This window comes from Crotalus tigris, unplaced genomic scaffold (genome assembly GCF_016545835.1).
Source record: "Crotalus tigris isolate CLP2741 ecotype Arizona unplaced genomic scaffold, ASM1654583v1 scf7180000019154.1569036, whole genome shotgun sequence".
NCBI lineage: Eukaryota > Metazoa > Chordata > Lepidosauria > Squamata > Viperidae > Crotalus > Crotalus tigris.
Window position 1 is genome coordinate 608,051 of NW_024097404.1, and position 72,089 is coordinate 680,139.

The window sequence follows — 72,089 nt, forward strand, 5'->3', positions numbered from 1 at the left end:
GCTGGACTGCACCATGGAAGGTATCCTAGAAGGCTGCTGTCATCTCTGATATTTAAAAACGTAGCTGTATGCTAGAAAGAATTAACTTTCAAACACTTTAAAAAAAAGTCTAGGCAGTTATACGCATCTTTTTCATTACACAGATAGGCACATAAAGTAATAAAACAGCTGTAGATGGATGTTTTATTAAAATTGATATATGTACTTTTTTGTTAACCATACTAACCAATTTGCTCCAGGTATTAAAGCAAATACTTTGTATCTCCCTCGACACCCAAAGTAGTAAAAGAGGAAGAAAAAAACAAGATTAAAGCAAAGGCATAAATCAACCAAGAATTTACTTACTATAGATTGTATTTCCCTTTAAAACTTACCAAATACCATTGTGTGTTGCACAAACATTGATTTTGCAAATTTTGTGTAGAAATACTCTTTCATGAAACTAGAGATAAGCATATGGGATGGAACTTTTCTGAAGTGCTTGATTTTGGCCTAACTTGCTATTCAAATTATTAAAAAAATATGCAGTTTTAAATGAATACTCACTTTCATATTCATATCAGGTTCTAAAAGATTAATCGCTCACTGCTGCTTTCAGATCTTATTCATAGGACACTGGGCTCAATGGTGCCAAGTAATTTTGGGAAGGACAAAGGGCCTCATGTAGCTTATAAGTTGTACACCATGTTGACTTGCTTCATATTTTCTTTTTTGTTCATGAAATTTTGTTTTAATGTTATTCTGCAATAATTGTAGTGCAATATTGTAGGAAGTATTTAAATCTTCTATCCATTTTTGAAGTCCCAATGGTAAACTACAGGAAACAACCAAGTAAGTTTTCATGCTGAACTTTCTTTCCAATATCATCAGTGTTGGACTTTTATCTTATCATACATATGCATACATACACAAACAGACACATCTCCATTCTGTCTGAGGCCAATGGAAGTTCCAATATATCTAGAGCACATATTGGTAAATGTCGATATTTCATATGAATTTGAACACTAAATCCGTTGTATCAAAGATAGAATTCCTAACGTATCTTATCTGTAACTGCACAAACTAGAACTAAGAAAAGATTTCTCCTGGATCAAAAGATAATGTGTCAAAATTAAGAATTTTATTTTCACTTGTTCCACCATGTTGCTGCTGTATTCTTCAGACATACTCAACTGTAGTTTTGTGACAGATCTCATATGACGCTAATAAGAAATGCAGAAAAAGTTGACAAAAATAAAACAGTGGAATGGCAGGAGGACAGCAAACCACACTGGACAGAAACATGTTTCCTCAATGTGTATGAGAAAATCTTTGAACATACTGTATGTTTTAAAAAGTTTGATTTAAACTATATTCAGTTACTACTGGGATTTTTCTATAATCTGTCAATTACATCTGAATTATCTGAGAACAGGAATTCAAACAAAATGGCAGAACTATTACCTAAGTATAAAAATAATTTCAGCATTTTTAAGCCAATTTTTACCATCCTCTTAGAATACCGATGAAATTTGAGCAATAATCTTATTGGTAGTGGACTTCAGTATGTGCGAAATAATAAAATGGCTTCATTTTCCCAAATTTTGAATTAAATGTTGATTAATGTATTTAATGCTATACTACAGTATCAGATTTAGAATTTCACATTAAATCATAACAACAATTTCTTCTACTCATCAACCGTGTCCTTAAAATATATATTTTATTCCTTTTCAGGTCATAAAAAATCCTACACATATAAACCAGTACCATTTTAACAAGAAAAATTGCATTCTATAAACCAGGGTGAAAGACTTCTAATAAAAAGACAGCTTCAACATTTTTAACATTCGTAATAATATGATACCAGATTTTTACCATTTAGCATGAGTCTTAATTTTACTTTCAATGTATGTCCCAAAAGTACTTTTTCAAAAAGGCAACTGTACTTTGTTTTGAAGATGTTTTGCTTCTTCCGTTCTTTAATGAGAAGCAATACATCCTCAAGGAAAAAGTAAGTACAGTTGACTTTTGAAAAAGCACCTTTGGGACAACCATAACCTGGATGACTAAGAATCTTCATAGCCACTTTCAGTGAATAATACATAATCTTTAAATAATTTCTTGCTGTCTTAGAAGGGGCACAATGAAAATACTTGAAAGTATTTTTCCCAATAAAAACTGCTACTGAAAAATGGGATTAAAAATAAGAAAAGGCCACTTGTGGTTTCAACAATACTGTGCTATCATCTTAAAATAAAAGCAATTGATACAAATAATTCCAACTACAAACCCAAACACCAAAAACAAGTCAAGTAATTTTAAATATTTTGATGTTGCAACACACATAAGACTTTTGGGGATAAGGAAAAGAGGAAAAAAAAGGATGGGTGAATTTTCCCCCTTGAATCTTTTTTTTTTAACAGACATCTCCCATTTCTCAGTTATTTCCTTGAAGTTCGCATCTAGTTTAACAGTGCCAAAATTAACCTTACATTTTTGTCAATTTGTTTACATGAATTCTTTTTTAAAATCGGAAAAGTTTTATTTTTCAAATAATTGTCATTTTGAATAATCCCCAAATCTTCCCTAGAATGGATTATCTCTTTTAAGGCACAATGATTTTGGAAAAAGATCCTCTACTTAAGCTACTGCTTAGTATGTTGATTCCCTGATATTAATATTACGCGAAGACTCCACAAAAATTAATAGAATTTTCTTCCAGGTATTTCAAGACAGAGGTTACAGTTGCATAAATAGATGGCAATGTTTTCTCTTGTTGAATATTGATTGTCAGACATAAGCTCCCAATGCTGCATGAAATTCAGTGAGACACTGCACCAGCTGCTGGAATTTAGGTCTCTCCTCAGGATCTAGTGCCCAGCAACAAGCCATCACAGCAAATCTAAAAAAAATAAAAGCAAGCAGAAGTCATTCAAACTTGTAATACTTACTGTAGCACAATTTGTACATTTGTACAATATACTTAATTTAAAAGTTACTTTTGTATACATTTTAATATAAAGCACTTTGAGATTTTATTTTTTTCCATTAAATTATGGTCTTAGTTATTATGGCCTTGACTATGAAAAATTGTAAAAATAAGCTCTCAAGTTCCTTTGTTTGCCCACTCCTATAAAAAAGAAATGCTGACTCTATAGTTCTTTTAAACAGTTTTAAGTTAGTTCTCACTGATTAAGTGTAAGTCACCATCAACTGCAACTATCTCTACTTACAATTCATCGGGACAGTTGATTGGTTGAGCTATTCTGTATCCATCCTTTAGATAGGCAGCCATCTCAAAGGGATCAATATCTACATATGGAGTTTGTCCTAATGTCATTAATTCCCATAAGGTCACCCCAAAAGACCACTAGAAAACATTAGAACAGCTGATTAGAATTTAAAAATATTGTTTCACATTTAGGAATTCAGAGCAAATGTTTCTAAATATTTAATATAACATTTAAATATAGGTGAGTTGCAGTGTAACCTAACAGAAATAGTAACAAAATTGTTTAGTTACTCTTTTAAGTGTTTCACTTTGTATTCAAGCATAATAGAAACACACATGCAGGATAACACAGCCTGAATACACAAACATATATTAAAAAAGTTATTTTATATTTAGGATCATATGATCATTTTTATCATCATTATGCTGTAAAAGAATTTACAGTTTCAAAATAATCTAAACATTTCCTGTAATCGTAATATAAAAATATGAGAAACAGTTACAGTATTGAGATACGTTTGCTAATTAGAGCGGTTCTAAAACTCTTCCAAAGACCAGGAAAAACAATTGTCACTGCAGAGTACCAGTAATGAAAATCTTTCTATAATAGAAATCTTTGAATATGGTAGTAATCAAAGCCTTCTCATTCCAGTGACATGATAATAGATTGGACCGATAAATTATGCTTATCTCTAAGTGTCTTATTTTTCCAATTGTATCAATGGAAGACAAAATATGTAGGAGAAAAAATTGAAAGACAGTGATAAACTCACTTTGAAGGCCTTGAGCTGGTCCAGATTTAAGAAGCAGGGATTTTATTTCTTTGGAACGGGTCTGACAAATGTAGTTAACACATACTTCTTGCAAATAAAACAAACTTATCTCAAAACTAACAAAATTCAGTGAACTGTTTTAACAAAAAGTGAAAAATACACTCCAGATATTAAAAATCCTATTCAACATAAATACAATGGCTTGGTTTTCTATGGAAATTATTCAACAATCCAGCTATTAAGAATATGCAAGCTAGCAAATAAACTAAAGGACTCTGTGACAGCACTTATAAGTAAGTATGAACTTGCAAATGTATTTTTCTGGATTGGGAAGAGAGAACAGAAGTATAATACTGTAAATACTTTCATAGAACACATGTCACAAAATTCAATACTAGGCTCCCAAGTAAGTGGCATGCAGCTTTATGTTCATTTCTATTAGCCTTTATGATATCAATAAATAATGCAGCTAAAATGCCTTAAGCTCAAGATTGCTAGGGCAGAATCTTCTAGTTAGAAAAAAGGAAATAAGATTTAAATCTGACAAAAGTTAGATAACATTTTAAAGCTATAGTCTTTATTCCGTTATTATTCTGGGGTATTTTAATGCTATTAAGGTGTCTGGAAGTTCTTTTTGCTATAAAGTAACACTCATGAGGGCATAGCAATTCACCAAAATGTTTTGCTACAAAGATTTCTAAATACAAAACCTAGTCTCCAACCTTGGCAAATTTAAGACTTTGGGATTTCAACTTCCAGAATTCTCCAGCCAGAATGGCTGACTAAGGAATACTGGAAGTTGAATTCCACAAGTCTTAAAGTTGCCATGTTTGGAGATTCCTGACCTAAAATAAAAAATCACATATAAACAGATCATATATCATAATCAAGTAACATGCATGTAGACCTAGAAGAAAGATTAAGGAAGATTTCAGCCATTAAATTATTTCAGCCATGGAAGATACAAAATCAAGTATCTCATATAATAATTAAAAATGATTAAAACAATCCAAATACTGCACTTAGGTTCATTTGGAATGTATTTCCTGGTTTACTGACTTTTACATGTAATTTTAAAGGCTGGCTAGAAAGACTGGTAAAGGAGTGAGAAACATTAAAAGTAACAAAAATGTTACTTTAACAAAAATGATGAGTCCAAACAAAAGTGAATTGTTCTGGATCTTATTAGATAAAATGCAATATAAGGCTAATTTATAATATATCATCTCACTTTAAAGTTTAAGAAAGGATATTGTCATATGCTTTGAACATTGTAGATAATAAAATTTAAGCTGACACATTCTTAGATAATAAAATTTAAGCTGACACATTCTGTCTTCACTGTTATATTGTAATGAGTTTATACAGCTTTTACACACATTCTAATATAATAAATAAGGGAACTCCTTCAAACCCCTTCCAGTTATAAATGATATATACAATGGTATTTCTCAAACTATTTTTGATTTCTTAAGATCATTGGCAGAAACAACCATATTGATCATCTTAAGAAAGCTATCTGCAAATAGAAATTGTGATTTTAAAAATATTTACATGGTTTAAAAGATTCTAATGTGATATTGAATGATTTATGTTAACTTACCACATCACTAGCACCAGAAAATTCATTGTTAACCAAGCTTTCAAGAGCCATCCAACGCACTGGTCTGTTTTCATTATCTCCAAGGCAATGATAATCCATTGGAAATAAGTCTCTGGATAGAGCATTATCTGTAATCTTTACCTGAAGTGCATCATCAATGCTGCATATTGAAATATATATGGACAATCATTTAGGCAAGGCAATAAACTTTTATAGGCAAGTCTTAATCATCTTAAGTCATCCTTCCCATACTAAGCTCAGAAAATGACACTGTATAATACAGTCTAATATTAGTAGTACAAACATAATTTGTTTTATTATTGTTTAGCGTTTGACACTTCTTAAAACATAAGTGTGCTCCATCCCATTTTGCTGCTACCATGGTTCATCCAAATATGTAAAAATTATATATGTTGAAAACTTTTCATTAATTTTAAAAAATGGTGCTGAAAATAACACATGGAATATGGGCAAGGAATAACCTGCATTTTTCATGAGCCAGGAAATACAACCTTTGGGGATTTCAGAACCCTCATATTCCTGTACTACCTCTGATGAGAAAGAGTGACCTGAATACTGGCTGAACAGTAGAGCATTTGAAATAATGTTCTTCAAACATCACCTCTTTATGTATTTATCTCTTTACACCTCAAGACTTACACACAGTTTCTAGCAGCCAAGTCTTTGTGAATAACTTCTCTTCGGGCCAAATAGCTCATTCCACAGGCAATCTGAATTGCCATATGTACAAGGTCTTGTTGAGAAATTGCCTGAAATAAAAAGTGAAATTTAATTAATTTGTTCAAACAAAATTTAGTTATTATTTATTTATGGTTCATGACCAAAATGTAGTTCACCCTAAAAAGTAAATGGTCACTGAGAAAGGTCATCAAAATAAAAATCTGAGCTACACGGTTTTGATCTTTAGCTTAGATTTTTTTGTAAGTCTAGAGCAAAAACCTGCTATTTCAGTGCCAGCAAAGCTTTCTCCAGCGCAACTAAACTCAGATATTAGACAGAGATGCCACATGATTTTAGATTCAAATTTAGATTCTAATGATGTAAAATTATCCTGAAGGGTTATGCAAGACCAAAGGGCTTTCAAGCTAGATCTATGAAGTTAGATTTATATGCTGGTCATTAGCAAGTGAAAAAATCACAAGAATTGATGGAATATCTAAAAAATATGGTAAACATCAGAAGACTAGTGAAGTCACTAACCAAACTATACCCTCAAACCTGGAGAATTATACAGTGGCCAACAGTTTGGAAGAGATCAGTCAACATACTAATGACAAAGAAAGGAAATTTAACATATATTGTGTGTTGGATAATTGAAACAGCCAAAGAATACCAAAAAGAAGTCTGCATTTGCTTCATTGATTATAGAACGGCTTTCAGTTGTGTTGTTCATGTCAAACTGTGGAATATGCTTAGAAAAATGAGAATCCCAGAACATTTCAGTGTCTTCATATAAAACCTACACACAGGTCAACAAGCTAGTCTGAATAGAACATGGTGAAACAGACTTGCTCCATATTGGCAAGGAGCTATCTGTTCAATTTGTATGCTGAATATATGTTGAGAGAAGTTGGACTGGAAGAAGATGAGCATGTTTTTAAAACTGAAGAAACGTCAATAATCTGCACTATGTTGGGGATATTGCACTGATAATTGAAAATGCAAATAACCTGCAAGTTCTAGTCATGAAAGGCAAGGAGCATAGTGAAAAAAATGGTACTAAGTATAAACATAAAGAAGACCAAACTGATGATAACAGGTATAGTAAGCAGCCTTAGCAACGATTATACAGATACTAAAATGGTGGGTAGCTTCTGTCTTTTAGCATCAACTATCAATAGTAAAGAAATCAGCAATCAAGAAATATACTGTAGACTAGCACTTGGTAGACTTACAATGAAGATCTTGGAAAAAATATTCAGATGCTGTGATGCAACAACATATACAAAGATTAGAATGCACACAAATGTTTACTCTGTGACATTCTATGAAAGTGGAAGTTGGACTGAAGCAGTTTGTCACATAATGTGAAGACCTGGCTCTCTGAAGAAGTCTATAATGTTTGAAAATTGTGAAGGGAAGAGAAGAAGAGAATGACAAGCAGTAAGGCAGACTCAAGACCGGGCTGGGGACAGATAATCCTGCAGAACTCTATGTAGTCACTAAGAGTCAACACTCACTTGATAGCATGTAATCAATCAGCAGCATTTTTAATTGAATAGCTTCAATAAAAGGAGTCATAATTCAATATTTACAAACAAGTTATGTTTTTCTCCCTAGCAACCTATAGAATAAATGCAACATGATATGCATATGCACAATTTTCAATTTATTGGTGGGTGGAAGAGGAGACTCTTAGCTTCTACAAACTTATTCCGTGCTTAAATGAAAGGTTATTCAGTTTACTGCTTTAAAAAAGAGTTAAAAACATACTGCCTGTTATTCAAGATTTGTCACAAAACTTGACAATATCATCAGAGGGTATTCTGTATTGTGTGGCCTATGTCCCCAACTTTGATACAACATTTTGATAAAAACAAGACATTGTGAACCTTTTTCAGATCATGCCAGGAAATCATATGGTATGGTCTGAGTATTTATAATATCCAGAGTGGAGACAATTTTGAACCCTAGGATTAAGCACATCTTACCTGAGGGTTATTAGCTTCTACAAGTTTGCATTGTCGCAAGAAAAGCTTGAGATTCCCCCAATTCATGTAAGGCAATAACACCATTGGTTTTTCTCCTTCCTCAATACAAACATGAGTGATTGGGAGTAGATTTCTGAAGGAAATATAGTGTTTGTTATAATGTTATGCCATTTCTTTGTCAATTACTATTCTACGACCAATCAGTACTGTTACATAAATTGTAGAATTATTATCTGATAATTATCCTTTTTGTTTCTGTTATATTTTCCCCCAATAATCTTTTATATAAACAGTATACAAAAATATATATAGGAGAGTTAAATTATTCTTGGTGAAACATGCTTTCATCACTCTCAAATGCTTCTATTATCTTTTACTTTATGTTTGCTCTTTAGCTAATAATGAACAAGATATTCCTGAAGACAGAATCTTCCATAAATTTTTTAAAGCTATTTCTTGATACAAATCTTAAATAAACCATTCAATTCCACAAAACAATTTTATTGTGATTTTAAAACAAGAACACTAACCTGTGATGAAGACCTCTGAGTTTACTGCTTTCTGTCAGCATCATTGTTATTTGAATTTCTGAAGCTTGATCTAAAAAGCCAAATTTTTGTTAAAGCCTATTTGCATAGACGGAAAAAAGCTTTCTTGAACTGAGAAAGCAGACTTAAATATAAAAAATTCTAAAGAAACTGGATGAAGAATTGTATCTCCTAACTTTTTAAGTTTGATGCAGAATAATTTAGTAGCATTTTTTAAAAATTCTGATTGGTCTGGTCACTTCAATTCCTTTTTTGGGGGGGGAGGGTAATAAATGAAATATGTATTCCAAGTAATAAATGAAATATGCATGCTCAAAAGTGGGTATTTATACATGAAACAATTTAACAACATTTATCTGAAACAATCCCATACTTGAATTCATTGTTATATATCTAATCATACCTACAACTTTTCCATAAAAATGACTAATAAAACAAGATTCAGATTATATATAACGCTCTACATTCAAAGCAGAAAATCTATGTATATATACCACATTGCACCTTTTTCCTCACATTCACTTCCATCAAGTATTAACTGTGAAGATAAGGAATATACTGAACTGTTCCACTTTACATGAAAACAGCTATGAAGAAAATAAAGTGACATGGGTATGCTTCTGTATTAAAGCTCTAATACAATTTTTTGATACTAGATAACTGTGAGCCATTGGGCCATTTTCTCAAGATATTTCTTTACCTAAGCAGAGAAACAGAATAGTCACAGGCAGGCAAAAAAGCAGTGGGAACATAAATGACTTCTAACTTCTAACAGAAATGCTTCCTAATTAACACTGTTTGTGGGAAGTGGCAGGGAGTGTTGGAAATCACTCCTCCTACTCCTCAGTTGATCCACAGAACTGTTTACCATTTTGTTGAAAGATTGGGGAACAAAGGGAGTCATAGACCGTGAGAAAAACTGCACCTTCATTTCCCATCCCAAGAGCCCCTTTCAGGGAGAAAGAGGGATCACCCCTTGACCACCATGTCCTCCAGCAAGCCCTACTTCACCAGTAAGCATCCAGGTCACTCTCTTTTCCTATCCTCACTGCCCATTCAGAGATTTCAAAATTGCAGCCTTGGTCAGGCCTTGCTGTCAGCTGTAGGTCAAGAAAAAGTGAGAAAGATACACCCCTCTTATCTTCTTTTGTGCTACTGAATGTACAAATTTCTGGGAAGTATAACCAGAAGTCGTAGTGGCACTGAAGCAGCCATAATTTTAGTTAATTTCAGTCCCACAGAACTGTTGGGTACCAGATTTTGGATGCATTCTGTAAGTTAGCTCATTTCAGGTACCTTGGTTCAAAAACTGTCACCCTATAATGCATTGTTTCATCCAATTGAAGGTCACAAATAAACAGATATGAAAGTTTTGGTAGCATATAGATTGCATGGAGAGACACCTAATTGTAATGACATTATAAATATAATAAAAATAACAGTAGTAAAAGAGATAAAGTAATAGAATAAATACAGATTATAAATGTGTGTGTGTGCATAGATAACTTTAAAAAATAAAATGTGCATAAATAATGTGCTTATGAAATAGTAAGCATTTATATATTGCATATAACTCCACAATTGGAAGAAGTACTACCAAAGCATATTCATTAGATTAAATTATCAAACTTTTCACTCAGAGAACATAGAAATTAATGAATTAAAGGATTTAAAACTGTGCTTGTAATTTTATCTTAAACTATAAAGTTTAAGTTAATAACTATGTAAGTTTTTAAAACTTAGTAACTTTTATAGTTAAGTAACTATAACAACTCTCTCTGGCAGATATGGATCAAGTATGAAATGTTCTCAAGGTATTTAAATTGCTGGGCATCACACAATACTATCCATTTCTCTTGTACATACATTATTGGACAAACTATTCTGATTGGAAAATAAAAACAGACAAACAAAAGCAAAAGATGGATACTATAAGCACATCAACAATATTTTGGAAGCTTTTTCTATACAAAGTGTCAATAAAATGTTAACACACGTTATTTGCATGTAAATTACTTATTGCCTTAATTTCTTTAAAGAATCTGTTTTATTAATTAGATAAACTATGAATAGCCGAGTCAAAAGGCTGACTTACATTCAAAGTAAACTAGAATATTAAAATACTGTTCTACTCAAACTGTTTTATCTTTTTAAACAGTTCCAGAAATTTGGATTTGATCCCAGGTACTTGAACCATGCCTGATAGGATCATTTCCAAAGGAGAACTCTTCTATTCATGCAATATAAACTCTAGATCAAACCTATTGTGTTTTCTTATCAAGATAATTTCCTTGCTGTTTCTTATAAATCACCCATTTTTCCAAGAAAACAAATCTAACCCATAGTCATTAATTTAAAATGGATACCCACTCTACCTAAGATGCAACCAAAGGGGATACTGAAGTGATTATGCTCTGGAAGAATTTCCCTCCCACAGAAAGGTCTCCCATCAAACTGCATCCTCTCTTACTTTCCAGGAAGCTTTTTAAAAATGGCTTTAAAATGTAAATATGGGGATTAAGGGGAGGATAAGAGAAAGCTGAAATAAATTTGACTGTTTAGTGCTGTTTTCATATATTATTATCATTTTGAATCTATGTTGATTCTTGATAATACTTACAGCAATCAGTTATTTATCATGATAGATGTTGATAGTACCTATGTATGTTGTTGCTGTGTCTTATAATTTTGATTTATATATTATATATTTAACGTTATGCCATAAGCCTCTTAGGAACTATATAACTGAAATGGCATAGAAACATCTGCAATATACCGTATTTTAAAAAATTATGATAAAAGCAAAATAGGTGGTCAAGATTCCTTCAAGTTTTCTTAATTCTAGACATCTTCGCAAGACTATGTACTTGGTTCTTTTAACTAGAGAAGTACAAGCTATCATCCCTTTCAATTTATTATTCAAAGCTAGTATGTTTTATGTGTTTTCGTTTTTCTTCCTGTTATCACTTATATTGCAAACTGACTTCCCAATAGAATTTGGAATAATTTCCACCTAAAAACACATATTTTGAAGGTCCACTGGCAGGCATCAACTTCCAGAGTCACTAATCCAATCTCTTTACTGTTTTGTTAGCTTGTATGCTTGAAATGTACTCGTGTATCGTAAAATGGGACAATCTACTCTTCTCTGAACTGAAAATGATGTGTGCTAAAGGACATTTCTTTTGATACACCTAGAAATGAATGTTGATGAAGAAGCATGGGTCTCTAAGAATGAAATTCAATGTTAAAAACCTACCTTTTACTGTTTTGACAAACACTTGTTTTTCTTTACTAGGATCTTTATCTTCTATTAGAATACCATGGAAAATTCGACCAAATGTGCCTGATAATAAGAAAAATTAAAGAAAAAAAACTAATATAAAGATATTTGTACATACTTCAAACAACTCAACTATGAAGAGTAATTAAGCCTAGCCATTGATCCTCCTCCTCAGAACATTCACAACTGAAGCTTCTTTGCTTTTAATCACATAGCATTTGATACCTGAACTTTGATTTTTTATTGTATAATTTGGAGAAATAAAGAAATGACTGTCAATATAAATTTTAATATAAACTTTAGAAGCTAACTCAGTTATAGTGAAACTCTCATTTTCAGAACATGCAGAACTCATCAAACCCATCCACTCAACCACAATTCAAAACACTGCCCAATGTCACTGAGAGTCATGGCATACACATTTAATAAAATATTATTATTGAAATACAATTTAATATAGATTGTGCTGAAACCTTTTAAAGTCCTTTTAAGACCCATCAGATAAACTGAAAATCATAATATTTCCTTAGTTAAATTTGATGAACTTGCTCTTCCAATTATGCACCTTGGTTGCCTCAAGCATTAGAACGTTCTGTCTGAATTAATTTGATTAGAAAAGCTGGGAAATAAGCAAGTTAACCGGAAGTTAAAAGCTTAAGAAGCACCATCGATGTCAAGAGCTTTGACATGACATCTGAGCAGAAACTATAGTAACGGCTGTATATTATGTAACATTGAAAACTGATGTTTGAGAACAAAAATTATCTTATAAAATGGTAAAATATAGATATTATTTTATTATTATATAATTTATACTGTACAGATCCTGATTCAAAGAAATTCTCTTCCCTAAGCATTAAGGAATAAGAAATCAGATTCAGGGGGGTACAGCATCTTGCTAACCTTTGACTTATTCTGGAACCTAAGCAGCATCAATTCTGGTTAGTAAACTGCATATGGAAACCATATGTAATTCCAGGGTTGCCAGCTAGATTGGGAAGTTTAGAAAGATTTCTAAAGAAGATGCTACAATGAAATGCATTTTATGCTCCTCTAGGGCAGTTTAATCTCAATTTGATTATTTTTCTCTATAAAAAAGACCATTTTTTTTCATCTTGTTCCAGGCACCTAAGTCTAACTAAGTTGTAACAAAAAACTCTGATAAAAAACAGTTTCTTAAATTGACCATTTTCTTGATTATTTTATTTAACTCTTTGCTTAAAACTACCAACATCTATCTGAATAATTTACAGAAACTGTGAAAAGAAACAAAAATATGTAAAACCAATGAGCAACTCTTAAATAATACCTTCCTGAAGAACATCTTTTAGTGTTATCCTCTCTCTGGAGATTGCTATATCCTTCACTTTAGCTTTTGCCTCTATCAAAGTTACACTTTTAAGGTCATTCTTCTCTATCCGTAAAGTAGGATAACCTGAGGAACCAGCAAACCCAAACAATACCAATATAAATATCAAATGTAAATATTTGAAGTGCAAGTTTAATTAACAATTTATTTCAGACAAAAATATGCTGCAATTTAAAGAAAAATGTCATTTTAATACTGCAAGAAAAATACATGCTCCTTTATAATACAGTATGTCTTTATTTTACTTAACCTATTGTTCTACACAGAGTAAAATAAAAACCCAACATATAAAACTCTGGAAGACCAAAATACTAAAACCAAATCAAACCAGACCCAAAACCCAATTCAATGTTTTTTACATGATGATAAACAATTTCCTCCTGTCTAATTACTAAATACTACAAAAGCTTATAATATTTTATTAGTCAAGAAAGCAGGTACACTGCCATCTTCTGGGCTTTAAATGGTACTGTTATATGAAAGCTGTTTATTTCTTTATATACTTTGAAAAATCAAAGTCTCTTAGAATTTATAGCAATTGTTTTCATAAAGATATTGCTTATTTAGGGAGAGTGGTAAAGTATATAGTAAAATATGTTCAAAAATATTTTTAGCAGTAAATTAGTTGAACATTTTCTTTGGTAGACAGAATATTACTTTTGTTGTGAGTTACACAATGACAATAAAGATATTCTATTCTATATGTTGATGAAAGCCCTCAATTCCTCTCAGTAAGTAACCATTCTCTATGTGATCATTCAAGGAAAAATGAACAGTATTCTGCATTATAGCCTAACAGGATTAATTGATTCAGATCATAGACACAATAATTACAGTAATTTTAAAGAGTTAGCATATTTCAAAAATAACTTAGTTTACAACACTGAGACAGCTATGTTAAAAAAAACCTAAAACAACCAATGTATCACAGAGATTTAGTACTGGAATTCAGATATTAGCACAAGACACAGTATAATTGCTGACTTCTATCATTATAGTATTTAGCTTTTGTACCATAGGAATTATAAAACTAGTATGTGATGTATTCTTTTTCTGAAAATCCTTTTATATTAGTCTTTAACTTAGGGGCAAAACAATCTGACCTCAATAATCAGAAATTATAATAAAAAAAATCAGGACTTAACTTTCATTGGGTTTTTTGTCCTTGATGGATATATAAAACAATATGCCTAACAATATGCAAATCTTGATTTATATACCACTTAAGCAAACTTTAAAATATTTATTGGAATGCTGGTCCACTTAAAATAGTTTTCTTGATAATAGTCGTGCTTATTTTCCTGTGAATATAAGCAAATGTTGACTAATTATGATTAATTATGCCAATAAAAAAACTGCCTGAACTCAGTGGCACAGGGACAATGAATAATTTAGCTCTTTTGATATTGTCTATAATGGTGTGATAAATCTTTGTGGTAGACCTTCACTGCATTGCTTTGCCTGCTTTCACTCCAGGTTAAAAAGATGAGATGAGATGAAATGAAATGAAATGGGAAGGTAAGGTAAGGTAGATAAGATTTATTGTCATTTTTTACTGTGGGCACACTGGCACACATTAAAAATGAAATTCTGCTGCCTGCTTTCAAAAATGTATGCATACATAACACACATATAGACATGCTATATACATGTATGTATCTACACCCTTACATATAAATACATACAAATATTAATCACTGTTAAACAGGATTAATATTACTATGCAATAAAACAAATATACTTTCTGAAGTTTTATTGTTGAAAGTTCAATAAAATTGATTTCTCAAAATGATAAATTGAACCCTTAATTAAAGTTAGAAGGTTTTTTTTATTATATGTGCCTCTTTGTTTTCTTGTAGTTCTGAAAATTTAAGGGCAAAATTAACTGTTTTTTTTATCTCACCTCTTACTTTACCTCTTAGTCAATATCAATTTGATTTTTTTAAACCATCAGTAACTACAGTTTTCCTCAACTTTGGCTGATTTCAGTTATGTGAATTTCAATTCCTAAATTCTCAACAATGGACATGATAATTGGGGAACTCTGGGAGTAAAATACTACATAACTGGTAGATGCCCAGACTGCAAAAGATCAATGCACAATGCAAAACCTGTAATTAGTTAAACACTTACTGGTAATTGGTGTAGCATTATTAGGTGTGTCAGCTCTCAGGTACTGGGTTGTTTGAGTTGAAGGCTGAGATAAACCTTGAGAACTACTGCTGTTACTAATGCTGTTTTGGAAAACAAACACAAAATACATCATTGTTTCTAAAACTTGCACAAGTTTTAAAAATTATCTCCTTCAGTTTTCTGAGGATATAGCACAATTTCAATTTTTCTAAATTAGTTTTGCACTTCTAGTCTAAACACTACAAAATGTAGTTTGCATTCCATCAAAGATATTAAAAGACTTAAGCAACCTCAATCAAGCTAGGAAATAGGAAAAAAGCCATTAAACAGCATTTCTGAGAAATGTAATTTAAAACAAATAAAACTTTAAGCCCTGTATAACCTTCTCTAAAAGAACAGATACAATTTGTAAAGTAATGGCCATAATAGTGTTCATATTTGAATATTTATATTCAATATTAGCTATGCTTTCCTTTTCAAACTAGAAAAGCTAAAGAAAGAAAAACAAAATTTAGGAGCTTTGCCTATGATGTCCATAACAAAAGACTACAAAGGAATTGCTAATGCCCCAAATACAGAAACAAAGTTTGGCTATGCTTATGAAACATATAAGGTTTTTCAAATATTCAGCATGAGAACTACTTTTTAAGTTTTCTATAAAACTACAAAGGCTATGAAATGTGAAGATAATAGCACATTTCGTATCTATTTTACTATTGTGCACATATCCATATTGGTCTGCTTTCTTCTATGCAGTCACTACTGAAACGAAAAAAGCTGAAAGGAGACCACTAAGATATGCTCTGTGAGGAGCTACCTTCTAAAACTGCTTGGTTGGAACAAAATATATGGTCCATTTGCTAACTTGCAGATGTCATTGACATATTATATTTGTTTGCCGCTGGGGTACCTTCCAAAGTACTTTGTTCAATTATTATTGTGGTAATAATTTCATCTGTTATGCACTAATTATGTTGTTGTTGTTGTTAATTGCGAAGTCGTGTCCGACCCATCGCGACCCCATGGACAACATTCCTCCAGGTCTTCCTGTCCTCTACCATCTTCTGGAGTCCATTTAAATTCACACCTACTGCTTCAGTGACTCCATCCAGCCATCTCATTCTCTGTCGTCCCCTTCTTCTATTGCCCTCAATCTTTCCCAGCATTAGGCTCTTCTCCAGTGAATCCTTCCTTCTCATTTGGCCAAAGTACTTGAGTTTCAACTTCAGGATCTGGCCTTCTAAAGAGCAGTCGGGGTTGATCTCTTCTAGGACCGACCGGTTTGAACGCCTTGCAGTCCAAGGGACTCGCAGGAGTCTTCTCCAGCACCACAGTTCAAAGGCCTCAATTCTTTTGCGCTCAGCCTTTCTTATGGTCCAACTTTCACAGCCATACATTGCAACTGGGAAAACCATGGCCTGGACTATGCGTACTTTTGTTGGCAGGGTGATGTCTCTGCTTTTTAGAATGCTGTCCAGATTTGCCATAGCTTTCCTCCCCAGGAGCAAGCGTCTTTTAATTTCTTGGCTGCAGTCCCCATCTGAGGTGATCTTGGAGCCCAGGAAAATAAAATCTGTCACTACCTCCATTTCTTCCCCATCTATTTGCCAGGAATTGAGAGGGCCGGATGCCATGATTTTGGTTTTCTTAATGTTGAGTTTCAAGCCAACTTTTGCACTCTCCTTCTTCACCCGCATCAAGAGGCTCTTTAGTTCCTCTTCACTTTCTGCCATTAGAGTGGTATCATCTGCATATCTTAGGTTGTTGATATTTCTCCCGGCAATCTTAATTCCAACTTTTGATTCATCTAGCCCTGCCTTTCTCATGATGTGCTCTGCATATAAGTTAAATAGGCAGGGCGACAGTATACAGCCTTGCCGGACTCCTTTTCCAATTTTGAACCAATCAGTGGTTCCGTGTTTGGTTCTCACTGTTGCTTCTTGACCCACATATAGGTTTCTCAAGAGACAAATGAGATGGTCTGGTACTCCCATCTCTTTAAGAACTTGCCACAATTTGTTGTGATCCACACAATCAAAGGCTTTCGCATAGTCAATGAAGCAGAAGTAGATGTTTTTCTGGAACTCCCTAGCTTTCTCCATGATCCAGCGTATGTTGGCAATTTGATCTCTAGTTCCTCTGCCTCTTCGAAATCCTGCCTGTACTTCTGGTAGTTCTCGATCCACATACTGCTGCTGTCTAGCTTGTAGGATTTTAAGCATAACTTTACTAGCATGTGAAATGAGTGCAATGGTGCTATAGTTTGAACATTCTTTGGCATTGCCTTTCTTTGGAATTGGAATGTAAACTGACCTTTTCCAATCCTGTGGCCACTGTTGAGTTTTCCAAATTTGCTGGCAAATTGAGTGTAGCACTTTTACTGCATCTTCTTTTAAGATTTTGAATAGTTCAGCTGGAATACTGTCACCTCCACTAGCTTTGTTGTTGCTCAGATTTTCTAAGGCCTATTTCACTTCACATTCTAGGATGTCTGGTTCGAGGTCAATGACCATCTCATTGTGGTTATCTGGGATGTTAAGCTAATTATAGCAAGGGCAAAATAATGGACATCATCACAGAGTATGAGCCCGGATAATTAGAAAAAAACATATCCGGGCTTTTTTTGTCATAGAACGCCCAGAACGGAGTTCTGGCACCTTTTTTGGATGGAACCTTGTAGGGTAGGCAAGGCGGATTGTATGACAAGTGTGAGTTCCGGCACCTTTTTTTTTTTTTAACAAAAAAAGCACTGAACATATCCATTATGAACACTATATGAAAATTAACCTGTATATATTTTATTACTGTTTTCATGTCTTACATTTATTATAGATACCTTATCCACTTTATGAACTAACAGCAAGCATATGATTGTGGCAGTAAATAAGTTAAGCTTACCCTATTACTTTATTTAATTTTTATATTTATCTCATGCATGTGACTCTTGGCAACACACATAATTAAAATACAATGCTAAACAGTCAACATAACTCAAACACACCCATTAAAATACAATTAAAAACATTTAAAACTATAATAACAACAACTTTAGCATCTCTCTCATCTTCAGCATATTTCTCATCCTTTTTTATTTTTATTTTTAATTTATTTTTTATTGAAAAGTTTTATAAAAATTACAGTATACACCCCAAAACCCACCCATCCTAAACCCCCCCTCCCTCCCCCACTTCCCAGAGCTGAGTACAGGGTTACAAATATAATAATCAAACTCTAACTAACATTAACCAACTATATAAATAACCAAGTCCATAATGCGCTTTAACTCCCCTTTAACATAGGTATAAACAAATTAAAAATAAATATAATAATATAAGCGTCAATATTATTAAACAATACAATATCCAAATTGTTAACAATACTAATACTAAAAATAATAAAACTAATAAAAATTCTACTATAATAAACTATTAATAATAATAATACTCTAAAATTTATTCATAAACTAGATGGAACTTTTTAGTCCCATATTTATTCTGAATATAATCTATCCATTTTCTTCAGACCAAAATGTATCTTTCTTGTGAATGATCCTTCAAGTAAGCAGAAATTTTCGCCATTTCTGCTAAATTTGACACTTTAAGCGTCCATTCTTCTATAGTAGGCAAACAGTCCTTCTTCCAATATTGCCTTACCATCCCTTTCTCATCCCTTTGAGGGAAAATCAGAGGCACAAAGCTGGATAATTAGAGAATAGCTGCCACAGGTAACTTAAGAATCATATTTGCTTTTTAAAATTAGATCAGCCTTGCACAGACAAAACATGCTCTAGGCTTCTCTTCTTACTTTGTGCAAAGTCTAATTTGAAAATCCCGCTGTGATAAAATATTATTGAATTATAAAACATTTGTGATATATTTCTTTCTTTTCCAACATCATCTCCAGTTAATCTTTAGTTACATTCATACATCAGGTGGCCTGATAAATCGATAAATCATTTTTAAGAATCTTGGGTTTTTTTATTCAAATTCAGCATCTGCAACCTTTTAAAATTGGGAAAGAAAAATAATCTCTATTTCAATATCAGGAATTTCAAATGGAAATGAATGTATGATGTAGTTTAGTAAAACCAATTTAGTAATCAGTTATAACTGCTAAAAATAATCTTGTATTATCTCTATGATACATTTGTTTGCAGAAGATGTCCCCAAATCATATCCAAATATATTTTATAAATGATCCAAATATAGCAAAAAAGGGGAAATGAGCTGCAAAAGGCATAAAATGTTATAACTAATACATAGTTTATATTTTAGCATGAAATTAATAGTACATTAAAATAATTAATTATATAACATGCCTTATCAGTTAACTATATGAAAGCGATGGTTTCAGAAGCACAATATATTTTAAGTCATGGTTCAGGTCTATTTGGTTGAATCATAAAATGTTTTTCTTAATGTGCAATCATTACTTAATGTAATTAAAGTTTCCATGCTTCATGTAAGAATATTAGGAAAATTAAACAATTCAATATTGTCATGTTAGCTCCATCCAAACATATTATTTATTTTTCATTACAATAATTTTCTCATATGAAAACTGAAAGAACATGTAAGACCTTTTTACCTGTCTTCTAATTCTATTCTTTTCATACTGTGAAGATGCAAAACAGCTAGTATTATTGCTACCAGGAATATGACCGCACAGCAAACTCCTACACTGATATAAAACACACGCGTAGAAGTGGTGGGAGCTGCATTTACAGGATCAACTGAAATAGAACATAGAATTCAACAAAAAATTAGTGAAAATTAAATGAATATAATATTTGATAGCTCAAGAAAAAAATAATTATGTTATGCATATATAAAGCTCAAAATTTTATTTATAATAATAATAATAATAATAATAGTAAAGTTGGAAGGGACCTTGGAGGTCATCTAGTCCAACCCCCTGCTCGGGCAGGAAACCCTACACCATTTCGGACAAATGGCTGTCCAGTCTCTTCTTAAAAACTTCCAGTGTTGGAGCATTTACTGCTTCTGGAGGCAAGCTGTTCCACTGATTAATTGTTCTCACTGTCAGGAAGTTTCTCCTTAGTTCTAGGTTGCTTCTCTCCTTGATTAGTTTCCACCCGTTGCTTCTTGTCCTGCCTTCAGGTGCTTTGGAGAATAGCTTAATTCCCTCTTCTTTATGGCAGCCCCGAGATATTGGAACACTGCTATCTTGTCCCCCCTTGTCCTTCTCTTCGTTAAACTAGACATATCCAATTTGCAGAACTTTAAATTGTAAAAGTGCATTTATGCCAGATTCAAATTTGGTTTATATCTAATATTTAAGAAATATAAAATTATTTATTATAAAAGTAACTGATAGCAAAATTTAATATACAGACTATTGAATTGGTTACTATAAAAGCAACATGGCAGGAACTTAATAATATGACATTGGAACAGCTTATTTGTTTATTCCTGTATGGATCTATACCACCCATTCATGAAGACTCAGTGGCTAACAATCAAGAACAGCATGAAATAAAAAGACCCCCTTTCCAAATATCTATAAAATAATAAAGCATTCATAACATAAAGATAATTGAGAAGATATATTTATTTATTTAATTTATATGGCTGCCCACCTGTGAAAATACAGTTGCAGTGGCATAGAAAACTCTATGTCTGCCAGATTCTGATCTTCATTCAAAACATTCCGTTACTGAATTAGGTGGAACCACCAATAGTCACACTTCTATTATATTGATAATGCTCAAGCATAAACTGCTAATTTGGTTAATATTCTTAGTGAAAGAGATGACCAGGCTGAGGGGATCAAATACATAATCAATTTGGAGTCCCTAGGCCCCTATAAGGGATGTAAGTCCAGCCTCCACTTAAAATCTGTTGACTCTTATCTGGTACCAATTTGCCTTGACAGTTAGTAGTTCAAATTCTTCTGTATAAATGTCATGAAATAAACACATAGTGTTTTTTGAATTCTATCCTGGTACCTAATTTCTTGCACCTGACAGTTAGTGCCCAATACAGTGTCCAAATACAAAATAACTTAGGATCTTTAAATGAGTAAGAGGAATGAAAAAAAGCAGTGTGGGAAAAATTTAGTTTCTGAATCCTATATGAGCAGGCAATTCAAAAAGAATGTATATGATCTTCTTCATGCAAATCATAACATGAATTAAAATAAGGGAAAAAACCCCCTACCATTGTATATAAACATTTACTTACAAATGGCTTTAGTGTTATTTTTGTCTGATATTGGCAACTTTACTTCTAAATCAAGTTCTAAAGATAAGAGGAGAAAAGGGGCATTTTAGATTTAGATTTTTATTAGAAGAGAATAAAAAAAGAATTTATCCAAGCATCAACAGAAACACAAAGCTTTGAAAGTTTGGTTATTTAAAAAATTCTACACAATCAAAGGTCTACAGAGAAAATACCATAGCATGCAGTACCATTACCTCCAAGTCTCCAGTAACAAGGTGATTACAACTTATGCAGTTGATTTGACATATATTAAAAACAAAATAGCCTCAGATAAACTTAAATATTTCACAGGAAATAGGGAGAAACATAAACTAAAATTAAACTGAAAATGTATTATGATCCTAGAAAAAAAAAGAGATTAAGCCAGAATTATTTTTGTTAGGAATAATAGGAACAAATTATGAGAAAGACTGTATATATTTAATTCTACACGTACTAACTGCAGGAAGAATTGTATTTACCCAACATTGGAAGAATGAAAATTTACCAACTGAAGAATTAATTAAGAAAAATTTAGAGTGTGCAGAAATGGATAGATTGACTTTAAATATAAAAGAGAAAGAAGATTCAATGTATTTTATTACATGGGATAATTTTTATCAATGGCTAGAAAAATGAGTTAGAGAGAAAGGAATGTGATAGGTAATTTTGAATATATATTAGCAAGAAGACCATCGAGCGATTAACATATTATTTTATGATAATCAACTATTCCTCATTATTTTTTTAAACACATGAACCCAGACATTATGCTGTTTGCTAAATATTGAGAATGTCATTTGAAAAAACCCTAACCCAAATCCCAACCCTAACCCTAACCCAAATCCCAACCCCACCTTATTCCTAATTCTATAAAAATAAAACATATTCTTCACATAATATTGAAACATTATGTTAAAATAGTTTAGTAGATATTATCTAGCAGGAAATTGCAAACAATGATAAAAAGACAATTTACGATTCCACTGTAATTATAAATTACTATGGTATTTCACCTTTATTTCCTTTAGTTTACAAATGTTGACATAAATATTGTTACTGAAAATCTAAAGTATTTCTTTCTCACATGCACATAATTCTGTTGTCCTCAATACTTTATTTCTACCATAGTAGCTATCTTTAGTGATAAAATCAACAAACTAACTTTTTCTCCACTTTAAAGTGATGAATTTAAAAGAGCAGTGATAAAGAGCTCTCCAGCAGAAAAGATTTTATGAAGTTTGCAATTGACTTCTTTAAATAAAAAACAAAAAAGCCATTACTTACTTTTATGACACATTTTCCTCCGTTTGAAATTTAATACTGTGATATTTTTAGAAGTATTAACTGTCATGTTGAGTTGCATTAGTACTGTAACATCATAGTCTAACTTGCCAGTACAAGACAGTTCCATCCGAAATACTGTAAATAGAAAGATAAAACAAAATGGTTTATCTTATTGTTTTATATACTTTCAACACTTTATTATTATTTAAAAATTTAATATAACTATAATTTAGACTTTTTCTCTAACCTATCATGTCTAGAGCTACAAAAAAAGATGGCACTTTCTTGGTCAATGTCAATCAGAAGCACTCAGAGATTTTGGTTTTACTCAAACAGATAAGCTATTTGATCCCTTTGCTACTGGAGAAACAAACTGAGGAATTCCTGGTCGCATCCTATTATGATACTAATAGGAAGTACATTTACTTCCTGTGGAAGAATATCTACTAGGATCAAAAAAAAGGTTTTATTTGTGGTGGCTCTTTCCCTAGGCAGAGGTGGCGAACCTATGGCATGGGTGCCAGAGGCGGCACTCAGAGCCCTCTCTCTGGGCATGCATGCCATCGCCCCAGTCCTAGGCCTTTAGCTGGGTTCTATAAAACCTTTTCACTTTAGGCCCCCGCCGCCATGTGCAAAAACAAAAAAAAAATAATCCAATCAGTCAATTTCAACTTCTCGCAGGAAAAAAAAAGATCTTGCAAAGTTGGAAATGATTGATTGAACTTTTTAGTCTCACACAGTCTGCTGTTACCACTGCAGCCACGCCCACCCAATGGGCCACACCCACCCAATGGACCACACCCACCCAATGGGCCATACCCACCCGGCACCTGACAATGCATAAGTGGGTTCTTGGTTGCAGTTTGGACACTCGGTCTCTAAAAGGTTCGCCATCACTGCCCTAGGGAATATAATTACTATGGAGATAGGATCTGTCCCCATACTTTTTCTGGAACATCATGAAAACATGACTCTGTCAGTAGGCCTGGGCACTCAGGTTGATATGGAGCTGATCAAATGGCTAGTTTGATTGTCTTTTTTGCCCCTGCAGGGGTGGTGGATGGGTGTGTGTTTAGGAGCTTAAAATAGATGTTTAATTTTTAAGCCATTCTGAGTCACCCTGTGTAAGCTGGATGGCAATATAATTTTTTTCATCAATCAATCAATAAAATCAAAGTACAATGGAAAAAGGAGGTAACAGATTTCCTTGATTATTATTCATCCAAGATGCAGGGGTAATAATGTTTGGTTTTGTAACTAAAAATAAACTTTGAATAAGAGTCCTGAAAAAATTACCAATTTTTATTTATTATTATTACATTTACTTGCCTCTTCTCTTGCAGTTCAAGGAAGTAAATACTAGTTTCCTACCATTTAGAATGCAATAAAAATGAATTAATGTAAGAAGCTACCTCTGGAAAAAAAATGCCTTCCCCACAAATACTTCACATTTCTTTCAAGGAAGACAAAAATTGATTAGATTCCATTCATTATAAATTAGAATAAATCAAATTGCAACATTTTAATTATTATTCAGAAAGAATAAAAATCAAATAGTTGAGGATACAACAAATTAAATGCAAGATGTAATAAAAAAATAGAAATAATAACTCAAGAACAAAATGTGGATAAATTGGCATGAAATATCAGTTCATTTATAAACAGAACATGTTTTAAATTATGTTTTGCATATGAAGATGGATAACTGATGCAAAACTGGAAGCAAAATCAATTTCCTAAAAGAAGATAAGAGGCAACAGATGCTCTAATACAATGGTTCTCAACCTGTGGGTCGGGACCCCATTTGGGGTCGAACGACCATTTCATGGGGGTCGCCAAACAAGGCTGTCCGCCATTTTTCCCCCTTTTTCTTTGGCCACGCCCCTGGCACCCGGTGATGTATAAGTGGTTGGGGGTCACCACAACATGGGGAACTGTATTATGGGGTCACGGCATTAGAAAGGTTGAGAACCACTGCTCTAATACAATGACTGTGTCTGGGATAAGTTTCATTAATTTCCAACTCTACGCAAAGTTCTATAGAATTCACCTGATGGCAAATTGTATAATGGCCAGAATATAAAGGTAGTCCTTAACTTATAACCACAATTGAGCCCCAAATTTCTATGGTTAAATGAAATACTTGTTAAATGAATTTTGCCCCATTTTACAAACTTTCTTGCCTCAGTTGTTGTGAATCACTGCAGTTGATAAGTTAGTAACCCGGTTGTTAAGTGAATCTGGCTTCCCCATTGACTTTACTTGTCAGAAGGTCGCAAAAGGGGACTACATGATCCCAGGACACAGCAACTGTCATAAATATGAAGCAGTTGCCAAGCATCTGAATTTTGCCCATGAGGATGATGCAAAGCTCGTAACTGTGAAAAACGGTCATAAATCACTTTTTTCACTGCTGTTGTAACTTTGAATGGTCACTAAATGAACTGTTGTAAGTCGAGGACTACCTGTATAAAGTTTAATTACAATTTGTTGTGTAAGTCACACACTCTATCTCTTTCCTTTGCTATTATGTTTATAAACCAGAGTAGATCATGCTCTTGTTTCTGCTTTTCAAGGAGTTAGTAGTCCACCCATCAAAGTAAACTGTTAAAAGTATTTGAATATAGGGAGTCCCCAAGGTACGAGCCTAATAGAGCCTGCCCATTAGGCTCGTAATTGTCAAATGAATCAGACTCAATATTACAACAATTTAAATTCAAACCCATTAACTGAATCAAATGGGTCATTAAATGAACAAAGATTTGACTTATTTCCTCCGATGCTGCCTGAACTGACTTTTCCTGCTGCAGACTGTTTCCGGCTGCAAATCAGCTGTTTCAGGTTTCAGGAACTACAGTATTATAAATTGCCTCCCAAGCAGGCAGCAGGCTTTAAAAAAAAAAAAAAAAATGTTGCTAGGCAGCTCAAGCTTCTTCAGGGTTGGGGTGGAAAACTCTCCAAATTGTAGTTGTCACTAAAATAGCTTTTGCTTTAAGCGTCTCCAGGCAGGCATGCAGAGGGAGATGAGGGTAGAGTTTACAGAACTGTCAGCTTGCAACAGTAACTGAGATGGAAGGGACCTTGAGGCCATCTAGTCTAACCCACTGCTCTCACAAGAGAGTATAGTACTGTACTGTACTTCTGATAAATGCCTATCCAGTATCTCTATTTTTTTAATAAATATTTTATTAATTTTCTAGTTTTCCCAGTCCAAATAGACAATGTGTTGTCTGGATCTATTAGTAATTCAGTGATATATATTAACTTCTTCAATCTAGATACAATATTATACCTTCAAATGTTTCCTCTCTTCTTCCGGTAGTACCTGTTTTCCCACACTAGGCAAATACAATTCTTATTGTTATTAATAAATATACAATTGAATATTAAGATCTTTGTTACATTTTTCTCATAATATCAATAATGTTTTAGATAACTTTTCTAATCAAAACATATCTTAATTACATTTGCACTTAATATCTATATGTTCAATCCATAGCCTATTTTTGTTTTTTTTTTTTTAAATTTTAATTTCTCCTCAGTGTTCAAAATGTCTCTATTGTTTATAATTTCAAAGTAAGTTATAATTGGGTAACCAAAAGCTTCCCTTATTCAAACTTCTTAGTATTTTCCTGTTTCCCTTCTCATACCAAAATCTAATATTCTAATTACAAATCTTATCTTTCTAGTTATAATAATACTTCTATTTCTAGCAATTATCTATTCTCCACCATATTCTTAAAAGCCTCCAGTGAAGGAACACCCACAACTTCTGGAGGCAATTTAATTTAAAAACCTTTAAAAAAAAAAAAAACTGCACCTGATCAGCACAAGCCTCTCTAGGCAAAATCCAAAATGGGGTGCGGGGAAAATTTCCTTCAGTAAGGAGTCAGCAGAATCTCTGGGGGGTTTGTGCTAGGGAGAGGAGGCAGCAGCAGCCACATGCTGTAAGTTTGTTTGCAAATGCAGACAAACAATCTTACAAAGTAATGTACTTACAAATACAATAAAAAACAGAGCAGCTCCCAAAGTGATTACAAACAATACAGTACAGCACTAAAGAGCAGGCATGTCAAACTGCCGGCCCACGGGCCGGATGCGTCACGCCGAAACCACGCCCACTCCATTGCCAGCAATGGGGGAAAAGTCACAATACATCACGCGATGTCATGTGACATTGTGAGTTTGCCATGCCTGCTATAAAGTAACAAAAAAGAATATTTTAAAATACTTACAGAAGTAATTCTAGCTCTCTACAGTACAGTACTGTAGTCCTCAAGCCTAACAAGCAGCATATCTTCCATGCAGCTCCAGGAAATCAAAAACAAACGGTCGGTGCTGGCTGCAAAAATCACCAGATCTTGTTTGGCCACGTGACCAGGAACAACCCTCCCCCCAAAAAAACCTTCACTTCCAGCTTCTCGTAGACCGAACAGGCCCAAGCAAGTTACAGAGTTAAAATGGCCACTGCAGCAACTGAGACTGAATCCAAGTCACATGGCTACAGAGGCCTGTTTTTGATCACAATTCTGAATTTCTAATGTAAGTACATTTTCTGAGTAACCTCAATTTTGTGAAATCTCGCTAAATAAACGCTCGTATCTGGGGGACTACCTGTATTCTGTTGTGTGCCAGCTCTAATGGAAATGCACTCACCTGACAAAGTTCGAGGAACTTCTCCTTGTTCAGATATATTTACCTGTGGCATATCCATAGCCAACTGATTATCTACTTGAAATCCCAGTTTATATTCAATCTGTAATAATATGCAGAAAAATATCAAACTAAAAATATGTTCAATAAAGATTATCTGTTTCAAGTTACACTGTTAACAAAAAACCTGTTTGCTAGGTGCCAACATCATATCTGACGGAAAGATTTAGATAAAAAATAAGATAATGCTAAGTCACTTTTATACCAAGAAGGAGGAATAATCAAAGAGAATGAATGGAAAATAATTTTATATCGAAAAAAATACTTATCCATTTCTTCATAAATGTGCTCAATGTTTAAATATTTAATGCTTTTTGCTTTATTAAACTAGGCACCAAAACATAAATGTTGGAATAGTAATAAAATATTTAATCTTTAAACTACACTGAAATAATTAAAGCAAAAATCAAGAAATATGACATATCTCACTCATTATTTCACTTATAATGGATGTTATTTGAGTTGTTATCTATATAATTTATCAAAATTGAATTAAATACATTTATACGTACTAGATATGAACCTACACGGATTTCCATCTGGAATAATGTAAAGCTCATACATTCACAAAAGAACTCTACTATCCCTATATGGGATTGTGATTAGACATGATTCATGCCAAAACCCTCAGTTCAAAGGACTGACACAATAACCTAAGAGGAATACACATGCCCTCTGACACTAAGCAAATCAGGATAGCAGGTTCTGTAAATTTACAGTGATTTTTTTTTACAAACTTCAGTTATACCATATTTCCCTGAAAGTTAGACCTACTGCAAAAATAAGCCCTAGGCTGATTTTTGTGGGTGGGCCCAATATAAGCCCTACCCCAAAAATAAGCCCTAGTTTTGGGGTGAGGAACACACCTAAAAATCAAGCTAGGGCAGGGGTGGCAGGATGGAGTTGCCTTACATGATCCGCATCCACTTACCAGACCTCCAATGAATCGACACCTGCCTTTCCTCGCTGGCCCATTTCTTCTGCAGCGTGAATGAAGCTGCTCCTTCAGCCTCAGAAGAAGTGGGCCAGCTGGGCGGGACTGTCAGTACTACCGCTGCAGAGTACAAAAGACACTCTCTGAAAATAAGACCTAGTGCCTCTTTTGGAGGCAAAAAAAAAAAAAAAAGTCTGCGTCTTATTTTCGGAAAACATGGTAGCTACACAATCAATTATTTTGCAAACTTAAAATAGCTATTATTTACCTTAGACCTCGCATGCCAAGTGAAATGAAGGCTGTTTGTCTCTACTGGTACTTGTAGATTAAATGACAAAGCGAAGTGATTGATAAGGTCATTTCTCACATAATAAAGTTCTGCATCGATCCCTAAATATTTTTTAAAATGATAAAAAAAGACCGAAAGCAAAGTTATAATAAGTGGCAAAATCATTTCAAGAAAAAACTAGCTGGTTACAATGTAATGCCACAGATAATGTAACAGCAAATAATGAGACCTTGTGTCTATGGGAATTGGGAGACCAGATTCCAAAATCTACAATAGTTGTTTTCACAATGCACAACAGGATTACATTTTAATTTTTTTGCAGCACAAAGACCACTCCCCAGTCCAGCCCAGTGGTGCTGTACAAAGATGTTTTTGGCAAACTGAAATCCTAGGACTGCATTTTGCTTTCTTCCCCCTGTAGCACCCAGGCTGGGCATACCTCATCAGCAATGGGAACAAGAAAATGGTGAAGGTCAAGTGCATAAGGCAGACATGATATCAGAATACAAGATGGTGAGAGTGACTACAATTTTTTGCCAGAAAACGGAAATAAACAGAAAGCTCAAAATGTGATTATGTGACTGTGGGAGTGGTAGTGGCTATTGGAACTTTGAATCTGTTGTAAATGGCCCTGGGGAGATCCTTCTTAACTTTCATGGTCCCTGAGCGACCAGTCATAAATTGAGCACTATCTGTAGAAGTGTCAACATCCAAGATACCTTAGAAGATATTTCCTATTTACAAAAGCTACTAAAAGTTAAATCTGCGCTATTGTCATTATCACATTAGAAAGTAACAGGACTTGATGGTTATCTATAGAAATGAGACATATAACTGAAAAAGCACAATGATCGAAGAATATCAAATAGGGAGACTTAATGTGTGAAAACTATTTTAAAATATATTTAACTTCATATGCTATCAAAATAATGTACAGGAGTTTAAAAGTCCTACATGAAAAGTGAGATTCTAAAAATTCAAATTAAAAACATAAGAAATATTTCGGATGGATTGATGTATATCAATTTATTTTTTATTGATCACAGGTAGGCTTCAGTTGTGTTGACCATGTTCTTAGGAAAATGAGAATTTTTAACAATTCACTGTCCTTATGACCTGCCTATAAAAAGTCATACGGCACATGGCAAAACAGGCTTGCTCCAGGTCAGAAAAGGGGTGCACAAAGATTATTTATTTATTCAATGTACAACACTGTAAATATTGGGAGGAAACTTGGATTGGAAGAAGATGAGCATAGAGTTAAAACTGGAGGGGGGAAAATGAATAACCTGCACCTTGCTGATGATACTACTCTGGGAGCTGAAAATTCAAATGATCTGGAAGCTCATATTATTTAAGTCAATAAGCACAGTGAAAAAAATGGGACCAAGAGTAAATATAAAGCCCAAACTAATGACAGTTATAGCACCTAGTGACAGAACTGACAATTCTGTCAGTAGTAGACAGTTTTAGAATTAATTATTAACATTAAAGAACCAGCAGTCAAGAAATATTTCACTGGTAGTACTTGTTTGAGTAGAAATTCAGACCTTGAAAAAATAAAAAGTATCACACCATGTTTATACTACAAAGATGAAAATTATGTAGGCAGTAGTTTTTCCTATGGAAAAACAAAACTTGGACTTTGAAGCAGTTTTGGGAATTTTATGATAAGGGGACCTTGAATGCTGAAGCACTAAAGGGAATTTAGAGAATAAAGAAAAAAAAATAGAGCAGAATTCTATAATAGCAGCTACTGCATATTTTTTTTGCCAAACTTTATAAAAAAATAAATAACCTTCTTCATAAAATGGACATAGCATGTTACCATGGTAAGCAATGATGCAGATATTACTCAACTTCCAATCACAATTAGGAACAACATCTTCATTAAAGCAGTCATTAAACAAAATGTTCATGTGACTGTTTCACTTAAAAACTGCAATCCTGGCATTTCCAGTTCTGGTTGTTAAACAACCTCCTAGGTCTTCAGATAAAATGCCTGCCAAAGGATTTCAACTCTGTGGAACTAAAATTTTCCCAGCAGGCAGCTCTTTTTCTCTCAAACTTTTGTGCAGTCTGCCAATGGATTTCAGCTCTAGAAATGATGCAAAAATCTCCACAATTTCAGCTTGTTCCTGCAGCCTGCCAAAGGTTTTCTATGCAGTAGGTTGTAAATTGTAATCACATGATTGCAAGTCACTTGGCAATTGGTTGTAAATGTGAGCCAGTTGCCAAGCATCCAAAATGCAATCAAATGACTGCGGGGTGGGGGGTGGGGTGGGGAGGGGTTGGCGTGGTGCTATATTTTACAATGGCCAAAAATGTTTTATGTGCTGTAAAGCACCTTTTCCAAGGCCATTGTAACTTTGAACAGTAAATCAAGGACGACCTATATGGAAAAGAATATGGACATACAAATGGAATTGATTTATTTTCTAAAGGAGATGTACATCTATTGAACCAGGAATTGGATCTGTCTATTGTAAAGTGATGTCACATGACTGCATCATTTAGCGATGGCAATCCCTGTGATCCTGACTGTCACTTTTAAGTGAAAATGTAGGTCATTAAGTGAGTACCTCCTCACAACTTCCTGCTGGCTTCCAACAACCAAATCAGTGGAGGAGCCAGCAGGAAGTTGCAAGTTCCAGGTGATTTAAAAGCAGCCCAGCAGGCAAGTAAATGACTGCTGATACACGGAAGAGAGAGCAAGAAGATGTGCAGATGGTTGGGGAGGCATAGCCTAATGGCAGTGCAGCTTGGGATGGCTGCTGCCAACTGGGAGAGGGTGTGTGGATGGCCAGGGAGTGTGTGCAAGTGGTCAGAGAGTATGGCACAAGTATAGTGAGTCTAGGGGAGGTGCACAAAGCAGAGGGTGCAGGCAATAATTTATGGATGAGGGAGACTTACTATGGCAATTTGCAATCTTCCCTACCAGATTCTCTTTACTTATGGGTAGCCAAAACAGAACGTTGGCAATCACAATCACATGATCACAGAATACCCAAATTGTGATCATGTGACTGTGGAGGTATAACCACTACTCTAATCACCTTGTAATTTTGAACAGTAGATACACAAGTGGTTGTTAACTGACTACCTGTATACTGAAAGTGAATGAATGCTCAGACTGAGTATTTAAAAAAAAAATGACCAATACAAACAATGAGTTGGGTCATATAAAAAGAATGAAATAGGAATGAACCGCAAAATAAATATATGAAGGAAGAGTGGATTTGTTGGGAGATGGAAAAGTCTGAGAAAGTAATGCTTATTCTAAATTAATGAGGCACTCAAAAAGAGAGGAGTTAAATTTAAAGAAGAGCATGCAAAACATGAATCAGTATACAGATATGATGAAAGCAAAAAAGATTTGAAAGGAAACAAAAGTACAGTCAGGTATTATGAATGGAGTTGGTGTAAATTAGTCTTAACTGTATTTCATTTTTCTTTCTCTTTCCTTTAATTTGCTCCTTATTCTTTTTCTGTGCTACACATAACACAGCTTGCTATAAAAGAGATAAGCATCATTAGCATATATGTATGCATGCATGTAGTTGCACATGTAGTGTGATAAGCTCTGGTTTCTATCAGATCTGTGAGCTATACTGATGTTTAAATAAATTTCAGTATGACTGTTTATAACGCAATTGGGCTTTGTAGTTCTTTTTGTCAAATGTTCATGGTTTCTGATTTCATGTAAGCTTAGTTGAGAAAAGGAATTATAAAAACCAGTAGGAAGTTAATATCCAATATTTTATTCAGACATTTAATACCAAGTAAAGGATAGACAATTATGTGTCTTTCAGATGTTAATTCAGAACTTACTAGATTTCTAGTAGCATGACCAATTGTTTGAGCTCCAGGGAAAAAGTTCTGCATTAGGCATATTATTTATTTATTTATGAGATTTATATACCGCTTTAAGTGCAAGCACTCTCTAAGCGGTGTACACCAGTAAGCAATGTATATATATATTTACATTGCCCCCAACAATCTGGGTCCTCATTTTACCTACCCCAGAAGGATGGAAGGCTGAGTCAACCTTGAGCCGGTGAGATTTGAACTGCTGACCTGCTGAACACAGTCAGCTAAAGTGGCCTGCAGTACTGCACTCTAACTGCTGCGCCACCTCGGCTCTTTGATTTGGTTTAGTGTGTTGTTTGAACGCAGACTACAAACCATAGTTTATCAGTTTATTCAACTAATCACTGAAAGTAATTACAAAAATTAACCAATGTTGTGTTTATGTCTGAACTGAGAAACTTTGAATTATGTTTGCTCTGTAAGGCAGATTCAAATTATTATTTATTACTTTATTTATAGCATATCTGATGGCTAAGATAAAGAACTACTATAGTTTGTTATGAAGCATAATCAACGTTATTGGGTCAGGAGACCAAAGAGAAGTTCTAAAATGTGGCACAAAATGTTGTAGTAAGATGGGAAAATTGCAAAAAGTCAGAGGCAGCTTATTTATTTGTTCAATTTGATTCAATTATCCAATCAACTCAAATGATACACAATAAATTCTCTCTCTCTCTCCCTCTGTCATATATGGAAAAATTCAGATAAAAACCTATACTGATTGTAATATAGATTATTGAGTAAGAGCACAAATTTTAGAATTCAACTTTTGGTTAATTTACCAACATGCTGCTCAGGAAAAAATGCTTTTATCACTTTTATTTACAAATGCAGACCAATAATACAACTGCTGAAAAGATTCTCATTCTGAAATATCCCCTGTATTTTCAAAAGGTGAAAAATCTAATCCATTCAACTACCATCCAACATATATTCTAAGCACAGTTAATCAACTACACACACACACACACACACACACACCACCTATATAACAAATCCCTTGCTTAAGGACAATAAACTGATTTTAAACCTGGCTATCCAACTTTTGATTACTGCATCATTCTCTGCTATCTCACTAAGATATCACATTTGCCATGAGAATCTCTTTATGCTGCTTTCATAATTTATAATATAAAATTTCATAAATCCTGAGAAAAAGAATGTGGGAGTAACTAGCTGCAACCTCTATTGATTGCTGCTTGCTGTGATACTATTTTGTGAGAATACTTATAAAGAATAAAGCATGATACTTACGGTTTCCTCACTGACTCTATCTCCATCATAATGGATGTCAAATGGGGATCTATTCTTGTTTATCCAATATCTATTTTAACTGCACTTAAGCTTTGCCAAGTAACAAGTTTCAGTCCCCAACATAAACACAAACACAATTCCCTCCCACTACATGCCAATAGTTTTAGTATTCTTTTCATGTTTTATGCAGGTTCTGAGGGAGCTTAGCTACCTTTTGCCACCAATAAACAAACTAAATAAACAAACAATAAACAAACAAACAAACCAAAACTTAGTGTTTATTCAAAATTAAGACTGTCCTGTTTACAAAAAATGCTCTGCCAACTTAAATGGCAAATTAATTAAAATTATGCAAACTAAGTGCTTTAAATATTGAGGCATTATCTTTCACTTATTCTCCACATGGAATAAACAAATCCAGAATGGTGGAGGAGGCCACTAATGAAACAATTAGGTATGTGTGCTGTAAAGATAAGAGTTTTGTTTCTGAAGCCATCAAACTATTCAAGAGGGGAATTTAACTTCTGCTCTAAATTATTTCTTCTGAAGGAACTGTAAAAACATCCTGTCAATAGGAAACAGAAATTATTTCTTGTCAAAGTCATTAGTTTCTGCAAAATGAAATCATAATTTGCAAAGTACGAGTGCTCTCAACTTTACGGTGATTTTGCCTGGATAGCAAAATCAAGGGAGAATAACTCCAGCCGGCTGTTGACGACAGAATTTGGAAAGTGCTCAGAGAAGCATTTTTAAGTGACCATCAGAACGCAAAGCTAAACCTACAACGGGCACTCTTTCTCCTCTTGCAAAGTCACGTACATGCTGCATTTGTTTCCACCCCGAAATCCCATCTCAGGCGGTGTGCTCACGGCACAAAGATGGTTAAGTTGCACTAATGCAGCAAGGCCCAACAAGGAACGAGGGGCCAGGCGATGGGAGAGATAGCCCGGCCGGAGGAAGAGGAATAATCCCGACTTCTATCCAGGAGGAACACCCGCCATTTAACCCACTAGCCTCCCACACGATCTAATCCCTTTGACGGCGGGCACTCTCCCTTGTCCTCGCAAAACCATTCCCACCAAAGAAGACTCTGATTACACGTCAGAATCCTTCTCACTCACTCACATACAACACACGGGAGCGCGCACAAAACCCAAGTGTGAGTGAACATCCGCCTCTCACTCACCGATAAGGCGCAGCACCTCTTCTTGACTCATATAAACACTGAGGCCCGGTCCCGTGGCGGGAATGGGTGACTGAAGCGGTCCCTTCTGGCTTTCGGAACTCGCGGGAGGGAACAGCATCAGCAACAGTAGCGGCAACAGGAGGGAACGGAGGCGGCGGACGAGCCGCGACTCAGCGGCAGCGTCGTAGCTTCCATCCCGCCAGCTGCCCCGCACCATCGCTTGCCCCCGGTTCCCCACTGAGGAGGGGAACCGGGTCCCGGCCCGAGGCCTCACACTCGACAACCGTTCATACTCCGGCCACGCGCGCTCGCGCCCTCCGGGCCGGGTTCATGAGCTCCTTCCCCCCCGCGCGCGCTCGCGCTCGCACTCCCTTGACCCGCCCCTCCGGCCGCGGAACCAGCACATCCGACGAGGACAGGCAAGGCCCGGCTTTCTCCGCATGCGCATTCTTCTTTCCCGCTGCCTCTTCTTTGCGCCTGCGCGAAAGAACCTTAACATAATCATGGAAAGTGCTTTTCAGTCGTAATGGGAAGTATCACCCTGTTTTTCCTCTTGTCAGATTTCTAAAGCACAGTAGTGCCTTTCCAAAATCTCGCACTTGGACCTCACTTGGCACAATTTATTGAGCACAAAAAGGTATCCGTTTATTCCACCCTATACCTAAGTGGAACCGTTAATGGAAGCTCTATTTGAATGAAAAGAGCCTCTGATGCCTGCTGGAAGTAAAAAGAAATGAAAGCAGCGTTTTTATATTGTAACAGTTTTTACTATTACGTATATAATATATGTTTTTGTATGTAAGAGCATGGTTGGAGAATTCTGGGAATTGAAAGCCCATACATCTTAAAACTGCCAAGGTTGAGAAATACTGCTTTATAATGGTGCCATTGCATAGTTAGTATTGGAGCATATAACACCAGACATGTCACTAGAAGGTAAAATCATGAGACTCTCTCACTTTGGCAATGTCATATGGGGGAATTCACTGGAGAAAGTAATTATGTTTAGAAGAGTTAACACTAAAAGGAAAACAGACCATCAAAGAACACAGTGACTGGACACCATTAAAGCTGACATTAGAAGTACCCAGTCCCAGAATTTGGATAGACAGTAGGTTTAAAGGAAAGGGAAAGAAGAGAAAAGAAAAAAAATGACCAAATAGTGCTTATGCCCCATCCTGGGCCATAGTTATATGAGACGAGCAGATTGCAAACTCACATATCTTTTCCTCCATTTCCTCCAATTTCCTACCATTTGTTGTGGTGAAATTGGCAGAATATTCATGTGATGGCTCTCTTATTTTCTTTCTATTGAAGTCCCTGGCAGAAAAATTCTTTGCCACTAAACAGAAATTTTTAATTCTAGCTCTAATTCTCACAATCGTCCATCTAAAATCTGGGATATTGGTTTGTGGCTATTTTTCCTTACGTGAAACAATTCCTACTCTGTTAACTGGAATCTGGATGGAGCAAAGCAGAACATCATCCTTTCCCAAGAAAGAGTCTTTCAATAATGGCCCCACTTTTCCTTCTTTTATGATGGTCAAGCAGTTTTGGAGGACATCGTAGAGATTGTCTGGAATGGTATAGGGTTTCCAATTCGTGCAGGGGGTTGGACTAGAGGACCTCCAAGGTCTCTTCCAGCTCTGTTATTCCAACAATAGTATAATATGAATAAAGGAATTATTCACGATCAGTCAATTGCAAAAGGCAGCTTTACTTGGAACAGCTTACATCCTGCAATAATATCTCTAACAACATAAAACATAAACATCTGCTTATCCCAGGTCCTAAAGGACTCAATAGGTGGATAAAAATGCCAAGTCCAGTCTAAACATCTGGCTGACTGTGCAACAAATAAGGAATTATTTTTATTTAAAAAAGCAACAGAAAGGATGTCAGAAAATAGTTCTACTGCTACAAAGGACAAGAGATTGAGTAAATATGGCAGGTGCAAAAGTCTGTGTATCCCTTCAGTCAAAACTTTACAAAAGTCTCCTTTGTCAGAAATAAAGGGTTCCATCGGTTTCCTGTGGCCATTTATGAATCTTCTATTATTATTTAAAAGATAATCAAACAACGAATCAACGAACACCTAGAGGCAAACAAAGTCATTACTAAAAGCCAACATGGGTTTGTCAAAAATAGATCATGCCAGACAAATCTTATTGCATTCTTTGACCAAGTGACAAAATTAGTGGATCAGAGGAATGCTGTGGACATAATTTACTTGGACTTCAGTAAGGCATTTGATAAAGTAGATCACAACCTACTACTTGACAAGATAGAAAAATGTGGGGTAGACAGAACCACCACCAGATGGATCCGTAGCTGGCTGACCGGCCGTACTCAGCGAGTGGTCCTCAATGGAACTGCATCTATATGGAGGGAAGTGTGTAGTGGGGTGCCCCAGGGCTCTGTTCTGGGCCCAGTACTCTTCAACATCTTCATCAACGATTTGGATGAAGGGATAGATGGGGAACTCATCAAATTTGCAGATGACACCAAGCTGGCAGGAATAGCCAACACTCCAGAAGACAGGCTTCAGATACAGAAGGATCTGGACAGACTTGAACACTGGGCACTAACTAACAAAATGAAATTCAATGGTGAAAAAAGCAAGGTTCTACATTTAGGCAAGAAAAACCAAATGCACAAGTACAGCATAGGTGGCACCATGCTCAATAGTAGTAACTGTGAGAGGGACCTCGGAGTCCTAGTAGACAATCACTTAAATATGAGCCAGCAGTGTGCTGCAGCTGCCAAAAAGGCCAACACAGTGCTAGGCTGCATTAACAGAGGGATAGAATCAAGATCACGTGAAGTATTAATACCACTCTTCAATGCCTTGGTAAGGCCACACTTGGAATACTGCATCCAGTTTTGGTCACCACGATGTAAAAAAGATGTTGAGACTCTAGAAAGAGTACAGAGAAGAGCAACAAAGATGATTAGGGGACTGGAGGCTAAAACATATAAGGAACGGTTGCTAGAATTGGGTATGTCTAGTTTAACGAAGAGAAGGACAAGGGGGGACATGATAGCAGTATTCCAATATCTCAGGGGCTGCCATAAAGAAGAGGGAATTAAGCTATTTTCCAAAGCACCTGAAGGCAGGACAAGAAGCAACGGGTGGAAACTAATCAAGGAGAGAAGCAACCTAGAACTAAGGAGAAACTTCCTGACAGTGAGAACAATTAATCAGTGGAACAGCCTCCCTCCAGAAGCAGTAAATGCTCCAACACTGGAAGTTTTTAAGAAGAGACTGGACAGCCATTTGTCCGAAATAGCGTAGGGTTTCCTGCCCGAGCAGGGGGTTGGACTAGATGACCTCCAAGGTCCCTTCCAACTTTACTACTATTACTAGATATTACTATTTTGCAACTGTTTCTTCTAGTTTAGAAAGATTCTCAGGTTTCATCCTATTGGCTGTAGGTATGTGATTTCCCATACAGATTTTCAATAATATTCAAGTTTTAGAACTGTGAAGACTGTCCAAAGCCTTTCTTTCTTTTTGATAAATATTTTACTTTATTTGGAGGTGAGCTTAGTTACCTTGCTAAAATGTTCAATCTTTTTTCAGCCTAAGTTTCTTCACTAACTATGCGAGATTAGGTTCTAGGGTATGTTAATACTGTACTTAATTGAATCCATCTTCCACTTGCATAATACTTGCTATGCAACACGTTTAATGGATTGCAAGGTGTTCATTTTTTTCAAATGTTTCACCTTTTTTTCCTCTAAATGTATATTTTGTTATTGTGGCTGAACAGTTCAGTTTTAGATCCATTTGTCCCTAGCTCTTTGTTGCAAAAGTTTCAAGCTTATCAAGGTTTTCTTTGCATACTTTAGATAATGACTTTCATATGAGTTTGAAGAAAAAGTTTCTTTTAGACATGCAGGCCACTGTTCTATAAGCTATACTTTATTGTGGATATCTACTTCACTGTCAGCTAATACCTTTTCAGTGAACTATGGATTTTGTTTGCAGATCTAGTCAATTTTCAGCCAGTTCTAACAGATTTTTCCCTAAAATAATAAACAACTTGCATCATACAATGATATCTGTGTCACTATCAAGCTTCCACATCTGCCTATCCCAGGTCCTTGGAAAGGACTTGATAGGTGGACAAAATACCAAATCAAGTCTGAACATCTGATTGAGTGTGCAATGAACCAAAATTTAATTAAGTTGAGATATATGTAACACAATATTGGGTACCATGTTGTACTGTGCACATGAATTGGCATGTATTGATTGCTCACACAACATCCTGATCCAGGGTCAAATTGAAGTGCCACGGCTTCAGGATCTTTCTAAATGCTAGCAGATCCACCTTTGGTAAAGGTGTTGCTGTTTCAGAATGCAGGTGCACCACAGAAGAGGCATGCTTCCTGGGTATTTGGACAAATTCTGCTGGTAATATCCAGTTTAATTTACATCCTACAAAATCCCAGTTAATCCCTACAGCCAGGTTAATGCAAGCACGAATGTACTCAGTTCAGTTAGTAAAAATATAGTTTCATGTTTATTTATTAAGCATCAGCAATCCACCCCAAGTAGTTGTCTGGCAAAACAGGTAAAAAGGCAGGCAAAGGCAGCATGAGGGAGAAACAAGAGCAATATGCAAGACTCTATCCATCTGTCTGAAACAGAACTTTTCAGGGACGCTGGAAATACAATACTTTGGAAAATTAGCATGGACAGTGCTTAAATGAGTGACTTTGGTCATTTCAATTGGAATTCATTTTTTTTAAATTCAGAACAGCAGCTGAACAGAGATCCAAACAGAACAATGGGTAATCCCTCCATTTTCTGCAGCAGTAAAGCTATAATTTGGTGAATAGGAATGATGTGTTCAATATATACCAGTAGCATAAAAAAGGGCTTAATGTTTAAATTGCTATAGAAATGGTTCATATCTCAATGCTCATAGTGATGGAGATTCCTTCAATCTCTTTTACAGAAGGAACTACCTTTCAGAAGCTGGGCAATTGGTGCAGTTTTATAAGAGAATGCAGAGTGGTTTGTGGCATGCTTCTTTCTATGCTGAAACATTTAGGAAATTTAGCAGTGAACATATGGGCAATTTTGAAAAAACACAGCCTTAAATATTTGGGCAATTTGGGAGAAACACAGCCTTAAAACATTAATAAGTGAATTGTTTCTACAATTACATGAAATAAGCATGTGGATTGAGGCTGCAAAAAAGCAGAGCATCTGCACATTATTATACTCTGTGGCTAGGAATTTACGTACCATTCCTTTGTTTGCCTTATAAGATTGAAGGGTGTGTGTGATGTGTGGTATAATAGGACTCAGCATGAAAGTGCCTTTTCTCCAGGATTCTATATTTAGGCCATTGCTCTTATGCCTATCTCAGTGTGAATGCTGGCCAGACTTCAGTGTAATATTTATCCTACATTTATGAAACAGTGTCATAGTGATCAGATGACAGTGCCATTGATTGTTCAAGCTGCAAGAACTCATCACTTTCCAGTCATATATGATTCTGTTTTCTATATAGCAGATTAGACTGTAATGTGGCAGAGAAAATGAGGGTATTTTCCTTTCTTGTTCTTTTCCCCAAAATAAACTTAAGGTAGGTCAATCTACTGTTCACTTTTCAATCTCTGAAATGCTAAAAGTATCTCTAAATATATTTCATTTCTTTTCCTTATATCACCATATTATAGAGATGATAGGATCTTTTTTGGATTATTTTTTTCAACCCATATCCTTCCCAATTCTTATTAGTTTTCCACACTTTAGAAACTAGAGATTAGATCTCTCTCTCTCTCTCTCTCTCTCTTCCCTTCCTCCCTCCCTGTTTATCAACAGGATCAAATAATGAAAAAAATAGTAAATAAAACAATGATTCAACCCAGTGGTAGGATTCAGCCGGTTTACACTGGTTCAGCAGAACCGATACCTAATTTTTTGTTGAGTTCGACCAATCTGTTATGATAAATCTGTGTTTTCCAGAACACATCTGGTTTTTGTTCAACTTCTTTCCAGGCGGGAAACGCCCCCCCCCCCAAAAAAAGAGTCCAAGAGAGGAGTGACGGAAATCAAACAGAGATGCAGCACTTTCCATCACGTCAACTGCCCACCTGCCTCTTCCCTTTCAGTTCCCTCCTGAGCCGGACTGCCATGCTACGGAGGATGTGCCTTATCCGGTCCCCTCCACCGTTTTGGAGCCAGGGGTGCGTGATGGCGAAAGGCTTTGCCGCCGTTGCACAACAGCCGTGAAGGAAGTTACTGTAAGCCGCCTTTCTCCCTTTCCTGGCTGGAACGGAGGCAGCCAACACAGACTGCTTCTTTGTGCAAGCGGGTGTGACCCTGGTGACCAAGGCTCCTCAGGGCCGCTTAAGAAGTTTTGTTCCTGGGTGGGTGAAACTGACCACCCTGCAGCAGTTTTTCACCTCTGCCTCTTCCTCATGTGGTTTACTCTGCCCCTTCCCCCTTTACTTTTAGCGTTCAGGGAAGCCCAAGCCTTTATGTGTTCTTAAGTTGCTCTTTGGGCAGAGAACCCTTTGTTAAATTATTTGAATCCCACCACTGATTTAACTCATAAATTAAAAAATGGCTTCTGTTTAGACATCAAAATCCCACTTGTTTAGTTTCACTTGGTTGAAATTATCACATGGCAAAAATGTGATAGGATTTTTTCTTTTTTCCTTGAAAGAAGCTCATATCTGCATCTAGGCATCACTTGGTAAAATGTCATGGCCAAATAAGCTTATGTATAATTCCAGATACCTTGTGTGAGGAAATTCAGCACATATCTAATGCATTCATAAGATTTATCTTCATGGCAATATTCATCATGGGAAGACTGCAATATGTTATTCAATATAATCTACTTTTTATTGTTATAAATCAGACTTCTTTATATCTCTCTGGAAAATCAAAAGGTACACTTTTGCTTGAATGAGATTATCCTTTTAATAGTGAAAATTAGTTTTCAGAAGGCAGTATTCTCCACAGTTTCCAAGTAGATCTTGCAGACTTTTTTTACTCAGGTTAGCCAGTAAGATTTGCTTCTTCCAAGATATTACATTGCATTCTTATGTTCTCAATGATCCATCATCATCTTTACAGTAAGTAATTGGTATTTAAAACCATACAACTTGTTCACCTCTTTATGACTGTGCTTATATAGTTTTTCAGTGAAAAACCTTAGGATTCTCCACAAGCTTGCTAACATCACCATCCCTTTTATGCTTGGATGTGCCATGTTGGCAGATATAATAATATATATACCCGGATAATGAATTTAATATAGGATGTGTCGACTTCTTTAAAATATTTGTATACAACCCTTTTGTTGTAATCTTAATGCTGGAGCAGTTTTCACAAATATAAACAATTAAAAATATCCATAAAACTTAATGCTATAATTTTGAATGCCTTGGAGGAAAAAAGATATTAATTGTTTAACATTTCTCAGCATGGTATGCTGCATGCTTATAATGCAAATGACCATTTGAAAAGTTTCACAATCCAAGTCCCACCAGCGTACTTCAAGACACAATCAGTAACCTTCCCTGAAAATCATAATGAAAGGCAGGCAAAGAAACATCCTTTTAGATATATCCATCATGACAGGGAATGTTGCTAAACATAGCTGCCAGTATCCAGTGACGCATCGGATAAAGAAAATATTTAAATAAATTGTGAAAATACAAACTATTTTACAAAATATAAAAATATTTAGTAATATTTAAGTGAGACTAGTTCTATCCCTGTTTATCTTCCAGAAGTCCCTCAACTTCTGGCTGTGTCATCAGGTCTGGGGGTCCCAAAGAATAATAACATTCGAAGATAATGCCATTATTGTGGCTGATATTCTCTCTTTCTTCTGTGCATTGCAGGATTTTTTTTTATTTTAATGTTTTAATAATTAGCGTTTATATTTATAATATGACTTTTAATATATTTATTGTTTTACTTAATTGTTGTATGCCACCTGGAATATTTTTGTGAGATGGGTAGCAAATAAATTTGATAAATAATAAATAAAATATATGGATAGTACTAGCCTTAACTTAGGATTTTTAAAAGAGTGATCACTACTTGCAATTTTGCTTACTGACACGTCCAGTCCTGTGCCAAGATATACACAGCAGAATGGAAGGTCTGCCGTTTTTTATTTGCATTGCAACATGTATACATGTATGTAAACAGCTGTCAGCTCTCTCATGTAAATCAGAAGGAGACACAAGGAGAAAAACTTGTTGGACTTTATTTAAGGCTACATTAATGGAATCTTGCAAGTCTCAAAGTACAAAATTCCTGCCATTAGATTTAACTGCTCCCTAAGGTTCTTTCTCTTACTGTTAAGCCACTGGAGGCTCCTGACTCTCTTGTCTGATTAATCACCTCCCTCCCCACATCCATTTCAGCCATGGATATCATTGTATTGAAAGCAATTCTAGTTGTAAGAGGCCTTACATGCTTTCCAGCATGAGGTTACTTACCAAATCCCCTTGTTGACAGATCAGCTATTATCAAGTTCACCCAAGATTAACTAAAGCCCAATTTATTTAACAAAATGTTTTTGTCTGTACATCTCTTTAAATCATAGATCAAAAATAAGGGCTAAGATTCACATAACCCTAGGCTAAAACATAACTGGCTACAGTTATTCTAGATTAGTTTTCAGAAATTTGACAAGTGAAACTAAAAAGTATGTTGTGGTAATTCAATCTGGGTGCACTAACTTGTCCAGTTTTGGCCTTCCTAAAGATGGCTTGTTTAAAATATCAGCTAAAAGAAAGCAAAAGTAAAACAGCCAACTGGGCATCAAGGAACAAAGTGTCAGACCACTGGGTCATCTTTGCAATGATTATGCTGAGATACATTCGACAATATGAATTAGTAACCAAACCAGCACAGAAAAATATACATACAGTATAAAGATTTAAAAGATGCATATTATAACAATCAAGAGTAAGGCATGTCCCTATACCACTAGGTGTCAGTGTTTTCAAAGGCCCTGACTTAATAAAAATGACTTGAGAAGGAATCCTGTATAAAAATGGGGGGGGGAGAGATTTTTGTGGCATTTTAATGACAAGCACATTTATTATTGCATACGTTTTTCTTAATCACAGCCTGCTTCATCAGTGCACAGAGATTTTCAAGCAAATTCTCCATCTGTGCAATCATTTACTGTTACATATTTCTCACACTGGCAAGATTTTTGTTTTAAGAAGAAAACTTCAGATATTTCCTTAGAAATAATTAAAAAAACTTATTCTTTCATTCCTTTAATTAATTGACAGGTAATTTGACATGTCTTTGAAAGAAGTTGCTGCAAGTAATATAGAGAAGCCATTTAAAAAGAAAAGAAAAAGAATTTAATAATGTCATGCAGTTAAAGGGTATCCCTCCTGATTCATTAAAATTCAGATAACTCCTTTTAAAAGAATATAGTAGAAGTGGGAATAGGAGAATCAATTTCTTCCATATGAATGAAAAGCTAATACTCATCTAGTCTTCCCTTGTGGTCATAATTTTGTAGAGTGAATGCATATGGATTCTCTATTGCCTCATATGGTTGACATATCTCCTTTTAAAATAAAAATGCTCTACTTCTACAAGTTCTCTTGTTGAAATCCATTTATGATTATGATTATAATATGCATTTAACTTATTTTTTCTACATTTATGCTTTTCCTGTACACAGCTCTTGCATGGAAATACACACCCAGGAATGTGTTTGTATAATCAACATGATAAACAACTGTACAAATTTCTCAGTGACACAGTGAGGTACCTGAACAACACTCCAAACCCTCATGCATGGAGAAAGCACACAATGGATAAAATGTGTAAATAGTATCTTAATCTGTTGAGGTAGAAAGATCAATAAACTATAAAGATAAATATGTGGATGGAAATAAGAAATAATGCTGTATGTAAAATTAATGAATCACATACAATGTCATTGTAGCATCCAAGTTTAAAAGAATAACCAATATCAGTCAGCAATTGATATTTCTGGCTTGAATGTTTTGCTATCGTTGGAACTATTTTTCATTTGATGTTTAATTAATGTACTATTTGTATTGTTGCTGCATATGAGCTAATATCCGCTTCCACGTGTGAATACTATGCCAGTTTGAAAACAGCTCCAGATCTCTCTGTTCCCATGATGTCAGAAGAACGGAGAGCTGAGGTAATTTATTCCTGGCTCAGATGCAGTATAATTGAAACTGCTATGAAGCTAGTGTTTTGCTTTGTTTTTGAAATGTTATATTTCCCTTTCTTCATTGGGATTCTCCCCTTAATTTCTCTTCTTTCGTTCTTTGCTTAAGGGGAAGGCAAGTTCCAGTGGCTTAGCCAAGGGTTATCTATTCTGCACTGTAGAGTAGAGGTTAATGAGAGTTTTATTACTGCATATCAGATATGGTGGTGAAGGTGATTTTTCAATCATCGCTTCCCTTCAAACTGCATCTGAGAATTTGGGGAATGAAAATCTTGGTGGTGGGAAGTGTCATATTTTGAGTAATGTTAAAAAACTAAATCAAGAAAGAAATGGAAGCTATTTTTTCATACAATTTATAGCTGACCATTGGTATAGGACAAGGTACATTTCAGTAGGATAATTAAGGTCAAAGATGCACTAGCCAAATTCAAGGAAGATAAAACTCTTCATTAATTACTACATGTAGCTAAGGTTTCATCCAGCTCCTAGTAAATGAATACATGATCTTTGATTAGGGAAGGTCCAGTGGGAGGAGAGCTATGTTAGTCCATGATGGCAAAATATCAGGAATCTGGTAGCACCTTTTCAGACTTGAACATTTCATTAAAAAGATTATGAAAGTGTATGCTTGTTAATAAATTGTGTTAGTTGGAAAAGGAACTACTGGACTCTTGAGTGTACAAACTGCTTTGTCAAGGACTTCTATTGGTTTTGAAGTGTTATTATTACCACATTTAATATTTATTTAATAATTTTCTCTTCTGTCACATTCAAAATTGCATTTAGCATTAGTTTTTGGAGATGTTTTGGGGAATTTCCAGTTTTCAGAAAATGCATACAACCCTGACACTTGTTCACCTTAACAGGCTTCACAACTGTTGAGGTGTTCTTAGATTCCACATTAAAACTTGAACATTAATCACAGTATGGAGGGGGAGGTGGCTTGGAGGACATTAAAAACAATGTATGTCACATTATCTCTTCATCTTGTATGGGAAATCAGTTTGGTTCAGTTTGCTTGTTTCATTTTTTACATAACTGTTCAATTCTTCCCTTTCCTAAACTCCCTCTTGCTGTTTAGTAGTTTGATTTGCTCATCAACTTTTTTTTCTGAAGTATTTGACCATGTCTGATACAGAGAAAATTCTAGCATTCAGATAAAATGTCCTTAAGGCCTGGAACATAGGCAGAACAGGGGGTGGAGGGAGCGGGAACAATGCATTTTTGAAGGCAAGAATTCCAACAGATCTTTTCCTGATTATATGTTGTAAATCCCCAATACTCTTCAGAGATTTCAGTTCAAAAACAACCACAGTAATTGATCTCCAGCGGGATTTTACTGGGCTCCTTCACCCCAATATAAACAGTACTCCTACATTTTCTCCAAAGGAATCATAGCATTTTTGGGAGCAATACCATACAGGAATGTGGCTTCTGGCATCAGGCTAAGTGCTGACATTCCAATCCCATGTCCAAGAATGTGGACAGAGTGTTCATTCCTAAATCATGGCACATGAGGTCATTCATCTTCTATGCACTGTGATAGGAGACGTAAAGTGAGGTGAGGATGGTTGCTGGAGAGAATAGGGGACAGGAAAATATCAGGGGGAGATGTTTAGTTTTCTTCACTTATGAATAAGGCTTTCTGCCATTATTCAAATCACTCTTCTGTAACTCGAGATGTGAAATATTTTCCTAATTAAGATTGCATGTTAATTGAGAAATACTGTCACCTCCTATTTACACTTGTGTGAAATATTGTGACAGCAGCAATCGCTATGTGTTGGAAGAAAAAAAAGCACTGGAATTTTTAAAATATGATTTAAATTATATTTAAATTTGGAGTTTATATGCATGTCTCTACAAACTATCTACTGGTATTAGATATTCTGAAGAATTGATAGCAGATTGCAGATTTGATTCAATATGAATTTTAGATATTGTGTATCCTAGTCAGGATATTGTGTATCCTGACTATGATTTCATTCAGTAATGCAAACTAGGTCATTTGGAATGAACATATTGAAAAGTTGGCATTGCCAACTTTTAACCTTGCACTAAATCCATCTTTTCCTGTCAATTGCAAATCCCAACTGTCTAACCCCTGTGTATCTCATAAGTAGTAGTTAATTATAATTATAGAGTCAAGTAATTATCCACCCTTCAGACACACCCCTTGAAAAATCAGGCACATTACTATTTATTTTTAAATATTGTCATGCATAACATGGTTCGAACAGGATATTCCTGTTGACTTTTGGTGCAATTTTGTCTGACATTCCTTGATGCACACTTGTATTCTTGTTGCCTATTCCTTCCTGTGTTATCCTACATACTGCACATATTTTGATTGTGAAATCAATCCCTAAGAATTACTTTGCTAAAGGAGACTAGGAGTCTATGTTCCAGCTTCCAGGAACAGCCAGCTTCTGATACTCAGAAGTACCATGCTCTCCATGCTTATCCATCTAGTTAATGTAACAAACGATCACTTAGTGTTCATCCTCCCAAAACACATTTGAGGACTGAAAACAGCAGTGGTGATCTTCTAGCCTGCAGACTAGATAACAGCCTGTCAGATGTTGCTAGGCAGCTCACCAAAGCCTGTCCCCTTCATTGAAGTGTCACCCTACATGTGATCAAATGCCAATGAGTTGCCTGAAATATTTCTGACAGAAACAAGACATCTGGCCCAGGTGGGGACATAAACTATCGGTACATGCTTTGAATTTTCTGTGTAACTTCATTATACCCATGGATAAATGGGTGGTGGCAGAGGTAGCATAACTGGGAGCATAGGCAACACAAAAAAAGATACGTAATTTTTAAAAAGCTGAAATATTACAAGTTCATTCAATCTTGTGATATTTAAATTTTCTCATCTGACATCTCTTGCAATATTCTGCTTAAGAGTACAATCTTAATTGTACTTCATGGCTATCAGATGAAATTTTCTATGTAACTTCATTGTGAACTTCATTTGAAACATTGCTTCATTTTGGGGCTCAAACTGCATGATTATATCTTGGCCCACTATCTGAAAAGGCTGAAGCCTAAAAAAATGTCCTCAGACTTGTTCTCTAGTTCATTGTTGCACCCATACACCAAAAGTAAGGGGGAAGGGTGAAATTGTTGCCTGTAGTATGCCCACTAGAAAGTTACCATAGGTTATATTGATTTGTGATACATTGCATCAGAAACCATCTTCCATATGCACGTGACTTCCCCAGGCTAACACGCAGAAGGTTTAACTCAGTGTTTTTCGACCTTGGCAACTTTAAGATGTGTGGATTCCAACTCAGAATTCCCCAGTCAGCATTCTTGGAGTTGAAGTCCACACATCTTAAAGCTGTCAGAATTGAAAAAAATACTTATTTAACTGTTTGGGGTAGAAAGCTGAGACTTTTTGATCCCTCATCACAGTATATAAGATGAAAACCATTAGCTTGGGATTGTAGTGTCTTTAACAGAATGATTAATATTAACAGGAATGTTTCCTTTGCCTGAATATTTTTCCCACTTTGCAGTTCCAGATGCTAGATAATTTTTTACTATGAATCACTATTTTAATGGCAAAAGAAAAGAGATTTAATACATGTGTGTCAGGCTGAAACTAAAAGAAAAGTCGCCACATTTAGCAGTCAATTTTTTTCCCCAGAAAATGGGCAGATTTTTATCTTTCCCAGGCTCAGTTCCAGATGCAGATAACACACCTCATGCTTTTCACAGGTTCCTCATTCTCATTGATTTGATTTATGAGGCAAAGGTTAATACTTGATTAAGCTCCATAGTTATTCTTATTTTTTCCAACCCAATGGAAAGTTGGATAGGTATTATGTAAAGCAGCTTGGACTCTGTTTATTTGCTGTCTGTTTGCCAGCAGAATAATTCTGCATAGCTAGAACACAGTGGGAGAAAATTTGACACGGGACAGATGAAAATTGAGTAAAAAAATGCCTGAATCTAACCATAGATTGTGGGACTACTGCTACAAACACTCAATCTCCCAATGTATCTCTTTAGAGGCCCAGTTAGGCATAAGTTTGACTGCCAACTGTCCCATGCTAAGTCTCCCACCCAGTCATGAGTCCCAAAGCAAAGCCTATATTTTCCTAGTGAACATATACCGGTACTTCTAACCTGGAGAGGTAATATAAAGGGATAGCAGAATCACATAGAGACAATATGTTCAAAAGTGAATTCTCACACTGCTAAAGAGATTAGTAGTGTGTGTACAAGTAATATCCAAGCGCAGGCAGGCCTGCCTTCTCAAAAGATTCTTCACCCCTGCATTGAAGGTGCAGGAGCAAGAGAACAAGAACATCAGAATTTTGAATTGCCTATATATAATGTCCATATTTGAAAATAAAGCTACTTATCAGAATTCTTGTGATGCTTCTTTAAACACTTTTTCCTAATAAATCTTGCTAATCAGAGCTCATCGAAACTTGGCTTTTGGTTGTTTGTTTGCAGTTTTGATTGCAGCTGGAAGATTTTGACATAACATATATACCCATCTACTTGTTAGTTCTGGGGAAAGAAAGAATAATAAAATAACAAAGTTGGAATAGACCAACCCCTGCTCAGGGAGGAGACTCTATGACATTTCAGACAAGTGGCTGTCCAGTCTCTTTTTAAAAGAACCCACAACTTCTGAAGGCAATTGGTTAATTGTTCTCACTATCAGGAAATTTCTCTTTAGTTTTAGGTTGCTTCTCTCCTTGATTAGTTTCCATTCATTGCTTCTTGCCTTGCCTTCCTTCTGGTGCTTTGGAAAATAGGTTGATCCCTCTTCTTTATGGAAGTCCCTCAAATATTGGAACACTAATATCATATCACCCCTAGTCCTTTTTTACTTAGACTATAACATCAAATCCTCTCTGTTAATCTGTTAATAGAAAACACTGATATTATATATTTTGAATTAAGGATTTTTTAAAATATTGCTTATTTTAAGGTTTGCTTTTTATTGTATGTCAAGTAATGTTTTGCAAGATGAGCAACTATATAAATATGGTGAATAAATAAACTTGAATTTCCTTTTTAAGATTGACTTAAGCATTTTGTTCAGAGAAACAATAGCAAAATTACTTTGGGGATCAGGTAGTATTGTCCTCGCTGACTCTGAAGGAGGCTTCCTCTCTTGAAATGTGTTCGATACTATGGTCTCTGATGGCCAAAGCCTATGCTAGCTCCAGTATGTCTTTCCTAGCTATTCAATAGACAGAGATATTTAGAAGTTATTGTGAAAAGTTCAAGATAGATGTTGTAATCAAACCTCCACCCATTTTGTAATGTGCATTTATTTATTTATTTAGCATATGGCATACAGTGTCATACACATGTTAGATACATAACAGTCCTGACAGCCTAGAATGCTAGTTCTTTCCATTCAGTGCTTATGCACCTATCTTTGGTGCCCCATGGGGGGTGAACTAGTTTTACACCAACTGAGTAGAAGTGCTTGGGTTGTTGGTTGTTCTGGGCACCTCTGCCAATCTTGCCTTGCCTTGTGTCGCGATGCCTCATGTCTGGCCAGGTCCAGCACTGGTTTCCGCTCCCTGCGCACACAAACACAACTAGATTTTTTCCACTAAACTGGTACCCATTTATTTACTTGCAATATTGCATGCTTTTGAACTGCTGGGTGGGCAGCGCTAGGGATCAAGCAATGGGAGCTCACTCTACCTCACAGAGCTGGGCCAGAACAGTCAAAGTGTAAATCATTTCTGGCCGGCAATTCCAACGACAGTTAGCCTCTGCGCCACTGCATCTCCCTTTGTAATGTGTTTATTTCACATAAAAAACAAGCACAGCTTTGACTGCAATATTGAGGCTGCCATCTTGTCATTTTTTTACCATAATCTGAAGACATCCATCTTTAGAACTGTAAACATATATTTCATTTATTTACCCATATTTATATGCTGGCTACTCCTTTAACTCTATATATAACTTTTAGTTAAACCAAGCACTCGAACGTTCCTATCTTTGTTCAGAGGATTCTCATAAATAATTGAAATAATTAGAAATTAATATAGAAATTGGTACCCCTCACTAAATGTCTCTGATATGAGTATATTCCCCTTTTCATTGGCCTATGATTAATTATCATATTGCCTTATATAATCTAAGTTTAATCCACTCCACCTGTTTGGAAAATCATAAACAAGCATCTAAATCTTTTAGGGATTATTTTTCTCAACCCATATGTTCCCCAATTCTTATCACTTTTTCACACTTTAAAACGGGGTGTCAAACTGGTGACCCATGGGCTGGATGCGTCATGTACAGGCCACACCCACCCTATCTCCACAAAAGCAAAAAATATTATGATACATCACATGGCACAATCGAGTTTGACACCCGTGCTTTAAAAGCTAGAGATTTCTTTCTTTCTTTCTTTCTTTCTTTCTTTCTTTCTTTCTTTCTTTCTTTCTTTCTTTTTCCTTCCTTCCTTCCTTCCTTCCTTCCTTCCTTCCTTCCTTCCTTCCTTCCTTCCTTCCTTCCTTCCTTTCTTTCTCTGCTTTAAGGGTGGGAACAGAGAACTGAAATAAACGCCTTTCCCATTTATTTCATTTTCTCAGAATTTCCTCTCTTGGTTTTATTTTTTTCCCCTTCAGATTCAATATTTCTGACAACTGGGAAAAATAATAATGTTTTCATTTCCATGGCAATGCAATCCTAAACTTTGGACGGTTTCTATGGAATTTCAAGAGTACTGTCTCTGGGCAATCAAGTAATTAGTTGAGAAGTTATTACAGTTTCAAAGTCTTGGTAACTAGTTCTTGTGTCCATGCTAGTAATCTTTGCAGATAGATTTTGCATAGTGCATACTGATATGGCTTCCAAACCACACCATACAATTTCAAAACATAGTGTTCAAGAACATGGCATAATATCGTATTCTGTGATATAAGAAAAGGACAGAAAAAAGGTTTCATGCTACAGCAATTATGGGTGGATATATATTTTTAGTAAGTATGACTTTTCACTTAAGACAATGTATATTTACATTTCTGGCATCTAACCAGTCTTCCAGAATTTAAATATGCTTTAATACATACACTTGAGTCCTCCACAAAGAATAGTTAGAAATATACTGGTCCTATATTAATATTGTTGGAACCAGTGGCATATAAGTTCTATAGATTTTTAATAACTAAATAACCATACTGTTTTGAAAGTCCTAGAAAATCCAAGATCAAGCTCTCTTAAGGAATAATTGCATGGTTCTTAAAATTCCAGTCTTCAGGTGTCTTCACTTTCCATCCTCCTGCCTTCCAAATAAGTCACACAGGTTTTTTTTGTTGTTGCTGATTGTATTTGGTCTCCCCAGTTTTTGAATTTTAATATGCTGTCACAATATTTTTGACTGTTGTTTCATAGCTTTTTCTTCTTTTTTATGATTATGCTGCTGTTTTGTGCTCTATTGCTTTTATACTGGAATATATTAATTTATTTATCCAAGGTATTTTGGGACAGAAAGGCAAAAGATAGACATCTTAGCTCTATAATTTGAGATCTACATATGGAACACAACTGAGTACAGTCATCATCCAAATTAAGATGACTAGAAATAGGACTTCCTTGCTGTGGTGTTCCATTTGTGGAATTCTATCTTTAAGGAAACCTGCTGATTTTGTTCCACTGGAGCCTATGGGGAATTAGTCAACACTGATCACATTTGCCAATTTCCTTGAAAGCTAGAAACTATTACATCTGGTTCTTATTGCTTTGATCCCATTGTCTCTGGCTTTTTAAAACAAATGTTTTAATTTTATATATAAAAATAGTGGTATGTATTTGGAAAGAACATCTATTGACTTATTGGCAAGTGTACATTTCCTTCATTAATTTCCAGGATAAATTACTGAGCTTTTTTTGATTTTAAAGCAAAATAGCAGAGTCCAAAATGATTTTTATATTTGTATGATTACCTTATGCCAGTACATTGATTAAATGAACAGAATTTGTATGGTCTACAAAATTATGGTTTAAATGTCAATTTATAAAACAACTTTCCAATAAAAGCCTATTTTCTAATGTATAAAAATGGCAGAGTGTAGTGTTCTTTCCTATAATGAACTATTTCCTATAACAGTTCATTATAGGTCTGCATAATGAACTATTTAAGATCTTTTAAAGATAACAAAATGTGATTCTGTGGTCTATTTTACTTTTTTAAAAAATTCTTCGTCTAAATCAGGGGTGTCAAACTGCCAGCCCATGGGCTGGTTTCATCATTTATTTATTTATTTATGAGACTTATATACCGCTTTAAGTGCAAACACTCTCTAAGCGGTGTACACCAGTAAGCAATGTATATATATATATTTACATTGCCCCCAACAATCTGGGTCCTCATTTTACCTACCTCGGAAGGATGGAAGGCTGAGTCAACCTTGAGCCGGTGAGATTTGAACCGCTGACCTGCTGAACACAGTCAGCTAAAGTGGCCTGCAGTACTGCACTCTAACTGCTGCGCCACCTTGGCACAGCAGAGCCACGGCCATTCCATTGCTGGCAATAGCAAAAAAACTCCGATAAGTTGCGCAATGTCACGTGACATCGCAAGTTTGACATGTCTGGTCTAAATATATCAATATATTTGGTTTTTAGCTTTTTTAGATTTGAACTTATCTTTTAGTGTATATTGAATGCTACTGAGCTGTCTACTATGATAAAATATTAAAACTTGTTCATCCTGACTTCAATTTAGATATTTTGTTCAGATTAGAAAATATACCCTTTTGAATCTATGTATAGATTTTTTATAATATTTTATCTGGTTAATATTTTCCTCTTTCCGTTTATTGATTCAGTTACATTATATTTTATTTTATTATTCAAAATTTTCTATTTTGCTTTTGTTGTACTTATATATTCCACTTCAGAATGGTTAGTAACTGTAAATAAAAATATTATTAAAAAGGAAACTTTTGCTGCTACACTTCACAATAATAGCTAATGTACAGTATGCTAACTTAGAATGAAGATATTCCTTGAAAGTAGATATGCATTGTTCCAAAGTCTGTCTTCTGTATGAAATCTTCTAAACCTTCCTACAATCAGTAATTGGTATTACTCTACTTTTCAGTTAACAGCCTATGTTTAATTTGTTAAATCAGAGGTATTGGGGTGTGGGTCTGGATATCAAACCTAGTATGTGGCTGAGTGAGAAATTTGACTGCTTTTATGATTACTCAGTTTTAAGGTCTTGTATGTCCTCAGTGGTATATTATAGCTGAGCCCTGGGATTTTAAAATATGCTGATCTCTGCTTCAGTTTAAGCTCTTTGTGAAGTATTTTCCACACACAAGGCTCCTGTGTAGTTTCACCACACAAGATTTGCTCAGAGGCATAGCAGAGTACTGAGCTCCAGACTGTCTAATCTATCATAATTTGAATTATGATAGGAATAATTTTATAATACCAAATTTCTTCAGTACTAGACCTCAGCTATGCCAAATACCTCCAGCTTTGCACTGAACATCCATAGAGCAAGAATAAATTTGTCATAATTTTGAAACTTTGTGATCAAGCAACCTATCATATTTAGTTCTACATACAGGCTATGAATACCATCTTCTTGCACTCTATGTCTAATGATGAGTTAGTTGCATGAGGAAAATTATTGCCATCTTATAGGCAAGTCAGTGGCTTGTTACTGAGCATTAGAAAACCAAGCTCAGTGAGTGATAATTGACTTTGTAATACTGAAAGAAGGCTCAGCTCTCACATTCAACATATTAAGATGGGAGTGCAGGCAACATTGTGGTTGTGTGAAAAATTAATGATAGGGTCAGAAATTGAGAAACATAAAAAGATAGTAACATTGGAGAATGATATTCTTCCAAGATACCTGCAAAAGCTCTGTTAGGTATTTGCAGAGATATGAGTTCCATTGGATCTTCAACAACAGGGAAAAATGTGGGGTAATACAAAGTCATATTGAACAAAGACACATTACTGAAATGTGATGTTTTCCTTGTTAGTGTCCTTGAACTCTATTGGCCTTTGGAGATGTTACTGACTATGATTTATGGGTTATGTAGAATATGCTGATTGAGAAAAGCTGAACCAGATCTTTAAATAGGAAAATTCACTTCCTTTCGAACACTCATTTTTGTCAAAATATCTGCAACATTCTCTCAAATTCCAAAGGTAACCAGTTGCTGTTTTATTATCTGTCAATCAGCCTTGGCTTGGCCCTGTTCCTTTGTCTGTTTTTGCCTACCTACCCTTTCCCCATTTTTGCCGTATTTGGGAGGGAAAGAGTTTATGTCAACCTTCTCATCCATATTCTATATGACTTTTCCCATAAGTGTTTAACAAGAAATTAGTAAGGGATTTATTCATAATGCAGGCATCCTAAGCAAATGTAGCAATCAACTTCTAGGTTTACTTTATTTCATAAACGTGGTCTTTGTACAAACAGTTCCATCCAGTTTCCCCGACTCCATCCTGAACAGGGACTATAATATCATAAAAAGGGAGGTTTTTTTTTAATATAGGATGTTTGTGAAATGAAGATCTCAATTGATTTTAACTTTTTAAAAAATCATCACCTACAGGAACAGAAGTGATGGATAATGTGTGGGTTGTTATGTAAGAAGCTTAGCTGCTTCTGAGCAACTTTTTGAAATACCTCCTCTAAATGCATCTCATATTCTGTCAAAAATTCCCCAGGAGCCAGTTCACTTTCCTTCTGAACAAGGGGGGGCAACAAAAGCAGGCACTGCATGTTGTTTAATGGAAACCCAAGCATCCAAATTATTGCAACTATTTTCCAGAGTTAAATAAACAAGGATTAATCCAGCCTATGTTTGAATTTGTAATATTAAATAGAGGCAAGATAAAGAGTGTCAGAAATTGTTCTCTTTGGAACTAGCAACTGATTATGCAGATACAAGCTACTGAGACTACAATTACTAGAATGCCTAGAAGCGTGACCAATGGGTGCTGAAGTCACAATACATGATAGAGTCCTCAGATTGAGACTGTTCTAAAATCTTTCTGTCAAATAAAACTATCTTTTAAATTCTTTAAAACAATTTGAAAAAGAAAAACATTTACCTTGATTCCTTCTTGATTTTGTGCTATCACTACTTATGCTCTTATTTAGTACGACTTATAATTCCTCTAGATATGTTAGGATTGTAAAACCCTCTTTTTTTAAAGTTCCATGAATATCCTGACTTGGCACTGCTTTGAGGCATTTGGGAGATTAGACATAACTGCTAGTGCTGTTAGTGCTGATGCAAACAGCCCATGCTGGGTAAATCTAAAGTACAGCTGGGTAAATCTAACTAATTGCATGGAAAGAAGAGATGCTGAACACTGGGTGCTTTGCCCAGGGTTTCTTTGTACCTGGAGCTGATTCTTCTTATGCTTCTTCAGGAGAAGAAACCAAAGAACCTTGCAGATCACTTTTGGAAATTGACAGAAAATACTATTTGGCCTGTCTCAGTCTTCTACTGCCTTGCAGATATCTTGGATAACAATTGACTAGTGATGAAGAAACTGCAATGGAGCTGAAGGGAAAGTATACTGAATCTATGCTCTGCTCCTATGGCTTTATCCCTTTTGATTCCACAACTGATTTAGACAATTGATTCAAGTGGAGTTGTACTCTTTTATGCCACTGAGGTGACTCATGCCTGCTTCCTTAGCATAATAAATGCCATTCTATACACTTACAATATAAACGTAGCTATCTAATCACTTTCAATTAACAAAAGCTGGCTGGTACCTTCATTTTTTTCACGAGAGAGATGTTGCTACATAAATTTTAAAGATGGGAATCATTTCATTAATGAAATGTGCAATACAAGGCATTGCATAAAGCATGTAATTATATACTTTCCCCCATCCCTAATTTCCCATATGTGGGTACTAAAGAAAAGTAGGTTGGTTCCTGTAAATCTCTTGAATTAATTCTTCCATCCTGGTGGAGATTTACATTGCCATTGACTCAGCTATTTTAAAAACAAATGACTTAAACATTCAAGATCTCTTTCAGTTTATACTGAGCCTGCAGTAGGGCTTGCAACATATTGTACATCATACATTTTTTTTTAAATTAAAAGCATCTGACAATCAGTTAGCTAATATCCCATAACTAATATCCAGTGACGGAATTCAAATAATTTAACAACCAGTTCTCTCTGAAATCACAGAACCCTTTAAGAGGTGCACATGTAAAAACCAAGCTAGGGTGGGGGGAGCTGCCCCATGTGCCCTGCACCTGCTTCAGTGTCCCCTCACCCAGGCCACTCCCCCGCTTGGTTCAATGACCTGGCTGCCCTCCCACATCTCCCCTTTCACTCCCCTCCCAAGCCAGACTGCCATGCTACAGAAGATAGACCTTACCCACCATTTCGGAGCCAGGGGGAAGTGATGGCAAAAGGCTCTGCTGCCGCTGTACAACAGTCACACCTGCCACTGGAAGAGCTTTCCTTGGTCCCTGCTGCCCTTGCCGCCCCCACTTTGCCCCGCAGATCACCTCCTCCTCCTCCTCCTCCTCCTCCTCCTCCTCCTCCTCCTCTGCCAACTCTCCCGTGGCTTACACTGTGATTGGGAGGCACAGACCTCCCCTGCCAGCTTCCTCTGCCAGCCCTGGTATCCCTCTGCAAGCTGCTGATCAGGAAGAAAACATGTCTGCTCTGGGGGGGGGGGCAATTTCAAAGGGCTTCCTGGAGAAAAAGAGCAAAGCTCTTCTGTTTGCCATCTGAAGCAAGTGACAAGGCCAACTCTGCAGGAAGCGGATCCTCTTCGCAAGGGCTTTGCAGGGCCATCAGGGAAGGGGAGTATTTTCTCAGAGCTTAGCATCCTTCCATATGAAGTGTCCTTCCTTTCCTCCCTTCTGCCGGGAGGAAAACAGCAGAAAACGGGGCTGCCATTTCCAGAACGGAGAAGGGAGATGCCGCCTGATGGAGGGCGGCAAGAAAATGTGTGCAAGAAAGTGCAGTGGCAGCGATGGAGGGCTGGTGGAGGGATACCATGGTTGGTGGAGGGAGGTGGTAGAGGAGGCTTGTGCAGATTTATCATAACCAGTTTGCCAAACTCAACAAAAAATTAGGTATCGGTTCTGCTGAACTGGTGCGAACCGGCTGAATCCCACCACTGCTTATATCATTTTCTTTTCTTGGCAAATAGCTATAAAGTCACAAATCCAATAGCATTTTTTTATAACCTAAGGAGTAGAGGCTCCATGCATATATTTTAAAGGAGGAACCTTTGTTATTACCCTGAAATTAGGGTAATAGGACAAAATCATCTTCTAACTGGTCTCTTCACCTTGACAGGGGCTAATGAATTCCATCTGCAAGGGAAAAAAATGAAGGTATGTTCTGGGTGGCTTGCATTACAGAGCTGCTCCAGGCAAAGAGGGGCTAATTTTCTGTATGTAGTAAATAGGATCAGCATCTTCTCTTTTCTGCAATTCCCATTGCTATAGGCTTCACAGCTGCATTACAGACCGAAACACAAGATGGCATTCCTTTCTCCTGGAAAGGCTGAATTGTTTGAATGTCTGTCTGTCATGCAGCTAATAAAAAGGAGGGGGTAGGAATGAACATTTAGATTCATAGGAAAGGCATACACTCGGTTTTCTAATATTATCTGCACATTATTCCTGGATTATTCTTTTGTATTCCCCATTTTTTTCAAATGGAAACTTAGCCATGTGGACTTAAAGGGAAGGTTTGTTTCAACTTTTTTGTTTTATTTTTTTAGAATAGAATAATAAGTTTATTGTCATTTTGAATGTACACTAATCAGCATACATTAAAATGAAATCTCAGTGCATACAGCTCTCAAAGGGTCACCACTTCCGATATACACTACATAAATATGACATAAATAAATGAATGAATAAACAAACAAAAAACAAACAAACAAACAAATAATGCATATACCCACATACATTATATGACACAGAGAAACTATAGTCTAGTTTGGGTTATGTATACATGTGCATAGCGAGAAAAACGAATCTTGCAAGTTTGCCAGACGGATGGCATAGGGAACAAAGCTATTACAGAATTGGGTAGTCATGCTAAAAATACTTTGAAACCTCCTCCCAGAGGGGAGCAACAGAAACAGACTGTAAAGTGGGTGTGTGGGGTCTCTAACAATGCTTTGAACTCTAAGCACATGGAGCTTATAAGCAGCATCCTGAATACCGGGAAGCGAGCTTCCAATGATCTTCGCGGCTCTTCTTACCAATCTTCTGTCTGAGGCACTGCTGCCACCAAACCAGACAGTAATGCAGTTTGTTAAAATGGTCTCAATCATGTAAAAAGTGGCCAGGGCAGAAGGAGAAAGATGTGCTCTCCTCTTCCGATGCAGGAAATGCAGGTGCTGTTTTGCATGCTTCACTAGTAAGGATGATGTGTGGAGAGACCAATTCAGATTGTTAGTTATCTGCACTCCCAAATACTTAATACTGTTGACCACCTCTACAGCTGCATCCTTAATATTGAGTGGAGTATGACTATGCTGGCTCTTTCTAAAATCTACAATGATCTCCTTTGTTTTATCAACATTTAGAACTAGGTTACTTTTATTGCATCAGTCCACCAGAGCCTTCACCTCTTCTCTATAAGCATCTTCATTGTCATCCCAGATAAGTCCCACTATTGCCCTGTTGTCTGAATACTGCACAATATGATTCGTAGCAGATTTGGCACAGCAATCATGGGTCATCAAGGTGAACAGTAGTGGACTCAGGCACAGCCCTGTGAAGAACCTGTACTCAAGGAGATGGAATTGGAAACTTTCTTTCCAACTCACACAACTTAGGGCCTATCAATAAGGAAATCAAGTATCCAATTACATAAAGGAGTATAAACCCTAATAAGCTCAGTTTGTTCATCAGATACTGAGGAATGATTGTGTTGAATGCTGAACTAAAATCCACAAACAGCATTCACAAATGGATCAATGGATCAATCCATTCCTTCTGTTGCTTGATCATCAAGGGGAACAAATGTCCTTCACTTTGATAATGTTTTATAGGACAAAATGGAGCTACTCGGATGCAAGTATGGTTTTCAGTATCAAAACGGCACACAAAAAGGTGCCAAATGTCTTCCCTCTGAAATTTGTGTGCTTCTAAATTGCATGCTTTTTATTTGTTTGTTTGTGTATATCCCACCTTTATTATTTTTACAAATAATTCAAGGCAGTGAACACATCTAATCCTTTTTCCTCCTCCTATTTTCCCCAAAACAGCAACCCTGTGAGGTGAGTTGGTGAGGTGAGAGAGAGTGACTAGCTCAAGGTCACCATGCTGACTTTCATGGCTAAGGCATGAACTCACGGCCTCTTGCTTTCTGCCGGCTTCCTTAAACACTAGACTAAACTAGCACTTAAACTTTTATACTGCTCCATATTGCAAGTCCTCTCTAAGTCATTTATAATGATAACATTCTGGTGTCCCAGCATTCTGGGACCTCATTTTACTGTAATAGTGGTGAATATCTAGCTAGGCTATAGGATGAGGGTGAAGGTTCGTTCTCTGAGCTTGTGGGTTGGTTTCCGAACATTCGTTACCAGGCTAGGTAACATCTTCAGCAGAGTTTAGGGGATGTCAGTGTCAGTGTTCTCTGTTTATAAGGGCTTCAGGTGTGAGTGTGTCAAGTGAGGGTCTTATGATGGGTCAGGTTTGAGTCATCAGTGAGGGGCTTGTGATGGGTCTGAGTCAACCTTGAGCTGGTCAGGATCGAACTCCAGCAGTGAACAAAGTTACTGCATTCTAACCACTGTGCTACATGTGTGTATGTGCATGTGTACTATATAAATATTACATAATATTAATGGATTATGTTCATAAAGAACTGGTACACTATCTTCTTACAGACTTTGGAAGTAGGATTTATTTCTAAAGAAAATACATATAACGTAAAGCTATTTACACAATACATTTACCTTTAGGAATAGATCTGTAACCAGCTTTTCTAGCACACAAGATTACCATAAATTAGCCACAAATATTTATTTATACAACTTGCTAAGTTAAAATGTGGTTGGCTAATTTGTGATTTAGTATCCTATTCAAATAGTCTGGCTCTAATAAAAATATGAAATGTCTGCAAAATGGAATTGCAATTATATTAGTTTCTATTTTTACTGATTATGTAGTTGTTTTTTTAAAAACCACAGTGGCCTGTTATACAAAAATTAAGGAGGTAAGTTTTATGCCATTAAATGCTTCACCAACTTAATTTTTTATGTCTTCTTAAAACACAGCAGGAGAGTCTTTCTAAATATTGGCAAATTCTACCAATTATCTAAAGTACATTTCTTACTGCATAAGGATTCTTTGTGGGTAACTTGTATATCTGACATTCAAGACACTGAGTCATTTTTTTCTCCTATTAAAATAGATTTTTCAGTAATACAGTTTGTCCTCGACTTACAACAGTTCATTTAGTGACTGTTCAAAGTTATAACAGCACTGAAAAAAAGTAACTTATGACCATTTTTCACATTTACGACTATTGCAGCATCCCAGGGTCATGGGATCCCCTTTGTGACCTTCTGACAGCAAAGTGAATAGGGAAACCAGACTCACTTAACAACCGTGTGAGTAACTTATTAACCGTGGCAAGAAAGGTTGTAAAATGGGGCAAAACTCATGTAACAAATGTTTCACTTAGCAACATAAATTTTGGGCTCAATTGTGCTTGTAACTCAAGGACTACCTATATTTATCAGCTGTTCTGACAGGGATCTAATATTCATTCAATTATTCCCTGACACATCTTTTGTAGGATTTTACTTCTCTTAGAGTCTATCATCTCCAAAGATAGTTTATTCCGTTGTTATACAGTTCTTATAAGGAAATTATCCTGATGTGAAATTCAGGTTTACTTCCTTGTTTCTTCTCCTGTCTTGTGGAACACCTCTGAACAATTCCTCTCAGTCTTCTGCCTGATAGCTTGGGTCTCCTTCTAGTATTTTCTTTTACAGAGTAAATTTATCCCTTACCAGCAACCATGGTGTGTTTATATGTTTTTCCTTCCAGGCTCTTTGTTGTTTTAGTTGCTCTTTGACAGTAGACACCTCTGGACACATTCAAATTTGTTAATATCTGTCTTAAAATTCAGTGTTTTGTTCAGCTACAGTTAATAGAATTAATCACATTGTCTGGATTCATCTAATACTATATAGTAACCTTACTATCTCATTTTGCCTAATATATTGAAGCAATAATGTTTTAGGTAGTGCAGGGGTCCCCAACCCCAGTCCATGGACCAGTACCGGTCCACGATATGACAGCAACCATTCCGCACAAACAAGCAAAGCTCCATCCGTGGAATGCAGGCAGCACACAAAACCACTCATCCTCCGGTCCACGGAAAAACTTCTCTCCACGGAACCGGTTTCTGGTGCTCAAAAGGTTGGGGACCTCTGAGCTAGTGTATGAAGGCACAGTTCTGTTCAGGGCCTATGATCATTTTTCCCTTGTTATTTGTGAATGCATTGGCCCTGGGTTTGTGACGATACTAGCACTAGTTTATGCCAACCCAACAGTTTCGCCCAGTTTTATCTGAGTATTATGCAAATCCTAACTGTATTTATGCAATAAACCAGAAGTGAATAAACTATAATGTAACATGATGCAGGAGACAGGTTACATTTGCATGACATACTAAGCTGAAAAAAAAATAGTTAATGAAGCTGCTACCATTTAAATTCTTCCTTTCACATACAGATCTTTAAAACCTCCCATGACTTTTCATAGACAAAAATGGCTGCTTTTTCAGTTTCACAGGCTTAAGTTTAGTTCATTAACTGCTAGCATCTGTACATATTTTCTGTACCAGCTAGTTATAATAAGGTGCTGCATTTGATTATCTGTGTTTTCCCCCTTTTCAAATGGCACAAACATTTTGATGTGAATACTTGGATGAAAATGATGAATTTGCATTTTAGATGTAATTAAGACACAAGAGATACACAAAAATGCTGTTGTCCATTATACTCTTAAGCCACAAAAAGATTACCAAGCAAACATACTTACAGTAAGTATAAACAAGTTCCCCTGTTGGTGTACTTGTCATTAGAAAGCCCTGTAAAGCTTAGGGAAAGTGTTTCAATACCATTTACCATGACCTATTAAGCACATATGTTCAGAAGTGGTTTGTACTTACTTGTTTTGTACATTGCTCAACCAGTTAGACCAGACGTGGCATCTTAGAAATGTTCATCAGCGTCTACTGCTGGCATACCAAGGTTAAATTGGGTGGAGAGAGTCTCCAAAGAAACAGTAGGTTTCCTAGCAAATTGAATCTAGTCATACTGTCTCCAGAAAATGTGGCCAACAATTTTCCCCAATTGGAAAATATGAGTGCATTATGAATCTTACAAAGAGTTTGAGGACTGGAGGTTTCATAACATGAGAAACTGAATAAAGTAAGAAGCACATGTAAGCTGCAAACATAGATAGAAAAGCCCTAGGATAAGAACATATTGACATTTACTTAGGTTCCTATTGTTCCATCCTTGCATTGACTTTAAAAATCTTGTCCGCATTTTTGGCAATGGATTGTAAGATGTTTAATCTGGACTATTAAAACACCGGGGAATGAGACATTTTTACCGTTTATGACTGTAAAAGCAGTGAAGTAGAGCACTATTGGACTTTTTTTTAAAGTACAGGGAAATGTTGGTATCTCAGAAAAAGAAAAATTGTAGTTTAAAATATCAGCTGGGTTTTGAGTTGACCTTTTTATTTTCAAGGGAAGAAGAATTGTAGCCATTGTGCTATTATAGCAGTTATAGTAGCAGTAGTTCATTTTATTTATTTATTTTTTATTTATTGAAAATTTTTAAGGTTTTACAATAAAATACTCCCCCACTCCCACCCCCCCATCACCCTCCCCCCTCCTTCCCAGAGCTGAATACAGGGTTAAAAAAAAAGAAAAAAAAAGAAACAAAAAACATACAACTTAAGTAAACATCAAACAATTATACATACATCCAAAAAACAAGATTTTAAATACTTTAACTCCAATACATAAAAACAAAAATTACCATTACCCTTAAACATAAGTTATTCAAAAACTTACCCTTAAACATAAGTTATTCAAAAGCTAAATAATACTTTCTAATATCATATTTATTCTGTATAAAATTCACCCATCTTTTCCACGCCAAAATATATCTCTCTTGCGATTGGTCTTTCAGATAAGCTGAAATTTTTGCCATTTCAGATAAATAAGAAACTTTAAGAAACCATTCTTCTAAAGTAGGCAAAAAGTCCTTCTTCCAATATTGCCCAATCAACAACCTTGCTGCTGTAATTAAATTCAACATTAAAATAGTCTCTTTACCATCACAATCATCAATAATACCTAACAGAAACAATTGTGGTGTAAATTTTATCCTTATATTAAAAATCTTCTGAATATTCCACCAAATCTTGATCCAAAAAGCCTTTATATTTCTACATGACCACCAAATATGATAATATGTTGCATCCAAACAGCCACATCTCCAACATTTGGGCTGCTCATTTGGATACATACGAGACATCTTTTGTGGATCAAGGTGCCACCTATAAAACATTTTGTAAAAATTTGCTCGTAAATTTTGAGCTTGAGTAAATTTAACATTCCTCACCCAAATCATCTCCCATATATCTAATAAAATCGGCTCATCAAAATTTTGAGCCCATTTAACCATACAATCTTTAACTAATTCTGTTTCTGAATCCAATTCCACTAAAATACTATAAACTCTTTTTATATGAGTTCGACTTTGATCTTTAATTTGTTTCATCAAATTCACATCTTCCCTAATAAAACCCACTTTTTGATCTATTCTCCACCTTTCTAATAATTGCCTATACTGGAACCAAGAATAATTAATATTTTCCTGCACTAACTCCTCCATAGATTTAAATTGCCAATTATTCCCTTCCCAGTTAAGTAATTGTTTATAAGAAATGCTATCCATTTTCACTCCTTTCCTTATCCCTTCTATTGCGTGCCCTGGAATTCCCCACAACGGTATTCTAGAGTCTGATCTATAATATTTCTTCCAGACACGCAAAAAAGCAATTCTTAAAATATGGGACTTGAAAACCCTATCCACCTTTTTATTATAAATTGAATATGCATGCCATCCAAAGTAGCAGTAGTTCTAAAAGGTGTTACTGAATATAGTATCAGTTGAACAAGCATTTTTGCTTCTATAAAGCGGCAATGAACTACTGGAATTCACTTGCCTCAAACAGAAACGTGCTACCTGAAATGGATAGGAGCCCTCAAGCAAAGATAATATGGGAAAGCATGTTTTGGAACCAAGCAGAAAAATGCATCCTGTGGTCATTTTGACAGGGTGGGTGGGTATTTAAATGGCATTTCTTCTACCTTCCATAAACAGTTGCCTAACATATTCTGGTAACAAAACAATGGGTGATGAATATAAACCCTAAGTAAACTCTTCTCTTCAGTAGTGCTGAAAGAGAATAGCAGTGCTAACCTTAACTTGCTTAAGATGACTTTGAACTGCCCCAGAGATGGACTGGGGATGAAGCAAAAGCAACATCATGATGACATTATATAAAACAATAGTTGCTGTACTGGAGAATTCCTGCTGCAGTTAGAGGGATGTGAGGCCTTAATATGTAAAAGGGGGCTCTGAAGCTACATAGCTGAGGACTGCATAGAGGAAAAATGCTTCCTGAGCCATGAGCAAATTTTCTGGAATATTTCTCTTGTGATCCTGTAGTCCATCTGCAGTACAAAGAGATTTTCAGATATCCTATAGATTAGGACAATATTAGAATACATGAAAAGAAATCAGGGGAAACTTACACCAGCTTTGTCTGTTTCATCTATGGTTTTGTGGGAGGGGTGGGAAAATATTATTTTTGCCCTGAGTTTCATTTATTCATGGTAATTAGTTGGGAATTGTGTGCTCGGTTAGTTAGGGCTGCCTCTTCCCACTCCCTACCTAGTAGGCTGTCAGGAGAAAGCAAATTACATTTTCCAGAGATCTGAACTGATGGCTTGTAGAGGCTTTTGAAAATTTGGCTACGGGCCAGATGTAGCCCAAGGGCTGTGGGTTTTGCCATGCCTGATGTAGAGCCATATAGACATCCCTCAGTTTGCAACATGGATAATGTAGGAATTTTATTAATTCATTAAAAGTAGAACACTATCCTGTAAGAACAGAGAAGTACAGCTGATATTTTACTTCAGAAGAGTTAGAGTGTGCCAATAAATCAGAGCCTTCGTCAGAGCTGGTTTAAATTACAAAATCCTATATATGTTTGGCATAGGAAAGCATCCTAAATTGGTAGAGATTGTTGTGTCAATGATCCTAAACATTGCAGGAAATTTTGACTCACACATGGGATGGTCTACAACAGTGTTTCTCCAACATTAAGATGTGTGAACTTCAACTCTCAAAGTTCTGGAAGTTAAAATCCATACAATTTAAAGTTGTCAAGTTGAAAAGACACGGGTCTACACATTTTATACAGGAACTTGGGTAGGAACTTTGCTATGTGATGCAGTCCGAATAGCAAGATAGTTTAAATAATCACCAATGAATGTAACAGAGGTGTGAGAGAGAAACTTTTGGCTTTTTCTCATTTCCCTCAAAACTGAGGAGGTGGTGGGAAAGAAAAATTGAGGGAGTTGACTCAGAACTGTTCAACTTCTTTTTTTTTTTTTTGGCCTTTTCAAAATTCTGGGAAGAGGAAAAAATAGCCACAGTTATTCCAAGCATGTCAGGATAATAACAGGCTGTTTACTGTTTATATGCAAGGAATGTAAGGCAGGCTGTCCAGTGCGGGCAAGAGGGAGGGGAAATTTGGCAGGCTTTTTCAAACATTCAAGACTTCTGCTTATTCAAGCAAAAGGAGAGGCCTATATCCTGGCTTTGTTCTCCTTCAAGCACATTTAAAGCATCACATATTTTCAGTGTAGGTCACATACATCTTCATTATGATTCAGCCCTTAAGACTGAAACAACATGATGCCAAGTTGGGCAACTATTGTTAAACTCTAGAAGAAAGAAGCCCTTTTCATGGACTTGTATGAGATAACTATGACAGTACTGGGTTTGGGATTTGTCCTGACTTCATTTGTCATCACTGTCTGTTCCTGACCTGGTGGCCTCTTTCACCTCATTCCTACCTTGGCTCAGATGCGGTTTCTCATTTCCAATTTCCTTATGAGACATCAGGATAGTACACCCATGTGTTCTGGAAATTGTCTTGCACATATTTCAAATTGCACTTTAAAAAAGTCCAATGCCTAAGAAGGTCAATTTATGAACATGAGGAATGAATTGATGTTGTCTCCAACAAATTTCTTGAGCATATTTTTAACTTCACCCTGCCTTATCTTTGCTGTTAATGCTCTATTATGTTTTCCAGATATCTGGTGTCCCTGGTTGAAAATACAATTTGGCTATTTAAGAATTGTACAAAAGCAAAATGGTAGCAGCAAATTACAGGTATTTGTATCTCTTTACCACCATTTCATGATTGACTGATGTTTTGCAACCCAGATCTTTCCTTACTATGTAAACTCGGCTACTGGTTTATAGCTTAATTATTATATAAACCCAACCAATGGTGGTTAATTCAAAGGACTAGGGTTGAAGAAGTTATGGCTTAGCCCAATATGTAAGCATAATCATTGTAACTTACTTCAACATACCTTGTTAAATCACCTACAACTTAGCTTAATTTGTGAATCTGCCTACAAAAATGGGTGTCTTTCTTTTCAAGAGAAAATAATTTTTATTTTTTGAAATGATTCAAAATGTGGATATGCGTGGATTGTATTTCTCAATTCATAAGAACTCCCTCTTTAAATCAAAATAATGACAGGATGCCTTAGAATATTCTAGGTGTCTCCCAACAGAAAATATTTTTGTTTATACTTGTAAAATTCTTATTGTATTACTATGCAGAGAACTAACATAAATATTGATGTTCTTTTGGATTTATTTCGTCTTGTTCTGACAGTTGAATAGAATTTGGTTTTTGGGAAGCCTGAAATACCATAGCCAGCCAGAACCCTTAATATTGATTATCACTCTGTATTACAGTATGAACCAAAGTCAGCTTTCTTTTACCTAGATGTCTATAAAATTCCAACATTAGTTAGGGGATGAAAAAAAAGCCTGAGAAAAAAGTTCATGTCATGAGAGCAAACAGATCAGTTAACTGGCAAGGACAAGATATCTGTCCATTTTATTTTATGTAGCAAAGTCAGTTTGATTGATAGCTGAATCTAAATTCAGCAATGATGACAAGATATAGTTTTTGCCATTCCCAAGCGGCAGCTGGTTAACTGTGAGTAGTGATGCAAAGCAGGTCGTGTAGCATAGCTATCTGTGCCTGCAGTGCCTCTCCCACCAATGATACTCAATGAGCAACATCAAGCAGGCAGAGAGAATCTTTTTTTTTTTTGCCTTCTTTGCGTGAGTGAGCTATCAAATCATTATTAAAGTTTTTACTATTGTTGTTGGAATACTGCATGGTTGTATCATGCATGCTGGATGGCTGTCAGCTTTCTATGACATTTGAAGTCAGAAGTAACACAGAATTTGAGAGAACTGTTTTTTACATTTCACAAATAACTAAACAATGAATAGTGAAAAACACATATCAGTGTCCTCATGGGGAACTTGTGCAAAAGGGGGGGGGAAGAGATAACATCAAGAGAGAAAATAGTTCCCCACCCCTGTAAATGTAGCTTTCCCATTAGCCTACGCTCCCTGGTGTATGGAGAAATTTAAAGAGTTATTATGCAAACCTTTTCTGCATTCTGTTCATACCGCTGTCTCCCCATTCTTTGGGAGTGCAAATAATCAATCTGTATAACAGGCTGAACATTCCAAAGCTTATATAAGGGATAATGAAAGGAACAAGACTCTTATTCCAACAGGGATTTGAAGGTCATTACATTTCTGCTTCTGCTTTACCTGCCAACCCTCTCTTTTGCAGCAGTGAAAACAGAACCAGAGAACTGAAAGGGACTCAGAGCAACTGGCAAGTGTAGTCACCTCAAATTCTGAGAGTTATGGTTTCCACTGGTGAGTTTTCACTGAAGTTGAAAGCAGTCACAATGATTTCAGAAAAACAGCTTAGAAACTATTATAGGTGTATCCTTTGTAGCACATGAGTGTACATAACTACTGAACTGTACATTCTCTTCATAACCTGGCCCACATGAGAACTAGGTTATAATATAGTTAAGCCTAGCATTTCATCTGAACCTACAGCATGGATTGGGTATGGCTAGTCTAAAGTAAAGAAGAAATAGGGGAGACATGATAGCTGTGTTCAGTATCTGAGGGGCTGCCACAAGGCAGAAGGGGCCAGGTTGTTCACCAAAGCACCAGAGGGAAGGATGAGAAACAATGGTTGGAAACTGATCAAAGAGAGAAGCAACCTGGAACTAATGAGAAACTTCCTGACAATGAGGGCAATCAACCAGTGGAACAGCTTACCCCCAGAAATCGTGGGCACTCCATCACTGGAGATTTTTAAGAAGAGAATGGACATTCACCTGTCTGAGATGATATAGGTTCTCCTGCTTGAGCAGGGGGCTGGACTAGAAGACCTCCAAGACTTCCTTCCAGTTCTATTCTATTCTATTCAAATTTTCTACTTTGAAAACATTGTGGACATTCTACTACCTTACTTCCAGGTATAAATGTACATTTAAAGTTAGATCTTAGATTCTTTCAATTGTAATATGTTATGTCTTTCAATGTAGAATTTATGGACTTTGCCTATTATACCCCTGGAAATCCTTCTTGTTATGTAATGGTTATAAAGTACATCGTGAAAAGATTGTAGTGTCTATAGCAGTGAAATTCACATTTGCTGAAAAATGAGTGACTCTTCCTTCTCAGAGTTGACTGATTAGTAAAAGAAAAGGATAATTCCTCTACGTCATCTAGAACTATAATATGTTTTATATTTTATACAGTGCTTTTTTTGTAAAAAAAAAAAAAAAGTGCCAGAACTCACACACTCATACAACCCGCCTTGCCTACCCTACAAGATTCCATCCAAAAAAGGTACCGGAACTCCATTCTGGGCATTCTATGACAAAAAAAGCCCTGATTTTATTTATTATTTGTATAAATAATGACTCCCCTCTTGTAAAATTAAGTGGTTGTTCTTTGCAGCTTCATTATTTAGTAATGGAGCTACACTATACCCTATGCTATTCCATTGGATTTAGAGCCATTAGCTGGAGCCTCAGTTATGCAAAGAATTCAGTCTCTCAGTTAAGCTTTGGGGCTTAATGAGTTCATACAAACAGCCAAATTAATCTACTCAAGCCTAGTACTTTCCAGAAGTGTTAAATTAGCACTTCTGCTGTTCCCAACCAGTATAGTATAGCTGGAAAAGAATTTATTTTGGAATCAATCAGATGACACCATGATAGAATTCCAGTAGGAGCACAGTTACGTTAACCCATGAAAGAAAAATGCTTCTCCAAAAACATTTTTCTTTGGGAAGAGACAAACTGCTCTCTGGCTCTAGAGAACTGATGTACAAAAAAAAAAAAAAAAAGTCGGGGGGGGGGAGGTAGTTGCCTTTTGTCTCTTAGACAGCAGGAAACTTTGTGAATCATCTTGTTTTTAATCATATGCTAGTCTGCCTGAATAAATCCGAATTGAACTCTCTGGCCTAGACTGAAGGAAGCACTCCAGACTCTTCTATTTTTGCTCACAGAAAAATGGAACAGTGAAAGAAGAGAAAGATAATAGTTCATGTCTACCACGTGGGACACAGCAAAAAAGTGATTCCTAAAAAGCAAGTTAGTTCATGTGAGATTTCACCAAGTGCAACTTTATTTTGTATGAGTCAGAAGCATATATATGGATGGATTTATAAAAAAAAAGCTGTATACCTTTTTAATGTCATTTTTTTTACAAAGTTTCAGAGGCAAAGCAAAAGTCAGTATGAAAGACTGCCTATCTAAGCACAAGGGAGATCAAAAATATATTACTAAAATCCTGAAAAAGCAAGATGGATTTTGCCCTGTACAAAAAATATAATATAATGAGAATGCATATATAGGAAGAACATTTTTGTAATTTAATTGCTGCCTTCACTAACAGTTTTCTCTTGCTAGTTTCCCTTACACTCAGATGGGTCTTAAAATTGCCAAACCCATGAAGATAAATTTTAGTCAAAAACTATTTAGAGTCTGTAGGTTCACTATACTTGGGCTTACTAGTTTTAAAGGTTCTGATTTTAAAGATTGTAACTAGCATAACAAGCATATTGTGTATGCTTCTGATCCTGGCAAAGACTTCAAAAATCAGTTTAAAATGGACACAGAAGGAGAGGCAAATGGTATATATTCAACACTGGAGAGTGTCGATATTTTTCATATGCCACAAGACAGAATAAATTTCTGCAGATCCCTTTGCATTGCTTTTGTTAGGAGGTGTTGCATAACTCTTTAAAATATAGAAACCAACTCTCTATTACATCTTTTACCAAAGATGTTTTGC

At 35.7% G+C, this 72,089-nt stretch overlaps 1 protein-coding gene and 1 long non-coding RNA gene across 4 annotated transcripts in view; both read right to left on the reverse strand.

Moving 5' to 3' along the window:
- Positions 1-1,101: 1,101 nt before the first annotated feature.
- RYK (receptor like tyrosine kinase) lies at positions 1,102-35,770 on the reverse strand. Of its 3 annotated transcripts, none has more exons than XM_039360069.1 (15): positions 35,353-35,769; positions 29,022-29,143; positions 27,763-27,862; positions 23,107-23,241; positions 21,802-21,858; positions 20,186-20,330; positions 15,599-15,699; positions 13,406-13,531; positions 12,073-12,159; positions 8,796-8,865; positions 8,266-8,398; positions 6,254-6,363; positions 5,594-5,753; positions 3,219-3,355; positions 1,102-2,887 (listed from the first exon to the last, which is right to left on the reverse strand). In XM_039360069.1, exons 1-15 carry the CDS (start codon positions 35,567-35,569, stop codon positions 2,776-2,778), a joined length of 1,812 nt encoding a protein of 603 aa, XP_039216003.1. In that variant the 5' UTR covers positions 35,570-35,769; the 3' UTR covers positions 1,102-2,775. The 3 variants fall into 3 exon arrangements, with proteins under 3 accessions (XP_039216003.1, XP_039216002.1, XP_039216004.1); XM_039360068.1 differs by having other exon boundaries at positions 13,406-13,540; positions 35,353-35,768; XM_039360070.1 differs by lacking the exon at positions 21,802-21,858 and having other exon boundaries at positions 13,406-13,540; positions 35,353-35,770.
- Positions 35,771-50,907: 15,137 nt separating this feature from the next.
- The window catches only part of LOC120315562, a 25,368-nt gene continuing 4,186 nt past the window's right edge, over positions 50,908-72,089 (reverse strand). Inside the window, exon 3 of the long non-coding RNA XR_005558713.1 lies at positions 50,908-51,130. This is a non-coding gene — a long non-coding RNA (uncharacterized LOC120315562). The remainder of the gene's footprint in view (positions 51,131-72,089) is intronic.

What these genes read in the sequence shown, in the direction of transcription:
- RYK (XM_039360068.1), bottom strand. Translation starts at nt 35,569, where the DNA reads ATGGTGCGGGGCAGCTGGCGGGATGGAAGCTACGACGCTGCCGCTGAG. An exon ending in GTTTGTCAAAACAGTAAAAG is followed by an intron (nt 8,866 to 12,072) that starts GTAGGTTTTTAA and finishes TTGGCTTTTTAG; the next exon opens with ATCAAGCTTCAGAAATTCAA. An exon ending in TTTCTGGTGCTAGTGATGTG is followed by an intron (nt 3,356 to 5,593) that starts GTAAGTTAACAT and finishes AATGTTTTCTAG; the next exon opens with TGGTCTTTTGGGGTGACCTT.